General features: G+C 39.9%; 1 protein-coding gene across 1 annotated transcript; it reads left to right on the top strand.

Annotated features, from left to right (window-relative positions):
• Positions 1 to 42,328: 42,328 nt before the first annotated feature.
• LOC132607739 (stemmadenine O-acetyltransferase-like) lies at positions 42,329 to 44,287 on the top strand. The gene is made up of 4 exons (XM_060321821.1): positions 42,329 to 42,778; positions 42,809 to 42,876; positions 43,398 to 43,438; positions 43,712 to 44,287. The coding sequence occupies exons 1-4, from the start codon at positions 42,376 to 42,378 to the stop codon at positions 44,256 to 44,258; spliced, it is 1,059 nt and encodes a 352-aa protein (XP_060177804.1). The 5' UTR covers positions 42,329 to 42,375; the 3' UTR covers positions 44,259 to 44,287.
• Positions 44,288 to 72,089: the final 27,802 nt, after the last annotated feature.

Raw genomic sequence — 72,089 nt, 5'->3', positions numbered from 1 at the left:
TTCCTTATGCAGAAGCAACCATTTTGGAGATAGTCATCTCCCTATTCTGTGAAGTAATATTGGCCCCATCGTACAAGTGGGGATCAAGACCATAAACAAACCTCCTCACTCTTGCCCTCATGTTCGGTATCATAAGTGGAGCATGCTTAGCCATACTAACAAACTACAAATAGTAGTCCTAAACTGGTCTGCCATTCTGCTTAAGTTTCAGGAATTGTTCAGCCTTAGCTTCTCTGACTTCTATTGGCATGAAGTGGCCCAGGAATGCGCTTGCAAATTCATCCCATGTAGCATCAGGTGCATCCTCCCCTTGGGGCAACTCCCAAGATTCATACCAAGTGTTAGCAATGCCCTGCAGCTGATGAGCTCTAAAAGTAACTGCCTCAGTCTCTGTGACAGTCATAACCCTAAAGGTTTTTTGGAGAGCATCAATGTTATCCTGAGGGTCCTCGTCTTTTTTTGTCCCCGTGAAGACTGGGAGTTTCATCCTGAGAAATTCCTTGGTCTTAGAAGACTCTCCATTATTTCCTGAACTTGACCCAGATTCCTGCTGCTGGGCCTGAGCTGCTACTAACTGTGTGAGCATGTTAATAGCGCTTCTAACATCAATATCATTAGTTCTGGTTGGAGGAACTGGAGTCTCTGTTGGATTAGTAGTCGTTGGTGGCGTAGTTTCTGGTAGAGGTGCCTGATCCGATGTGGTTCAGATAGCCTCTGTCCTTGCAACATTTGCAGCTGCACTTTGGCTGTTAGAAGTCTTCCTCTTTGCAGGCATGATTCTGGAAATACATACACACACGAATTAGAAAGGCATCCTGAGAGTACTGCTCTAACTGCATGATCTAGAGTATGAAAGAAGTGAGACAATCCTGAATGTCTTGGTGGTCAACTGTTTATATGTGTGGGGCCCTCACACATATACAAGTGACCCCACTAGACATGGTCTCATATACTCTCAAAGACACTTGAAACTGGGGCTCTGATACCAAGCTTTGTCACGCCCCGAACCATGGCCGGGGCGTAACACGACACTCGGTGCCATACTGCATGTGACTGAGCGAGCCACATGGCTTGCTGAATCGTCATGAGGCATACATGAGCAGAAATATAACATGAATGTGATGAGCTTTTATAAAACATGCGAATCATAACGTTAGTAAAATACTGATTTAACACATAAATACGGAAGTATCATAAATGAGCATAAATGGCTATCCGACTCTGAACATCTGATATGACATGACTGACTAGTATGGTCTATGAAACCTCAAACATAAGTCTGAACATGAAAATATACTCGTTGGGACAAGGCCCCCATCATACCTTTGAATGCATATCTTATCGTGAAAATAAAATAAATAATAAATGTCCAAGCCTCGGAAAAGATGGGGCTCACCAATAAGCTGATAAGTGCGAAGTCCTACTAAGCAGATGCATCGTCTTGTAAATCAGTACCTGCATCGTGAAATGCAAGCCCCCGGCAATAAAAGGGGACATCAGCACATTGAATGTACTGGTATGTAAAGCAACTGAATGAAATAACATGATAAGAAGCAAAACAGAAAACCTGGACATGAGCATGAGCATGAATACATATATACATATATGTTAAGTAGGGAAAGTATTGCATAAACCGACAACATGATATCACCACGTGGGTACGTGGAGTCGGGTACCTCGCGGGGTCAGCAGACCTCCCACACCTTGCCAGGGGTATGAGATGAAAACATGACATAAAAGGATCCAATCAACATAACATGAAGGAATCATCCTCACTGGGCGGAGCGATCCTTATCCTACGGTTGCTAACGTAGTTTCAGGCTATCTGAGTCTTCCCGGTAATTTGTGTGACTCCCAAAACCATAAACATGATATAATTGGCTAAGAAGCCCATGATTTTCATGAAATAACTTGTAAATAACTTGTAATCATGAATTCACAAAATAACTTGTAAACATGGTTTCATGAAGTAACTTGTAGGCATATTTTGAAATGATATAGCACACATACGGTTTCATATCAAATAGCTTGTAAAATATGGGTTTGAACAATATAGTTACATAATATACTTGCATGAAAACGTGTAAAGCATGTGGAGTGCTTTCTTGAAAATAACATAATGATTTATAACTTGCATGTACGAACCCATGAAATGCAAAGTATGGGTTTTCATGGATTACGGACAGATTCTCAATAATCACAATGATGTATCAAGAATAAAATGAAGAATTCGTAACAGTTTAATACATAATATAACATGGGGCATGGACCTAGGGTTATCATGAATATGGTTAAAAACCCTAGTTTTCGTAAAGCTTCATACTTTATGGAAGAAGAAGCGTGGGGAAGAACAATGATGTTCCCACACGTAGATAACAATCCTACATACCTGGTAATGCTCCAAGCTTGAAATAAAAATATGAACTTGGAAGAAAAATTCCAAGGTTTAAGTCTTAAGTCCTTTACATGGGTTTTCTTGAAAACCCTATGTTATGAACAATGAATTTCATGGTTAGATTATGAGAACAAATGTTAGAATTGATTTGGAAGGGCTTGGATTGACTTACCTTGATGTTCTAGGGTTTACGGATTTGTAAAACTAAGATTAGAACTGAAACTAGGTATTTATAGTTTCTGGTAGGACGTGGGAATTACGGACCAAAATACGGTCTGTATTCTGAATTACGATTCGTAAACCTGGACCGTAATTAAGCATGTTCAATAGGACAAAAACACTGTAGCACCTCCTTCCCAAATACGACCATCAAATACGGGCCGTATTTGAAGATACGATCTGTATTTAACTCTAAATATTCCCCAAGACAAATTTCAGAATGCGCAGTGATTTAGATGCCAAATTATGATTTGAAATACCGGCCATATACTGAAATACGTTCCATATTCTGGGGCATAAATCCCCATCTGAAAACTGAAAAGAAATTTCCAATTCCCACATCCTTTATCTGGTTTTCTAAGTCTAAAATCATGAATATAACCTAGTTTAAAGGTACGGGGTGTTACAGAGGTTTTGTTTGGATTATAGGGAATTAAACGAGATGATTGTAAAGGAATAATGGATGATCTATTAGATGAACTAAGTAAGACAACTATATTTTCTAAGATTGATCTAAGGGCAGTGTGTCATCAGATTAGGGTGAATAAAAATGATATCTCAAAAGCTGCTTTTAGGACTCATTTGGTCCACTATGAATTCAAATGTTATGCCATTTGGCTTAACTAATGCCCTAGCCATATTCCCAATTTTAAGAATCATGTTTTTAGGGAACATTTAAGAGATTTTATTCTTGTGTTCTTTGATAATATTTTGGTAAAAAAGATATTGGATATTTTAACAAAAGAGCAATTGTATGAAAAGAGATCCAAATTTTCATTTAGTCGAAGGAAAATGGAATACTGGGGTCATATCCTAACTGGGTAACGAGTAGCTACTAGCCCTACAAAATTTAAGGCTATGGTGTCCAGGCCTACTCCTAAATCTCTTAAAGCACTGAGGGGATTCTTAGGGTTGATATGTCACTATAAGAGATTGGTCAAGAATTACGGGTATATTAGCAAGCCTCTAACCAACCTACTTAAGAAAATTCCTTTCAATGGGGGTCTGAACCAGAGAAGCTCTTGGGGAGTTGAAGAAGGCTATGTCCTCTGCCCCAGTACTAGCCTTAGCATATTTCACCAAACCTTTTATTATATAAACGGATGCCTATTCTAAGGGTATTGATGTATTATTGATTCAAGAAAGAAGACCTATAGCCTACTTTAGTAAAATATTGGCTCCTAGGCATTGGGGTTTGCCTACTTCTGAAAAGGAAAACCTAGCAGTCCTGTCTGTTGTAGAGAGGTGGAGACATTACTTAATGGTGGTCATTTTATTATAAAAATTGATCACCATAGTCTCAAATACCTATTGGAGCAAAGCGTGACTACATCACTCTAAAAAAAATGGGCTTAACTAAATTGTTGGGCTTGGACTATGAAGTGCAATATAAGACATGCCTTGACATCACCAGAAGACAAAAATAAGAGGGTATTAGTTGTGCTATTACTATCACTGAGCCTACTTGGATGAAAGAAGTGATTAAGAGCTATGAACATGATGTTGCAGCTCTACAATTGTTGACTGAGTTAATTATTGGTACTAACAACTAGGGCTAGTATTCACTCCATCAAGGCATTATTAGATGTGAACAAAGGATATATGTGGGAAGAAACACTGATTTGAGGAAAAGGATATTGGAGGCTATGCATCAATCTCCTCTTGTGGGGACATTCAAGGCAACAAGCTTACAAGAGGATTAAGATGATTTTCTATTGGCCTAATATGAGGGCTGATATTTTCAAGGGGGTGGATGAATGTGATGTTTTCCAAAGGTGAAAATATTCATCATCCAGGTTTATTACAACCATTACCAATACCAGACATGACTTGACAAAACGTTGGTATGGACTTCATTGAAGGATTAACTTCATCTAAACATGAAAGTTACATTTTAGTTGTGGTTGATAGGCTGACCAAATATGGTCATTTTCTACCATTTAAATATCCTTATACTACTCAGGCTGTGGTTGAATTGTTTTTAAAGAAAATTTACATGTTGCATGGCTTTCCTAAATCTATAGTGACTGATAGAGATTCTATCTTCACAAGTCAATTTTTGGCAACAGCTATTCAGGTCATTGGAGACTCGATTGAACATGACTACAACCTATCATCCACAGTCGGATGGGTAGACTGAGAGGCTCAATCACTGTTTAGAGACTTATCTAAGTACTATGGTTTTTACTAAACCTAAGGACTTCATTATTAGTATAGGTGGTATAATACTAACCACCACAATGCAATACAAGCTACTCCATTCGAGGCACTTTATGGATTCCCCCCCCCCCCTCCTCTAAATACCACTAGGGTCACTACCTCAACCGAGTAACGCACAAGTTGGTGCATGCATTACTAACAGGGAACAATTAATACAACAATTGATGGACAACTTACAGGTTACTCAGGCACGAATGAAGTTTTACGCTGACATAAATAGGTAAGAAGGCACCTTACAAACAGGTGACTTAGTCTAGCTACAACCATATAGACAGTCATCAGTTCAGGTTCAGAGAAACATCAAGCTTAGTTCCAAGTATTACAGGCCTTACATGGTTTTAGAGAGAGTGAGAATAGTTGCTTGCCGTTTGGAGTTACCATCAGGGTCACAAATCAACCCAGTGTTCCATATGCCTCAATTGAAATGTTGGGTGGGTCCTAGCAACACCCCATAAAAGAAATAACCAGCATGCTATGGTAATGGACATGTTTTGGTGGAAACCTTGGCCATTTTGCGCTTTCTATTCAAGTTTTAATTTAGTGGACGAACATAAGCACAGATAAAGCGACATGGGAGGATTGGACTTACATGCGCAGGAGATTTCCCACCTTTGTGGCTCAGATACATTTTTTTTTAAAGGGGAAGGGATTGTAATGTCGTACTTGAATTGAGAATTTGGGGAAATTAATTTAGGGTTGTTAGCGTAGGAGTTAAAGGGTTCAACTGAGAGTACACATGGAGGCTTAGGATAAAGCCAACAAATTAATGAGTTGTTATATGGACTATAATCTGACGACCTAGAATGAGTAGAGATCAGCGAACAGGATTAGCTTATTCCTAACAACTTCAACAAACTATATACACAACGGCTTAGAGATTGGCGGTTATGCAAATTATGGTAAAATACATATCTTCCTAAAAATCTTCTCTCTACCCAAATTCTCTCCTGATCTCTTCTCATTTATTTCTTCTATCTCTTTCAGGAATCATCACTAAAGCTCAAGCTCATCAATGGAGTTTTAACCTTCTACTGTCTCTTTTCATGTTAATCATCCCATGTAGTTCATGTATTAAGTTCCAATATTAATAAAATCCTCAATTTTCATCCAAATTACTATTTTACAATTCTAATATATTTCACAAATAAGGTTTGTTTTTAGGGTACAATTTATGAAATCAAAACTTTGTTTGATTCAACTATTCAAGACGGCAACTACTTCTATATATAGGCAGCAGGAACATGCTTTGGATCTTAACCCTACAACTACAAATCAAGGCATTCCAACGAGAGGCTTAAGTGAGAGTAGTTGACACTTAGTATTAGAAGAGCCAACTGCATGAAGACGAAGAACCAAGCTTATCAAGATTTATTTTCAAGTTCTTTAGTTTGTCTATGTTAGGTTTTGTTGTGGTTTCATCTATTTAACTTTGCAAGTATTGTGTAATAGGTGTGTTGGTTAAATTGTTTAGATAGTGACTTTAGGCAGACTATTCGGTGACAAGTCCTTAAGTTATTGTAACTGTTATAAGGGCTCCTATTTTAGTGAAAGAAAATTTGGTAAATCCTATTGGAAGATAGGTCGTGAATTTTTTACTCCCTTGAGCGAGGAGTTTTCTGCGTGAAATTCTTGTGCTTATTTACATTCCGTTGCATTACTTTCTTATGCAAATTGTTTTAAGAATCAAATTCTTAGAGCGCATAAGGGTAGCCCGAACCTAACCCATATGTCTCGAGTTTATTACAATACTTGGTTAAATTAAGTTTTTGTTTTAACCAAAAAAAGAAAAAAAAAGGCTCTATACAAGATTCCATAGTAGGAACAACAATAACAACATACTCAGTGAAATCTCACAAAGTGGGGTCCAGAAAGGGTATAGTGCATGCAGCCCTTAACCCTACATTGGGAGTTAGATAGGCTATTTCAACAAGATTTTATTTTGGGAAAAGGACCAAAAGTACATCTAAACTATTTGAAGTAGGTAAATTTCGTCTTTGTTATGTCTTACTTTTAAGGTAAAAAATGGGGAAGGGCCTAAAATGCCCTTGAACTTTTAGATTTTGTACAAAAATGCCCTCCTTCCACCTTTACGCCCCCAAATACCTCCATTGTTTACCTATGGGGTCTAAATGACCTTATTTTTAACGGACTCATTTCATTTATTACGTGGCACCCTGTCATTAATTAGCCATATAATTAACTATAACTAATTAATTTTGAACCCATTTAATAAGATCCACCTACTAAATCCTGACCCGCTCGAACTAAATCCATATTAAGCCAACCCCAATTAAGATCGATGCAATGAAGGGGATGGAGTTGTTCAACGGAACAACGAAGGGGAAGATCTTAATTTGGATTTTTTTTATCAGACTATGACCAACTCCACCACCGGCGAGTTCATTAAATTTCCACGACCAACGTGGTTGAAGTTGTGTGATGGGGCAGTGGCGGTTTTGGAGGTAAATTTTGGTGTTGGAAAGGCTTGGAGTTTCATTGGGGTGGTATTTTGGTTGTCGGGCTAGGTAGAGACGTGTGGTTAATGGTTTTTGCTGGTTTGGTGCATCGGAATTCAGGCTGGTTATTTGGGTTTCGTCGACATTGTGGGGATAACGAGGATGGATAGCTGTGGCTTGTGGTTCGACGGAGCTCTGAACTCCGACGTAGAGGGGATGATAAGAGAAGAAAGAACATGTGACTGTTAGTTCGCTTGTCGTCATGGCAGAGCTCATCGAAAGAAAAGGGATGGGGAAGATGGAGTTCGGTGGTCGTCATAGAGCTAGTCAGAATCAATGAAGCACATTTTGTGTAGTGGGGTTGGTAGTTAGTTGTTGGAGATAGAGTGGTGGGTTTTAGCTGGTGGCATGGAGGAGCTGGTAGTGGGGGAGGTGATGGCGTACTGGGTAGTGGCAGTGTTACGGCAAAAACGAGTTAGTAGCGATGGTGTAGTAGGACATGGGAATTTGGCGGGTCGGGGTTTAGTGGGTGGATCTGGGTAATGGGTTGGGAGTTAATTAATTTAGGTTAATTATAGGGATGACCAATGATAACATTCCACGTAATAAATGAAATCCTTAATTGTGTTTTATAATTGATTCGTTGAAAATAGGGGCATTTTAGACCCCATAGGTAAACGACGGGGGTATTTGGGGGGGGGGGGGGGGGAAGGTGGATGGAGGGCATTTTTGTACCAAATCTAATAGTTGACGGCATTTTAGGCCCTTTTCCGTTACACAAAATGCTCTCACTATTAGTCAATTAACTCAAAAATTCCCTCCAACTAACTAAATATCTCAAAGATACCCTTCGTACTAATGGTTGCTCCAAACCAAGGGAAAATGACCAATCTAGCCCTCGAACTATTCAAAGTGGGGAAATTTCACCCTCCATTTAATGTTTGGGACAAATGTCTTAAATATAAAGAATTGAGCAAAAAGTTATAGTGGAGATTATGACATTTTTTAAAAATAAATTGTCCATCTCTGCTCAATGGACCTGGATATATTTATCAGAAAGCAGCTACACAAGTAGGAGTCTTGGCTTCCCAATTCTCCTAGTGCTACGAAAGGTAGAACATCCTCCATCCTATCCATGTGTGTAGGTATCCAAATAAGGAGATTACGACATTACATTGATTATTATTGTATACGGTAAAAATCGGGGTCTAAGATCCCGACCCAACGACCAACGGTTCAGACATAAAATGAGGCGTAGTAGATCAGTTGAGCTCGTCTAACTGGATAGAAACGTTTCTGACTCTATCGCCCGGACCCAGTAATTTTCGAAGAGTTATGTTTCATAATTGATAAGAGTCCGAGAAATCCAGCCCGTTACAGATTTCACTCCGCATAACGCGTTATCCAGTTGTCAAGCTCGAGATTTAGGGGATCACTATCCATAATTGATTTAGTTACCATGTCAAATACGAATACTTGTACTATAAATAGGGGAGTGAATCCTCATAGGAGGGCATCTCGCTTTTTACTGTCTTCTACACAAATACACTGAACCCAAATTCTCAAAAGTTCTGTAAACATCAAAGTTAATAAAATTCTCAAAAATTGGTTCGAAGTGTTTGAGCCTCAGTCAGTGCACGATCTTCACTGAAGCTATCTCTTACCTTCTTATTCTCAATCTTTATTTTGTTTTTGTTATTCTTTCACTCTATAAACGAATCAAGTCACGTATCCTTTAAACCATATACAAATTTAATTGTTACCTTTTTAAGGGTAAATAGTTGGGCGCCTACTGTGGGGCTAAGGATAATAGCAGTGATTTGTTTACAACGCGACTTTCACTTGCTCTTTTTCCTTTTTTGTGATTTCAGGTTGACTTCGAAATGTTGACCGCGAACAATGCAAAGTACAACAACCACGACGAAAACCCCAACAATGGGGTACCATTGAACATCATGCCACCAGGTGATCCAGTCGACGATCCTCCCGCTAACTCTAGTGTTGCGAACTCTAATGTAGCTGTTAACGACAGCGGAGATACGCCCGCTGATAGTAAAACTGATCGTAGGGCAGCCGGAGAGGCGGAAGAGGAGATTAACTTACGTGTGATTTATGACTTATTGCAGGATCATCTGGTAACCATGTTGCAGCACTAGGCTGCTATATCCCAACTCTAAAAGAGCAACAATGAGGTCAGGATAGTGGAACCGAATAGAATACTCGTACCAGCTCGTAGGGAAATTGAGGTAAGTAGCGATCGAGAACGGTCGGTGCCCAAAGATTCTTCCGAGGTGATAAAGATGTTGGAGGCGCTGTCTAAACGGATCGACTCCAATGAAAAGAAGGTGGAATACTATAATTCCCGAGTGGATCAGATTCCGAGGGCACCACCAATTCTGACCGGACCGGAAACTAAATATATTGTTTGAAGGCCTTTACCACCGAGTACAGCTCCAAAATTGATCTCAAAGAGATTTAAGGTGCCGGATATACTGAAATATGACGGGACAACGGATCCTCAAGAACATATAACCACCTACACATGTGCTATAACGGGCAACGATCTGGAAGATGATGAAATTGAGTCAGTAATGCTGAAAAAGTTCGGTGAAACATTGACCAAGGGAGCCATGCAATGGTATTGTACGCTGCCCCAGCACTCTATTTTATCCTTCAAGCTGCTCGCAGATGCCTTCATGAAGGCTCAGCCGGGGCTCGGAAGGTGGAGGGGAGAAAGGCCGAATTATTCAAGATCTTCCAAAAGGACGACAAATGACTCATAGAGTTCATGAAAATATTCCAGAAGAAAAGGATGTTGTTGCCCCTGGCTCCCGATGAGTGGGCGGCTCAAACTTTCACGAAGGGGCTTAACCCCCGAAGTTCTACTGTTTCCCACAAGCTGAAAGAGAACCTATTGGAGTTCAGAGCTATCACTTGGGCGGATGTCCATAATAGGTATGAGTCCAAGAACGGGAGGAGGTTGATCAACTCGGTCTCCCACCAGGTCCGGTTAATCGGATAAAAAATTCGGATTGACCGAAGAGGATAATAGAAGCCAAATTTCAACCATCAAGGGATATATATCATCCATTCCCTCAACCCGAGAGGTCCTCCTTCAGGTCGGATAAGGAAAGAAGTGGTCCTGGCCCCAATACAGCGAGAAGTGACAAATGAAGCCATCGAGGCTCGGGGAGCAGGGGTTTGCAGTTCAGAAACAGCACCGTTGGGATGTCCGACATCGGCGAAAGCCTGAAGTTGTCCGAATATAACTTTAACATTGACTCGGGAGCCATTGTAGTGGAGATCGGTCATATCAAAGACGTGAGACAGCCAAGGCAGCTGCGAACTGACCTTTCGCAACGGGATCCAAATCTGATATGCGAGTACCATGGTACTCATGGACATCGGACTGACGATTGTAAAAGGGTTAAGGGATGAAGTTGCACGACTACTAAAAATGGTCATCTTCGAGAGATTCTGAGTGAATGAGCAAAGAATCACTTCAAGAACAAGGAAACGAGCAAGAAGACCGAACTAAAGGAATCCTAACATGTGATCAACATGATCATCGGTAGGGTAGAAATACCCCAAGGTCCGACGATGAAGAAGACAAAATTCTCAATCACTCGAGAGAAGAGGACTAGGGACTACGTACCAGTTAGTTTTTTCTTATTTAGTGATGAAGAGCAGAGGGCGTCATTCAATCACATAATGATACTTTGGTAATTTCTGTCCTTATAAATAAAACTCATGTGAAAAGTATTTTGATTGATCCAGGTAGCTCGGCCAACATTATTCGATGGAAGCTAGTGGAGCAGCTGGGATTGTTAGATCAGATGGATTAGATTGTACCAGCAGCCCGGGTCCTAAATGGGTTTAATATGGCATGCGAAACTACAAAAGGAGAGATCACACTGCCACTGAATGCAGCCGGTGTAGTTCAACACACTAAGTTCTATGTCATTGACGGAAAGATGGGGTACAACGCCTTGCTTGGAAGACCGTGGTTGCACATCATGGGGGCGGTACCTTCAACCTTGCACCAAATGCTGCAATTTCCAACCTCAGAGGGAGTAAAAATAATTCATGGAGAGCAATGAACGAGGGTGCAGAGGATGCCAACGAAATAAAAGATGTCAAATAGCAATCACAGGACACGGAGAAAAAATCAATGGTGGAAGAGCTTGAACAAGTCATTTTGTTCATCTATCTACCGAACAGAAAGGTATACTTGGGCACGGGGTTAACCTCCGAGCTCAGGAGTAAATTAATCAAATTTCTTCAAGCTAATACCGATTATTTTGCATGGTCCCACTTACATATGACAGGTATTCTGCCCGAGGTCACCACTCATCGGCTAAGCCTTGATAAAACATTCACCCTGATAAAATAGAAGCGGACACCAATGGCTAAGGTCAAACATAAATTCGCCAAGGAAGAGGTAACAAAGTTATTAAAAATAGGATCCATCCGGGAGGTTAAATGTCACGACCCAACCCTGTGGGCCGCGACCAGTGCCCGAGCTGGGCACCTATACGTACCCGATACCCCAAATTAGCATATTAACAGAATAATAATATAATAATAATATTAGTGGTCGCTACAGAATTTAGCAGAAAAGCAGACTTGGCACACATAGGCCGATAAGGCCATCACAGAACAGAATATCCCAAACATATGTACAGAACCCACACAGATGTATCCACAGACCTCTACAGAACATATCATAATCATAAGACGGGAAAGGGCCCCGTCATACCCTGAACAAAGTACCTATCCAGATAGCAGTGACAGACTGTACCAAAAGATGGGCTCTGTAGAAGAGAGCACCCCAAATAGCAGAAATAGGATCCTAAACGTGTGGATCAGCGAACCAGTCGTCAGTACCTGCGCGGCATGAAAACGCAGCCCCCGAAGAAAGGGGGTCAGTACGAAATATGTACTGAATATGTAAAGCGGAATCACAGAAGTCAAATCATAATGGTTACAGAAAATGAGTACAGAATCCAGAGTGTCAAATGCATATTTCCAAAACAGACAGAATGCGTACAGAAACATATGTCATATCATATCATATCCGGTCCCTGACACGGGACTCGGCAGACAGAATGTGGCCACCCTCCCGACGCTGGTGCCACTATACAGAGGAATCAGAAAAAGGGGCGTGGCCCCGTATCATATAATGTCATATCAAAATGGCCATACAGATCAGATCAGAATAGGCGGACATGGCACATCATACTCCACAGACCCATGTACGCGTATACCTGCCCCCTCACATCGGGACGCGGCGAACAATGCAGAGAATTACGCTTGACAACATATCCTGGCCCGGGCTCAGTGTGGGAAACATTGGGACATCCACGAATGGAGTAGTGAGAGACTAATGCAATTTAAAAATATAATAAATGTTTTCAAAGACTCGATGAAGTGTATCAAAGACAAACAAATCCAATGGGGTCGGACGGAATCATAATAAATGTATTTCGGATATCATAATAAATTACAGAAGTATAACTTTCCCGAAGTCATTCCGAGTGTCAAAATAATTTATAATATTTAACAGAATATTTAAAATAATATTCGTTAAGCGATTAGTAGGGTAATTAAAACGTTTCTTTCAAAAATCGCTTAAAAAGGAAGCTTTAACACATTAGGGGCAAAACCGTAAATAGCGGGCCCGCCTTGGGACAAACAAGGCGGCGGGCTCAAATTGTGCCCTCTAAGCATATAGTATCACCTAAAAAGGTTATACAAACATTCTATGATTTTCTGAATAATTTAGAGCAAAATTGCATAATTTCAGAAAAAGCGTATCAAAATGGTTCAATTCTACTGAAGGAAAAACTGAAATTTTGTCTTGCGGATTCCGAGGGCCAAGAGGTCCTTCGAGGCCCGGATCCGACCCTAACACACTAGGGGCATGCCAAGGGAAGAATTGGGGTTGCTTTACATACCTTTCGCGCTCCTTAAGCCTTTCCAAACTCACTTCCCGTTTCGTCGAAAAACTGCAATTGGTCAAGTTTACCAATTGTGAATTATTAATGCCATTATTTCAACTTTAAGCATATTTGGCTACCGAAATTTCGGCAGCACTTCCCCTATACATATGACACCCCGAGAATTCAACTCGGCTATAAATCATCAACAACAACCCAAACGACAACAACAATATCAACAATGAACATTAAAAACACAAATATCCTTCAACTAGTCATTTTTCTCACAAGTTGACATAATCTTCAATTCAACCCAACTTTCAACTAAGATCAATAATTTCATATTCAACAACCATCATGATCATCACCATATAGTTCTAGAAACATTTCATATCGTTTTCCTTAAGATATACACTCGATATACATGATATACAATCTTCCGCCAAAATCATAACTTATGCAAAACATCAAATTTTTGGCATACAACTTCATAACAAGTTTCCAACTTCCAAATTCATCAACCATAATCATAATTCACATCTTAACAACTTCATTTCCATAATATCACAAAATTATTCTAAAGTGACATAATCATCTACATTCCAACTTCAACCAAAATTCATTCAACTTTCATTCCCAATATAATTTCCATCATAACCACAACTAGAATGCAACATAAAATTCAACTCATATATGTATACAACATATATACACCCATGGCTACATATATATATACATACCCACTTTGCAAACTTCCTTATTTCCATAATTTCTACTCATTTCCACATACCACAACATAAACAAACCTTCATAACATAAGAAAAAGGAATTGATTCTTACCTTTTTCTACAAACTTCTTCACTTGAACAAGTTGTCAACTTGAAGAAGTAAGTGCTCCTTCTTCCAAAACAATTACACCAAGTTGTAGAGGACACTTAATTTAGTAGGAATTCAACAAGAAAATAATTTTAGAGGCAAGATTTTGAGGGGTGATTTTTCTATGGCCAAACCCGAAATGCCCTCTTTTTGTTCTTGTTTTTCTCTTGTTTTTCCTCCTATTCTTTCTCTTGAAAGTTCTATGGAATTTGGATGATTAAGTGGTCTTTTATTCATTGACCACATGACTTAATTCCATGGGCTTGGATCCTTTTTATGGACCATGGCCGAATGGCTCCTCACTTGGGCCTGAATTTTTTTTTCATTTTTTTTGGGCCAACTCGGTTGGTCCCGAGTTGGGCCTAGCCCACTGACCTTTCGACCTTAAAACGTTCATATCTCCTTGTACCGACGTCACCTGGGAACCCACGACCTATGGATGGAAAGCTAATTCAATTATCTACAACTTCTATTTCAAGGTATTTTCGAAATTCCAAACTTACAATACAGTTTTTGCCCCCCAAAGTCAGGTCACCCGAAAACGTTTTCTTAAAAATATTCGTTTGGAGGGTTTCCACTTTGATTTGGTCCAAAGGTACTTCATGAGTTGTGTTTAACTTTACATATGTGATTCATATGACTTTTCAGATTTTCCAAAAAAAAATCTCGGTATGTGGGCCCCACCCCAGCAGATGCTCCGAGGTTCAAAAATACGGGATATAACATCCTCCCCCCCTTTAGAACATTCGTCCTCGAATGTTAAATTAATCTCATAGGGTTTGAAAATACTTTGGGGGAGTTCATGTTTACAGACATCACATATGACACACGATTGATATTGGAATAAATTAAAGCAGGGATTTAAGGTTACCTGTGGGTATAGAGAACAAATGAGGATATTTCTTCTTCATTTCCTCTTCGGCCTCCCATGTCATTTCCTCCCAATTATCGTTCCGCCACAGTACCTTAACAGAGGCTACATCTTTATTCCGAAGCCTCCTTACCTGACGATCCAAAATAGATACGGGCTGCTCCTCGTACGATAGTTGCTCCGTCACCTGAATATCATCAGCAGGAAATATTCTAGAAGGGTCACCGACGCATTTACGAAGCATAGAGACATGAAATACCGGATGTACCGCTTCCAAATCAGATGGCAAATCTAGCTCATAGGCGACATTTCCAGTTTTTCGAACAATCTGATAAGGCCCAATATAACGCGGACTGAACTTACCCTTTCTGCCGAACCGCATCACGCCTTTCATAGGCGATACCTTCAGGAATACCCAATCGCCTACCTGAAACTCCAACGGTCGACGCCGTTTATCCGCGTATGACTTCTGTCGACTCTGGGCTGCCAACAGTCGCTCCCGAATAAGTTTTACCTTGTCCACGGCCTGCTGGACCATATCTGGGCCAATCAACTCTGACTCGCCAATATCAAACCAGCCAATCGGCGATCTGCATTTCCTGCCATATAGAGCCTCGTACGGAGCCATCTGGATGCTGGAATGGTAACTGTTATTATATGCAAACTCAATCAATGGCAAGTGATCATCCCAGCTGCCCCTGAAATCAATAACGCAGGCCCGCAACATATCCCCTAGCGTCTGTATAGTGCGCTCGGCCTGTCCGTCGCTCTGAGGATGAAAGGCCGTGCTCACACTCACCTGAGTCCCTAGACCCTCCTGAAACGACCTCCAGAAACGCGCCGTAAACTGGGCGCCTCTGTCAGAAATAATAGATATAGGAACTCCGTGAAGCTTCACAATCTCTCTAATATAGAGCCTGGCATAATCCTCGGCGGAATAAGTAGTCCTGACGGGAAGAAAATGGGCTGATTTCGTCAGCCTATCAACAACGACCCAGATGGAATCATACTTCCGTGGAGTGCGAGGCAAGCCTGTAATGAAGTCCATATTAATAACCTCCCACTTCCAAGTCGGGATTTCCATCTCCTGCAACAGTCCACCCGGCTTCTGATGCTCAATCTTGACCTGCTGACAATTAGGGCACTGGGCGACGAACTCTGCAATATCCCGCTTCATGCCGTCCCACCAGTATAAGCATCGGAGATCATGGTACATCTTCGTAGACCCAGGATGGACCGAATAGCGAGCATAATGTGCCTCGCTCATAACCTGCTGCCGAAGGCCCGCAATATCAGGTACACACAACCTGCCTCTGTATAACAAAGTACCGTCCGGTGAAAACTCGAACGAAGTCCTCTCCTTATCATAGGCTGTGTCCCTGTACTGAGCTAAGACAGGATCTTCGTATTGACGCCGCTTAATATCGTCCCTGAGGGATGACTCAGAAACCCCTCGAACAGAAATCCGTGTATCTCCAGAATCGGCCAGACGAACCCCGAGACTAGCCAACTGCTGAATATCACGGGCTATCTCTCTCTTGTCTGGCTGTAAATCGGCCAAACTGCCCATAGACTTCCGACTGAGCGCATCGGCAACAACATTAGCCTTACCCGGATGATACAGAATATCCACGTCATAATCTTTCAGAAGCTCCAGCCACCTCCGCTGTCGCAAATTAAGCTCTCTCTGCCTGAAAATATACTGGAGACTCTTATGATCAGTATAGATATCCACATGAACGCCATATAAATAGTGTCTCCATATCTTCAGAGCATGAATTACCGCTGCGAGCTCCAGATCGTGGGTAGGATAATTCTTCTCATGCTGCTTGAGCTGCCGGGAAGCATACGCTATAACTCTGCCATGCTGCATCAATACACAGCCCAACCCCATGCCAGAAGCGTCACAATAAATAACATACCCGTCCGGTCCCTCTGGAAGAGTCAGAACTGGGGTTGTAGTCAGCTTCTCCTTCAGCAACTGGAAGCTCCGTTCACAAGCGTCAGACCACAGGAACTTAGCTCCCTTCTGAGTCAGCCTTGTCAAAGGCGCTGAAATCGAAGCAAACTTCTCCACAAATCTCCTGTAATAGCCTGCTAACCCCAGGAAACTGCGTACCTCTGTGGGCGTCGTAGGTCTGGGCCAATTCTTCACGGCCTCAATCTTCTGTGTGTCCACCCGGACACCATCAGCTGCAATAACATGCCCCAAGAAAGCCACTGAAGACAGCCAGAATTCACACTTAGAAAATTTCGCATATAATTTCTGATGCCGGAGTACCCCTAATACCGATCTCAGATGATCTGCGTGCTCCGCCTCAGACCGGGAATAAACCAGGATATCATCAATGAATACAATTACAAACATATCCAAGAATGGCCTGAATACCCGGTTCATCAAATCCATGAATACTGCGGGGGCATTAGTAAGCCCAAAAGACATAACCCTGAACTCGTAATGCCCATATCGGGTCCGGAAAGCTGTCTTAGGGATATCAGCCTCTCGTACTCGCACCTGGTGGTAACCGGATCGAAGATCTATCTTCGAAAAACACTTAGCGCCCTGCAGCTGATCAAACAATTCATCAATCCTGGGGAGGGGGTATTTATTCTTTATAGTTACCTTATTCAGGTGCCGATAATCAATACACATACGCAGCGACCCGTCCTTCTTACGCACAAATAATACCGGGGCTCCCCAAGGCGAAGTACTGGGTCTGATGAAGCCCTTATCCAACAAATCTTTCAGCTGCTCCTTCAACTCCTTTAATTCAGCAGGCGCCATTCTATACGGAGGAATAGAGATAGGTTGAGTGTCTGGGAGTAAATCAATAGAGAAATCTATCTCCCGCTCTGGAGGAAGACCTGGAAGCTCGTCGGGGAAAACATCTGGAAACTCATTAACCACGGGGACTGACTGAAGTGTCGGCGTCTCTGCGTCCAAGTCTTGCACCCGTACCAGATGATAGATATAACCCTTTCTAATCATTTTCTTTGCCTTAAGGTATGAAATAAACTTACCTTTCAGCGATGCTGTATTTCCAGCCCAATCTAAAACTGGCTCCCCGGGAAACTGGAAGCGAACCACCTTATTCTGGCAGTCAACATTAGCATAACAGGAAGCTAGCCAGTCCATACCCATAATAACATCAAATTCAGTCATATCTAACTCTACCAGATCTGCCTTAGTATCACGGCCACATACAATCACAGAACAGTCTTTATAAACCTGTTTCGCTACAATAAAGTCCCCTATCGGTGTGGCTACCTCAAATGGCTCTATAGGTTCAGACATAATACCAATTTTACCGGCAACAAGAGGTGAAATATATGATAAAGTTGAACCTGGATCAATTAATGCATACACAGACCGAGAGAAGACCAATAAAGTACCTGTAACGACATTAGGAGATGCCTCCTGATCCTGGCGGCTGGCCAAAGCATAAATACGGTTCGAAGGACCGCTAATACCAGAAGCTCCACCACGGCCTCTGCCGCGACCCGCTGGTGCCGAAATACCCTGCCCCGTATGGCGCATAGCCACTGACGAAGATGAAGACCCAGCAGCTGATCTGGTAGGCTGCGCTGCACCACCCGAACTACCCTTATACGGGCAATCTCTCACAGAATGGCCCTGACGGCCACAAGAAAAGCATGCACCGGTGGCTCTGTAGCACTCTCCCGTATGGTATCTGCCGCAAAAAGAACACTGAACCCTGGGTGGCCTCATCTGACCAGAACCCCTATCTGTCCGCGAACCTGAAGCCTTGGAGCTCTGGCCTGCTCCTAAATACCCTGGGCTATCGAATCTGCGACCTGCAGGCTGGGGAGGCGCGCTCTGCGCCGGCTGAGATGAAAATCTGCTAGGCTGCTGCGGCTGTTGGGGCTGTCTGCCCCGAAAGTCTCTAGATGACCTGGCCCTCTTGGGCTGTCTCCGATCCTGGCCCCTGTCAGGCTGGTGTCCTCCTCTGCCCCGATCCTCTATGCCCTGGGCATGGGCCTGGATACGGGCAATGTCCATACCGGGCTGAGCAGCCAATACTAAGCAGCTATCAACAAAATACCGATCCAGCCCCATAATATATCTATGCATCCGGTCCGCCATAGTAGCCACCACAGTAGGTGCATATCGGGCCAAGGAATCAAACTCCAAACTATAGTCCCGAATACTGCGGCCCTTCTGCCTCAATAATAAGAATCTATCAGATCTGGCTCGTCGCAACTCTGGGGGCAGAAAGTGTCCAAGAAATGCCTGAGAAAAATCGCCCCAAACTGCTGGAGGAGCGCCGTCCCCCCTGGATAGCCCCCATGACTCGTACCAGTTTGCCGCCACATCATATAACCGGTACGAAGCTAACGCGACTGACTCTGTCTCGGAAGCATTAATCAAATCTAGAGTGCGTCGCATCTTCCTAATAAACTCCTCAGGATCCTCCTCGGGCTTTGTCCCGAAGAACTCTTGAGGGTTACAAGTCAAAAACTCACGGGCTCTCGAACTATCACGCCTGACTGCCCGGTCACCTCCCAGTCCATGCCCCTGAACCTGCCCTGCCACAAGTCTAGTCAGCAACTGGACTGCCTCCCTCATAGACTGATCCTCAGTGCCTGGCCGTGGAGCTGGAGGCTCAGGTACTGGAACTGCGGGAGCTGGCAGTGGAGCCGTCCCCCGATCTGCAGCTACGGCTGCCCCAATCTCCTCCACGAGTGGCGGTGTAGAAGAACCCTCTGTCTGGGGCAAAGTCTCCGGAGCAATATATACCTGGGCCCTGGTAGTCCTCTGGACCCGGCTAGTCTCTCTTACGGCAACTGACTTAGCCTTTTGGGCCGCTGTCGCCTTTTTTGGAGGCATATCTGCAAATATAGCCACTCGTTAGGAAGGGGTCATCCTGATAACACAGCTCTATCGCACGATCTAAGACAGAAAGAAGGGTAGTATCCTAAATGCCCTGTAGCCTCCTGTTTATAGGTGTGGTGCACAACACACCGATAAACAAGACTCTACTAGACACGGTCTGTGGACATTCCGAGGACGAACCGCTCTGATACCACTTTTGTCACGACCCAACCCCGTGGGCCGCGACCAGTGCCCGAGCTGGGCACCTATACGTACCCGATACCCCAAATTAGCATATTAACAGAATAATAATATAATAATAATATTAGTGGTCGCTACAGAATTTAGCAGAAAAGCAGACTTGGCACACATAGGCCGATAAGGCCATCACAGAACAGAATATCCCAAACATATGTACAGAACCCACACAGATGTATCCACAGACCTCTACAGAACATATCATAATCATAAGACGGGACAGGGCCCCGTCATACCCTGAACAAAGTACCTATCCAGATAGACGTGACAGACTGTACCAAAAGATGGGCTCTGTAGAAGAGAGCGCCCCAAATAGCAGAAATAGGATCCTAAACGTGTGGATCAGCGAACCTGTCGTCAGTACCTGCGCGGCATGAAAACGCAGCCCCCGAAGAAAGGGGGTCAGTACGAAATATGTACTGAATATGTAAAGCGGAATCACAGAAGTCAAATCATAATGGTTACAGAAAATGAGTACAGAATCCAGAGTGTCAAATGCATATTTCCAAAACAGACAGAATGCGTACAGAAACATATGTCATATCATATCATATCCGGTCCCTGACACGGGACTCGGCAGACAGAATGTGGCCACCCTCCCGACGCTGGTGCCACTATACAGAGGAATCAGAAAAAGGGGCGTGGCCCCGTATCATATAATGTCATATCAAAATGGCCATACAGATCAGATCAGAATAGGCGGACATGGCACATCATACTCCACAGACCCATGTACGCGTATACCTGCCCCCTCACATCGGGACGCGGCGAACAATGCAGAGAATTACGCTTGACAACATATCCTGGCCCGGGCTCAGTGTGGGAAACATTGGGACATCCACGAATGGAGTAGTGAGAGACTAATGCAATTTAAAAATATAATAAATGTTTTCAAAGACTCGATGAAGAGTATCAAAGACAAACAAATCCAATGGGGTCGGACGGAATCATAATAAATGTATTTCGGATATCATAATAAATTACAGAAGTATAACTTTCCCGAAGTCATTCCGAGTGTCAAAATAATTTATAATATTTAACAGAATATTTAAAATAATATTCGTTAAGCGATTAGTAGGGTAATTAAAACGTTTCTTTCAAAAATCGCTTAAAAAGGAAGCTTTAACACATTAGGGGCAAAACCGTAAATAGCGGGCCCGCCTTGGGACAAACAAGGCGGCGGGCTCAAATTGTGCCCTCTAAGCATATAGTATCACCTAAAAAGGTTATACAAACATTCTATGATTTTCTGAATAATTTAGAGCAAAATTGCATAATTTCAGAAAAAGCGTATCAAAATGGTTCAATTCTACTGAAGGAAAAACTGAAATTTTGTCTTGCGGATTCCGAGGGCCAAGAGGTCCTTCGAGGCCCGGATCCGACCCTAACACACTAGGGGCATGCCAAGGGAAGAATTGGGGTTGCTTTACATACCTTTCGCGCTCCTTATGTTATGTCCCGTATATTCGTATAACGGGAAATCAAGAAATAAATAAGACTTGTGTGTGTTGAGGAGATATTTTGATTCAAGTTGCTATGCTCATGTTGATTATGAAATCATTGATGTCGAGACCTCGGGGAAGGCCGAGGGTAAATTTGGAATTTTGGAAATTAGTTCGGAAATTACAAAACGGGACTTTTAATGAATCGGGCCAAGAAAACTTAATACAAAAATTGAGGCCCAATTGAGTTAAGTGGCCGGCCAAGGGGGGGGGGGGGGGGCAAGCCCAAGCCCATTTCATTAAGGTCATGTGCATAGCACATGACCTATAATTGGATATATATCACATTGTAATGGGCATTATCTAGAACAAAAGAAAAGAATTTCAAGATCACCCACAAAAAAGGGCATTCGGCCGAAGGGTTTAGAAAAGAAAAAAAAAATTCCTTGGCCTTGCTTCTACTCCAAACACCTAGTTTCTTTTGTAATGATTGATGAGTTCGAGGTGCTCTTCGTTGTGATACAATTAGTTTAACGAAAGGGCGACGTTTGCGGCGAGTCGGAAATTCAAGAAAAAGGTAAGATTTTTATGTTTTAATGTTATGAAATGGATATGTATGTGATAGTGATTGATGTTGCATGAGGATTGTGGGATGGTGTTGTGTTTGTGCATGGTGTGTGTGTGTATAAAGGGTGTGTTTGGCCGTGAGGGGATGAGGTGCAAGGCATAAGAATTTTATCTTGTTTAGTTTGAATAATGTGTTGTTGTGATCTTTATGTTGTAAAGGATTGATTAAAGAATTGAGTTGGTGTTAGAAAATAATTTCGGACGTTATCGGAAAGCGTATACATTTGGTATATTTGTGTATATCATAGTATATTTATGACACTAAAGACCTTAAATAAGATTTATGGTTGATGATAACGAATTTGGAATGAAACGACGCAAGTTAGAACGTTCGTCGTAACTTTGGTGTTTTGAATGAAAATTGGAAAGTAGTGAACTCTGGGGATGTTTGTATGTGATTTGGAACTTGTATGTAGTGTGTTTGAATAATTGGGAATGAGTGAATGAATGGACTAATGTGGAAATAGATTTGGAATTTTGAAGTTGAATCAAGAATTTGCCAACTTATGTATTAAAGTGAAATTTTGAAGTTAATGTAGTATGATTGTGGTTTGTATGGTTTAACGATGTTTGGGCTGTTGTTGTCGTTGTATTTTGAGCCGAGCTAAGTCTCGGGGGTGTTAGATTTATAGGGGAAGTGCTGTCGAAATTTCGGTAGCCAAATATAGCCCAAAGACGAAAATGTTAATTCTCATGAATAGTAACTGGTAAAAGTGACCATTTGCAGTTTCTGGACGAAACGGGAATTGCGATTTGAGGAGCGTAAGGCGCCAACCAGGTATGTAAAGCCTACCTATCATTCTTTTGGCATGTCCTAGACATACTAGGTTAAGATCGGCCCCTCGGGAATAATCCTACTCTTGGAAATCGAAGTTCAAGTTCGAGCACTATTCATTCAGCGCGATTGAACCCTTTTTGTCGCATTTGGTTAAAAGAATGTTCGTACCTCCATAACTTGTGCTGTCGTGTCCGAAACTCTTCGAAACTTTTGTAGATGGCTCTATGGAGCCGAAAGTCTGTGATTTGTGTCCGCCACCTCAATTTGACTCGAGGCGGGGCCCGCGAGCCCCGAGGCTCCCCTTATTCGGTTTGTTTGATTCGTTTGTGTCCGTTATGATCCGCAACCGTCTGTTTAGGACCCAAGGATGTGTTTGAAACTTCCTATGCCATTAATGTACGTTCTGTACTTTGAATGATGTGAGATTTTCGGAAAATGACTTATGAACAGTTTTTCTTGCGAATTTGACAGTTTGGAACTTCGTAACTTTTATACGCATACTTTGATCAGTCTGATTCCTACTCCGATCCTTCGGGCGTCAGTATATACCTCTACGTAAACTATATGTTAAGTCCGACAAATTATTTTTGATATGCATATGATTTCTGCACTACTCTGTTCGTGCTGTCTGCTATGACTTCGTTCGTCGGTACCCGGGCCGACTTTGTGATCGTGCGCACTATAATATATTCGGGAGTTATGATGTGTTACGGTTTCCGAGACCTCGCCATAGGGCTGGTTACCGCTTATGGAGTTATGATGTGATATGGCATTTGATACGTTCTGATGATATGATGTGTGTGTGATATGATGTGTCTGGAGATTGTACGGAGATTTGAAACCTTCTGGAGTTATGATGTGTTGTGGCACCAGCGTCGGGGGGTGACCACGTTCCTAAACCCTATACATGATTTGATTTGCATTTGTACGTTCGCCTCCCGCACAGGTTTGCTTTGTTTGTGATGTTGGTGTGTTTGTTCTTTCTGACTCCAGTTATGTTTGTGATTTCTGTACCTTCTGCTTCACATACTCAGTACTTCTCCCGTACTGACCCCCGTTTCTTCGGGGGCTGTGTTTCATGCCCGCAGGTACAGAAGCTCGTTTGGGTGGTCCTCCAGTTTAGGCTACTCATTCTGCTGTGTTGGAGAGCTCCCCTTTGATCCGGAGCCTACTTTTGGTACATATCTTTTGTTGTGTCTGTATTCTGTATATTTGGATGAGTGGGTACGGCGGGGCCCTGTCCCGTCCTATGTTCTTATGTTCTGTTTTGTCTAGAGGCCTGTAGTCAGATTTGTGGGTCGTGGGTCCGGTGTGTTTGCATGTGAGTCTGTTTTGCGATCTTAAGCGGCCCGTACGCTGCTATGGCCAAGTCGGCCTCTGAATTTGTATGTATGTGTATGTACTTGGGGGCGATGTGCATTCCGCCACCCTTCTGATGTGTGTGTGTGAAATTTGGCGATGTATATTCCGCCTCCTTTCTAATTTGTGATTTGTTTGATCTGTACGGGCGACTGCTCAGGACAAGTGTTCGGTAGTTGTCTGATTACGATGTTGAGTTCGAATAACGTACGTTGAGATTGGACGAGTCTGATTAGGATGATCTGGGTGTTAGTTCGTTTGGGGTGTCCCAGAAGGGCACCAGTCGCGGCCCACGGGGCTGGGTCGTGACACCTTAAGCCTTTCCAAACTCACTTCCCGTTTCGTCGAAAAACTGCAATTGGTCAAGTTTACCAATTGTGAATTATTAATGCCATTATTTCAACTTTAAGCATATTTGGCTACCGAAATTTCGGCAGCACTTCCCCTATACATATGACACCCCGAGAATTCAACTCGGCTATAAATCATCAACAACAACCCAAACGACAACAACAATATCAACAATGAACATTAAAAACACAAATATCCTTCAACTAGTCATTTTTCTCACAAGTTGACATAATCTTCAATTCAACCCAACTTTCAACTAAGATCAATAATTTCATATTCAACAACCATCATGATCATCACCATATAGTTCTAGAAACATTTCATATCGTTTTCCTTAAGATATACACTCGATATACATGATATACAATCTTCCGCCAAAATCATAACTTATGCAAAACATCAAATCTTTGGCATACAACTTCATAACAAGTTTCCAACTTCCAAATTCATCAACCATAATCATAATTCACATCTTAACAACTTCATTTCCATAATATCACAAAATTATTCTAAAGTGACATAATCATCTACATTCCAACTTCAACCAAAATTCATTCAACTTTCATTCCCAATATAATTTCCATCATAACCACAACTAGAATGCAACATAAAATTCAACTCATATATGTATACAACATATATACACCCATGGCTACATATATATATACATACCCACTTTGCAAACTTCCTTATTTCCATAATTTCTACTCATTTCCACATACCACAACATAAACAAACCTTCATAACATAAGAAAAAGGAATTGATTCTTACCTTTTTCTACAAACTTCTTCACTTGAACAAGTTGTCAACTTGAAGAAGTAAGTGCTCCTTCTTCCAAAACAATTACACCAAGTTGTAGAGGACACTTAATTTAGTAGGAATTCAACAAGAAAATAATTTTAGAGGCAAGATTTTGAGGGGTGATTTTTCTATGGCCAAACCCGAAATGCCCTCATTTTGTTCTTGTTTTTCTCTTGTTTTTCCTCCTATTCTTTCTCTTGAAAGTTCTATGGAATTTGGATGATTAAGTGGTCTTTTATTCATTGACCACATGACTTAATTCCATGGGCTTGGATCCTTTTTATGGACCATGGCCGAATGGCTCCTCACTTGGGCCTGAATTTTGTTTTCATTTTTTTTGGGCCAACTCGGTTGGTCCCGAGTTGGGCCTAGCCCACTGACCTTTCGACCTTAAAACGTTCATATCTCCTTGTACCGACGTCACCTGGGAACCCACGACCTATGGATGGAAAGCTAATTCAATTATCTACAACTTCTATTTCAAGGTATTTTCGAAATTCCAAACTTACAATTCGTTTGGAGGGTTTCCACTTTGATTTGGTCCAAAGGTACTTCATGAGTTGTGTTTAACTTTACATATGTGATTCATATGACTTTTCAGATGTTCCAAAAAAAAATCTCGGTATGTGGGCCCCACCCCAGCAGATGCTCCGAGGTTCAAAAATACGGGATATAACATTAAATACCTGGATTGGTTAGCTAACGTAGTAGTTGTGCCCAAAAAGGGTAACAAACTTAGAATGTGTGTGGGCTACAAAGATTTGAACAACGAATTCCCAAAGGATTTCTTTTCTTTGCCTAACATCGATCGCATGATTGATGCGATGGCTAGTCATGCAATATTGAGATTTCTTGACGCTTTCCCCGAGCACAACCAAATCCGAATGAACCCAGAAGATCAGGAAAAGACTTCCTTCATAACTAAGTACGAGACTTACTGTTAGAACATAATGTCGTTCGGATTAAAAAATGTTGGTGCTACCTATCAATGCCTAGTTAATAAGATGTTCGAAAAACAAGTAGGTAAAACAATAGATGTTTATGTTGATGATATTCTAGTTAAGTCCCTGGAAACAGAGGACCATATGAAGCATTTGCAGGAAACCTTCGATATACTGTCCAAGTATAACCTGAAGCTGAACCTGAAAAAGTGCGCCTTCGGAGTAGGTTCGAGAAAACTCCTGGGTTTCATGGTGTGGAATCGAGGAATTGAAATTAACCTGGACAAGATCAAGGCGATTGATGATATCCAGGTAGTTGAGGATGTAAAAGGCGTGCAAAGGTTGACCGGAAGGATTACCACCCTAAGTAGATTCCTCTATCGGTCCTCAGCTAAAAGCTACTGTTTTTCTCGTTGCTCAAAAAGAAAAATGACTTCATATGGACACCGGACTGTCAGCTAGCCCTAGAAGAATTAAAAAGCTATTTATCAAGCCCGCCTCTGTTGCATACCCCGAAGGCAAACGAGCAGTTGTACTGGTACGAGAGGAAGAAGGTACGCAATTTCCAATTTATTATGTTAGTAGGACTTTAGGGGATGTGGAGAAACGTTATCCCCACCTAGAGAAATTGGCCCTAACTTTATTGAGTGTATCTAGAAAGTTAAAGTCTTATTTTCAATGTCACTCTATATGCGTAGTAACGACATATCCATTAAAAAAATGGTATGCACAAACCGGAGTCATCCGGTAGGCTAGCAAAGTGGGCAGTCGAGATCTACGAGTATGATATCAAATACAAACCCCAAATGGCTATAAAGTCTCAGATCTTGGCAGACTTCGTGGTAGATTTCACCCTAACAATGGTGCCCGAGGTAGAGAAAAAACTTCTATTAACCTCGAGTAAAGCCTCGAGGATCTGGACCCTGTACATTGACAGAGCATCCAACATAAAAAGGTTCGGGCTTGGGATTGTACTTAAAGCCCCTGCGGGGATATCATCCGGCAGTCCATAAGAACTTTGAAATTGACTAGCAATGAAGCCGAGTATGAGGCTATGATTGTAGGTTCAGAACTGGCCAGGAGCTTGGGGCCAGAGATCATCGAAGTGAAATGTAACACATTCTTGGTCGTGAATCAAGTAAATGGGGTCTTTTGTTACGCCCCTCGTCTTCGTCATAGTAGAACTAATGATTTCCTAGCCGAGTATGTCTTGAGAATAGGGACCCGTGCCCGAGTTTGAGGATATAAAGTGTTGTACTCCATGTACAAATGTATCAATAGGTATTCTGGGTAAATTATGGAGTTAGAAGCTGAATGGATCGAATCGACGAAATCTGAACTGAATCAGGAAATTTTGTAGACACCAGTCACTGTCGATGGGTCGTCACTGTACACCATCCCTATGTTTCTGCAATCAGAGATTTGCAGGCGTAAGTCGACAGAGCAAGTCGACTAACCGGCGACACGTCGACGGGTCATCGACCCACTCATCAAACTGCTTCACTGGAACTTTCAAGTTCCAGTTATAAATAGGCGAACGATGCTCTTATTTTTCAGATTTCACTCTCCCCACAAGTCTTGAAAGCTCTATAATATTACCTCCATAATATTAACATAAATCCAAGGTAAATCAAAGATCAAACACCAAGAATTAAGTGTAACAAGTGTATGGGCGTTCACTAGGGTGAATGGAAGCTTGTAATTCTCTTTAGAATTGAAGTTGGTGTTGTCCTCAAGTGGAGTATCTTACTCCAAAGATCATTTCTACATCATCAAAGGTGAGTTTCATGTTCATTACACGTTATTAAGAGTATTGAGGGGTTGAATGACTTGGATTAAGAAAGAAAATAGACTATGAAGCATAAATGTATAAATAGTGGTATTCTTGAATAGAACTTGACATGAATCATAGTTTTTGATATGCTAGGAGTATAATCTTGTTATGAATGACATTAAGAATGTTGAAGAAGTATTATATATTAATGAGTATGACGTTGTGTTGTATTTATGGTCGTGGATGACCTTGAAAGTGAATTTTGAGAATTGGATAATGCTTAACATGGTAAGGATTATTGATTTTGATATTATAGGTGTTGCCATTTATGTTTGGGAGTTGTTTATTTTATGGGGAAAGTTTTAGAAACAAAGGAGGTGTTGCCCGATTTTCATTATATCTTAGTCGTTTAATTTAGACCTGATATACCTCTAATAATCTAATGTAGTACAAATTTCCTTGAATGTAGAGTTGTGAGCTTGGAAGGAGAACGCCTAGTTGTTAAGGAGACGTAAAGGTATGTAAGGAAAGTCCCCTTCTTTCAAAGGCATGACTTCTATAGTATGATTTCCTTTAAATATTTCCATGACTTTCTTACACTCCGGAAATTACGAGTCTATGATTGTTAAGAGCTTCTCATGAGACAAAGATAAGAGATGAGCTATGATAATGATGACTTTAGTCATAGAAATTCTAAGCTTATGAAAAGATGCTATTATGAGACTAATGATCTTGATGTATGTTGTCCATGATTGTTATTCATTATTGATAGTCTCACCTTATAATGCTGGTTCCTTCGAGGTGAGACATGATGATTATGATTGTTACATAAGATAATCGGAGGTTACCGACCTTACGTCACTCCGATAGAGTTATAGTTGTTACTTGAGCTCTTATGCATGCTTCATGTTTAGTGTATAATGACGATTACACCGTCCCTAAATGGCCGGGCTGCACCGCTAAGGCTGGTGGCTGGTTACACCGTGTCTATATGGCATAGGCAGATACCACTAGTGGGCGGCATGAGATGATTACCCCAGACGCGGGCTAATGATGCTGTTGATTCAGACAGTTTATGCATATATATGTGATATGTTCTAAAGGTAAATGTAAGCATGCGTGATTCTGCCGCAAGAGGCAAGCAGTTACAGTTATCCTTCCTTCTTATGCTTTCTATATATCCTTATAACTTCATCATATATACCTTACATACTCAGTACATTGTTCGTAATAACGTCCTTTCTTTTATGGATATTGTGTTCATGCCCACAGGTAGACAGGGGACGAGCAGACACTTAGGAGCATAATTAGCAAATTTGTAGGAGCACTTCACTACTCTGGAGCTGCCACTTCTTGGTATATTCTTTGTGTACATATTTGAGGCATGGCGGGGTCCTGTCCTATCCTTATGATTTCAATACTTCAGTTAGAGACTCGTAGGTACTTGTATGTAGGTTGTAGATGTTATGAGACTTCTTCAGTGTATATTTTGTACATCATTTTGTAGCCTCGTGGGCTTATGCATACATACATGTTTTGGGAGACTTGGAAATGGGTTTATAACAAGATCTATGTTGGAAATGATATATGTCCAGGTTGAATATGATAGATAGCATGATGAGTGGAGCCCGATAGTCAGCTCCGGGTACCCATCATGGCCTCCTAGTTGGATCGTGACAAAAGTGGTATCAAAGCAGTTCTGTTCTAGGGTGTGTCTACGAGCCGTGTCTGGTAGAGTCTTGTTTATGGGTGTGAAGCGCACCACACTTATAAACAGGAGGCTGCGGGCCATTTAGGAACAATGATCGTCCTTCTTCTTCATAGATCGTGCGGTAAAGCTGTGTTATAAGATTTTCTTTTCTTTTCCTAATTGTGCGTTATGATTTCAGCGATGCCGGTAAAGAGAAAAGCAACAATCGCCCAGAAGGGCAAGACTGCGGAAGGAAGGCGGGTTGAATAAGATCCACCGGTACATATAGAGGAGGGTGAGTCCCATAATGAGGTTCCATCTCATACCTCTCACACTCCGCCTGTTCTAGAGAAGCATGATGGGGCCTCAATTCTAGCTCCAGTGCCTCCAGTTCCTCCACCAGGTGCTGCGGGTCAACAGATGACCGAGGCCATTCAGTTATTGACTCAGTTGGTTGCCGCTCAGGCTCAACGACAGAGTACATGCCCAAGTCATAGAGCGGTTAGTGCAAGAGCCTGGGACTTTATGAGCTTGAACCCTGCGAAATTTTTCGGGTCAAAGCTGGATGAAGACCCGTAAGGCTTTATAGATGAGATGTTGAGGACGTTGAGGATCATCCATGCTTCTGATACTGAGTCCGTAGAATTAGCATCCTATAGGCTCCGTGATGTGGCGGTTCTTTGGTATAATAATTGGATTTCTTCAAGAGGGGAAAACGCACCACCCTCGGTTTGGCAAGAGTTCGTGAAAGCTTTCATCCGTCATTATTTGCCACTCGAGGTTCGTCGGGCCAGAGCTTATCAATTCTTGAATCTGAAGCAAGGGAATATGAATGCCCGGGAATACAGCGTTCACTTTAATTCATTAGCTAGATATGCTCCGACTATGGTAGCCGATATGGGAGACAGAGTGCATCGATTTGTGAGTGGCTTAGGGCCACATTTGTTCAAAGATTGTTTGATAGCTTCGCCTCATAAAGGGATGGACATTTCCCGCATACAGGCCCATGCCTAAAATTTAGAAGAGCAGCAGCAACCGCACCGAGCTGAGTGTGACGTTGATAGAGGGCCAGATCAGTTGGTGCTAGTAGCGAGTATAGAGGGGGTCAGAGGCAGTCATATTACAAATATTCAGGACAGTCTGCCACTAGTGCAACTCCTCGATTTGCGGGTAGAAAATTTGACCGCCCCATTTGTTCAGGACAAGGTCAGAGCTCGAGAGTTTTGGGTTCCTAGTTTGGAGGGGATCCTAGCCATATGAGACCACCAGTCCCACGATGCAGCCAGTGCAGAAGGTTACATTAGGGTCCGTGTCACCAAGGCTCGGATGCTTGTTATGCTTGCAGACAGATTGGGCATATGATGTGTTATTATCCCTCGATGCGCGATAGAGGTGGAGTTCAGCCCACAGGATCAGTAGCCGGTTCTTTTTCGTCCGTGCGCCCTGTAGGGCAGACTCCCCATACTTTAGCAGGCTGTGGTAGGGGCAGAGGGGTAGTATCCATTTAAAGTGGCTCCCAGCCCCATATTTATGCATTGGCTGGACGACAGGATCTTGAGTCCTTTCCTGACGTTGTTACATGTATACTATCCATATTCTCTCGTGATGTTTATGCATTGATTGATTTGGGTTATACGTTGTCGTACATCACTCCTTATATTGTTGGGCGTATTGGGGTGAAACTCGAACCTATTAAACTTTTTGAAGTGTCTACTACGATTGGTGACCCTGTGATAGCTAGACAAGTGTATAAAAATTATGTGATTGTGGTGTGTGGTTGACACACTGTAGCTGATTTAGTTGAGCTGGAAATGCTATATTTTGATGTTATTATGGGCATAGATTGGCTGGCTTCCTGTTATGCTAATGTAGATTGTAGAACCAAAGTGGTTCGATTCCAATTCCCGGGAGAGCCAATCCTAGAATGGAATGGGTAATACAGCATCTCCAAGAGGCAGATTTATATCCTATCTCACGGCAAGAAAGATGATTGCTAAGGGCTACATTTATCATTTACTCCGAGTTCATGACACCGAAGCAGAGCCGCCAACTCTTCAATTCGTCCCGGTAGTAAATGAGTTTCCGGATGCATTTCCAGATGAACTTCCAGACCTTCCACCAGAATGAGAAATTGACTTTACTATTGATGTGTTTCCGGAAATCGAACCTATATCTGTTCGTCCTTACATAATGGCTCCTGCAGAACTGAAAGAGCTAAAGGAACAACTGAAGAATTTGATCGAGAATGGATTTATTAGACCCAGTTCATCACCGTGGGGAGCACCTGTCTTGTTTGTAAGAAAGAAAGATGGTTCCTTGTGAATGTGCATCGATTATAGGCAGTTGAACAAGGTGACGATAAAGAATAAATATCCTCTTCCGAGAATCGATGATTTTTTTGACCAATTACAGGGTGCCAAGTGGTTTTCTCAAATTGATCTAAGATCGGGGTTTCATCAAGTAAGGGTTAGAGAAAAAGACATTCTGAAGATGGCTTTTAGAACCAGATATGGGCATTATGAATTTCAAGTAATGTCATTCGGGTTGACTAACGCTCCGGCAGTGTTTATGAATTTGATGAATAATGTGTTCAGACCCTTCTTAGATATATTCGTGATCGTGTTCATCTATGACATTTTGGTATACTCCCGGTCAGAAATAGAGCATGTAAACCACTTGTGTATTGTCCTTGGAATTCTTCAGAATCATGAACTGTTTGCCAAATTCTCAAAAAGTGAGTTCTGATTGAATTATGTGACTTTTCTGGGCCATATCATCTCGGCTGACGACATTCGGGTAGATACTCAGAAAATTGAGGTTGTGAAGACTTGGCCAAGGCCTACAACACCCACCGAGGTCCGTAGTTTTTTTGGGATTAGCAGGTTATTACAGAAGGTTTGTGGAAGGATTCTCTTCTATTTCAGCACCATTAACGAAGCTAATTCAGAAATCAGCAAGATTTCAATGGACCGATGCTTGCAAGCGCAGTTTCCAGGAATTTAACGATAGATTGACTTCAGCCCTAGTCCTGACACTTCCAGAATGATCAGAAGGCTATGTTGTTTATTGTGATGCCTCCGGTGTCGGGATAGGTTGTATGTTGATGCAGCATGGAAGGGTTATAGCCTATGCCTCCAGATAGTTAAGGAAACATGAGAAGAATTACCCGACCCATGATCTTGAGTTAGCTGCGGTTATTCATACACTATAGATATGGAGACATTATTTGTATGTCATGTTGATATTTATACAGATCATAAGAGTCTCCAGTATATCTTCAAGCAGAAGGAGTTGAATTTGCAGCAGAGACAATGGCTAGAGCTATTGAAGGACTATGATGTGAGTATCTTATATCATCCGGGAACAGTAAATGTGGTGACTGATGCTCTTAGCCGCAAATCCATGGGCAGTTTATGTGATGTTCAACCGAAAAAGAAAGAATTAGTCCGTGAGCTCCATCAGCTAGCTAGCCTAGGAGTTCATTTAATCGATTCAGGCAGTGTAGGAGTTGATATTCATAATCCATCTGTTTCATTCCTAGACATGGAAGTGAAAAGGCGCCAATATGAAGATCCCTAGTTGAGGCACTATAGAGATACACTTCCCCAGAAAGAGGAGTCACCATTTGAGGGTTCTGCAGACGGGGTTCTCAGGTACCAAGGCAGGAAATGTGTTCCAGATGTTGTGGGATTGCGTCATCAAATTTTGGAAAAATCTCATTATTTTCGTTATTCTATTCATCCAGGAGCGACGTAGATGTACCACGATCTCAAGTTAATGTATTGGTGGGATGGAATGAAGAAGGATATCGCAGAGTTTGTAGCTCAATGCCCAAATTGCCAACAAGTGAAAATTGAGTATCAAAAGCCAGGAGGATTATTGCAAGCCATGGAAATTCCAACCTGGAAATGGGAGGTGATCAACATGGTCTTTATTGTAGGTTTGCCTCATTCTCAGCGTAAGTACGACTCCATATGGGTAATCGTGGACAGACTTACAAAATCAGCTCATTTTCTTCCAGTCAGAACTACATACTCAGCAGAAGATTATGCAAAATTGTACCTTCAAGAGATAGTGCAACTTCATAGTGTACCAATATCTATTATCATAGATAGATGGGCACAACTTCATAGTGTACCAAACCAATGATTGGGTGTTCTTAAAAGTGTCGCCCGATGAAAGGCGTAATGAGATTTGGCAAGAAGGGCAAGCTCAGTCCCTAGTATATTGAGCCTTACAAGATTGTACGTAAGGTGGGTCAAGTGGCTTATGAACTAGATTTACCTCCAGAGCTTGAATCTGTCCTTCTAGTTTTACATGTGTCGATGCTCCGTAAATGTGTTGGAGACCCTTCTAGAATCGTGCCAGTGGATGATGTTGAAGTTACTGAAAAGTTGGCTTATGAAGAGGTACCCATTGCCATACTAGAGAAGCAAGTGCGGAAACTCAGAAACAAAGAGGTAGCTTCAGTGAAGGTCTTGTGGAAAAACAATAATAGAAAAGAGATGACTTGGGAAGCAGAAGAGGATATGAAGATCGGATATCCACATTTATTTCCACCCCCGAAAGAGATTCAAGATGAGACGCCATTATCCCCAGGTATGAAATGCTTCTTTTATTGCTTTTGGGTCGGGTGTGGCAAAGCCTCTTAGTGTTGATGTTTTAGCCCTATGTGGGGATGTTATTTTGGGTTGTGGTGACACGATGATAGTTTCATATTACAGGGGAAACTCTGGCAAAATTTCTGTAGAATCCCAGAGAACATAACATTCGAGGACGAATGTTCTTAAGCGGGGGAGAATGTTACGCCTCTCGTCTTCGTCATAGTAGAACTAATGATTTCCTAGTCGAGTATGTCTTGAGAATGGGGACCCGTGCCCGAGTTTGGGGATATAAATTGTTGCACTCTGTGTACAAATGTATCAGTAGGTATTCTAGGTAAATTATGGAGTTAGAAGCTGAACGGATCGAATCGACGAAATTTGAACTAAATCGGGAAATTCTGGAGTCACCAGTCACTGTCGACGGGTTGTCGACATGTCGACGGGTCGACAACATGTCGACGGACCATTAACATGTCGACGGACCGTTGCTGTGCACCGTCCCTGTGTTTCTGTAATCAGAGATTTGCAGGCGTAAGTCGACGGAGCAAGTCGACGGACCGTCGACACGTCGACGGGTCGTCGACCCGCTCGTCGAACCCTTTACTGGAACTTTCCAGTTCCAGTTATAAATAGACGAACCATGCTCTTATTTTTCAGATTTTACTCTCCCCACAAGTCTTGAAAGCTCTAGAATATTCCCTCCATCATGCTAACATAAATCCAAGGTAAATCAATGATCAAACACTAAGAATCAAGTGTAACAAGCGTATGGGCGTTCACTAGGGTTAATGAAAGCATGGAATTCTCTTTGGAATTAAAGTTGGTGTTCTCCTCAAGTGGAGTATCTTCCTCCAAAGATCATTTCTACATCATCAAAGGTGAGTTTCATGTTCATTACATGTTATTAAGAGTATTGAGGGGTTGAATGACTTAGATTAAGAAAGAAAATAGACTATGAAGCTTAAATGTGGAAATAGTGGTATTCTTGAATAGAACTTGATATGAATCATAGTTCTTGATATGATAGGAGTATAATCTTGCTATGAATGACATGAAGAATGTTGAAGAAGTATTATATATGAATGAGTATGACATTGTGTTGTATTTATGGTGGTAGATGACCTTGAAAGGGAATTTTGAGAATTGGATAATGCTTAACTTGGTGAGGATTATTGATTTTGATATTATGGGTGTTGTTATTTATGTTTGGGAGTTGTTTATTATATGGGGAAAGTTATAGAAACAAAGGAGGTGTTGCCCGATTTTCATTTCTCTTTTTTTAGTTTAGACCTAAGTATGCTTCTAATAATCTAATGTAGTATGAATTTCCTTGAATGTAGAGTTGTGAGCTTGGAAGGAGAATGCTTAGTCGTTAAGGAGACGTAAAGGTATGTAAGGCTAGTCCTCTTCTTTCAAAGGCATGACTTCCATAGTATGATTTCCTTTCTATATTTCCATGACTTTCTTACACTCCGAAAATTACGAGTCTATGAATGTTAAGAGCTTCTCATGAGACAAAGATAAGAGATGAGCTATGATAATGATAACTTTAGTCATAGAAATTCTAAGCTTATGAAAGGATGCTATTATGCGACTAATGATCTTGATGTATGATGTCCATGATTTTTATTCATTATTGATAGTCTCACCTCATAATGCTAGTTCCTTCTAGGTGAGACATGATGATTATGATTGTTCCATAAGATAATCGGAGGTTACCGACCTTACGTCACTCCGATAGAGTTATAGCTGTTACTTGAGCTCTTATGAATGCTTTATGTTGAGTGTACAATGATGATTACACCGTGCCTAAATGGCCGGGCAGCACAGCTAAGGCGGACGGCTTATTACACCGTGTCTATATGGTATGGACAGACACCACTAGTGGGCGGCATGAGATGATTACCCCGGACGCGAGAGGCCCGGATGCGGGATAATGATGTTGTTGATTCATACAATTTATGTATATATATGTGATATGTTCTAAAGGTAAAAGTGAGCATGCATGATTCTGCCACAAGAGGCAAGCAGTTGCAATTATCCTTCCTTCTTATGCTTTCTATATTTCCTTATAACGTCATCATATATGCCTTATATACTCAGTACATTGTTCGTACTGACGTCCTTTCTTTTATGGACGCTGTGTTCATGCCCACAGGTAGACAGGGAGACGGCGTAGACGCTTAGGAGCTTATTCAGTTGATTTACAGGAGCACTCCCCTACTCCGGAGCTGCCACTTCTTGGTATATTCTTTGTGTACATATTTGAGGCATGGCGGGGTACTGTCCCGTCCTTATGACTTCAGTACTTCAGTTAGAGGCTCGTAGATACTTGTATGTGGGTTGTAGATGTTATGAGACTTCTTCAGTGTATATTTTGTACATCATTTTGTAGCCTCGTGGGCTTATGCATACATATATGTTTTGGGAGACTTGGAAATTGGTTTATAACAAGATCTATGTTGGAAATGATATATGTCCAGGTTGAGTATGACAAATAGCATGATGAGTGGTGCTCGGTAGTCAGCTCCAGGTACCCGTCATGGCCCCCTAGTTGGGTCGTGACATCTTTGATATAAAATATGACAGGATGCAAAAATACTTGGAGACGATTCAGGTGGTTCTACATCGATTCAAAGAATGGACTATGTAGCATTAGCCGAGGGAACAAAATACCAAGGAAGATGCATTAGCTAACTTGGGTTCTTTGGTAGGAATAGATGAATTTAACTCGGGTACTGTGGTCCAGTTGATGAACTCCGCCGTTGAGAGAAGCCACGCCAAAGTCAACATGGCAACTTTAACCTGGGACTGGCGAAACAAGTACATAGACTACCTGGCTGAGGGTAAATTACCAGCAGATCCTAAGGAATCACAAACTCTTAGGACCAAGGCAGCAAGATATAGCCTAATCGAAGGAAAATTATACCGACGTTCATTTTACGGTCCTTTAGCCAGGTGCCTGGGGCCCAGAGAGATGGATTATGCAATGTGCGAGGTCCACGAAGGGACCTGTGGTAATCACTCCGGAGCTGAGTTATCGGTTCGGATGCTAATTCGAGCCAGTTACTACTGGGATCATATGGAAAAAGACACAAAGAATTTTGTTCGGAAATGTGATTGATGTCAAAGGCACGCCCCAATGATCCATCAGCCGGGGGGATTGCTTCATCCGGTATTGTTCCCATGACCATTCATGAAATAGGGAATGGACATTGTCGGCCCTTTGCCTTGGGCACCAGGTAAGGCTCGTTTCATTTTGTTTATGACTGACTATTTTTCTAAATGGGTTGAAGCACAGGCTTTTGAAAAGGTGTGGGAAAAGGAGGTTATCAACTTCATATGGGATCACATCATATGCCAGTTCGGCATGCCGACTGAGATCAGATGTGACAATGGCCGATAATTCATAGGCAACAAAGTCAATAATTTCCTTGAAGTCTTGAAGATCAAGAAGATAATGTCCATTCCGTATCATCTGAGTGCAAACGAACAGGCAGAATCAACGAACAAGGCTATTATTCAGAACTTAAGGAAACGGTTGGATGAATCCAAAGGCAAGTGGAAAGAAAGCTATCCAGAAATACTCTGGGCTTATAGGACGACTTCGAAGTTGAGCACTGGTGAGACACTGTTTTCCTTGGTGTATGGAGCAGAGGCGTTGATCCCAATTGAACTCGGATAGCCGAGCCTAAGGTTCCCATAAGCCATGGAGAAGTCAAATGACGAGGATATGGCAGTAAAACTTGACTTCACGAAGGAACTATACGAAACCGCTCTAGTCCATCTAGCAGCACAGAAACAACGAATGGGCAGGTATTACAACCAAAGAATGAACCTTCCGCACTTCCAAATCGGGGACTTGGTCCTTCAAAAAGTCTCATTACACACAAAGAACCCTCACAAAGGGAAGCTTGGTCCGAATTGGGAAGGGTCGTACAAGGTAATCAGAATAACCTACAAAGGCTCGTACCACCTCGAGTCAGAGGATGGCCAACAACTGCCAAGAAATTGGAATATAGCACACTTGAAGAGATATTATTGTTAAGGTATGACTCGTACCCTCTTCATGAATTTTTAAACCTACCTGTTTCAATCCTTGCAGGAAAAAGCCCGAATAAAGTCGAGAAGATTAGATTTAGGCCTGAAAACACGTGTTGCACTCTTTTTTCCTTAGCTCGGTTTTGTCCCGAAGTGGGTTTTCCGGCAAGGTTTATAATGAGACAACAACGTAAAGCATGTTACCTTAATGGAGAAGACTAGCCAAGTGCTGGGATCGGGGACTGTTTTGTATCAACGATAGTGATTTCTGTTCTCATACTTCAAACACAAACACTAGGGGACTATCATATAAGCCCAACGAGGCCAAATCAATTGTTTATTGTTTCTTTGAAAATCCTGCATTAGGATTTGTTATAAGGACCAAACGACCGAGTGAGTCATGCTCAGGTAGTCTATTTTGTTACGGCAAAAACGAATTGGATGACCCCTCAGCAGTTGTACCATACAAGTTTGTATAATGAGAAGAACACTTCGGAATAAGCTCTGCATGTATTGACATAAATTACTATTACGCGAATATCCACTTCACATTTATAAGTCTGTTTTATGTCTAAATTCACGAACAATCATGAACTAGGGACTATTGCCAAACAATCAACGAACGAAATAAGGGTTCGTCTTCAAACAAATTCTAAGCGAACTGTGCCCGACTTGTACACGAAGGCTTTGAAAGTCCCAAGTAGACTTAGCCCAAGGAAAAAGACTAAAAAATGCTTAAGTCTAAAAGGTTGGAAATGTCAACCCAAATGCTCGAAGTGATTTAGAGATGTACGAATTCGCGAGCATAAAATATGCATAGTCCCCAACAGATAAAACCCTCGGTGCAAAACTCGCTTGTTTTCAAAGGTGGCTCACCTTAAACAACGAACTCATGTAAAGATCATCCAAGGTGGAGCCTAACTTATACTTGAATGGGATATCAATATGAATATATTTTGTTCAAGTAGACATTAAGCAAACAATGTTTAAAATGTCAAAAAATGAGAAGATCGTCTTTTAAAGACATCGGTGAAACAAGCACTTCCAAAATATATATACATAAGACCAGATAACGACCTTGACAAAAATTTGCAAACACAAGAAGAAATATACATTTTTCTAGCCTAAGGGCCTATCTACTCCTCCTCGGAGGAATCTAACTCCTCGGAAGCAGCAGGCTCTTCTTCCGAACTGTCGCCCAAGAGTCCATTGCTTCCTCGACCTGGGCAATCTTCGCGCCTATATCCTCAAGGCCGCGCTGGACTTCTTGAAGGGTGAGCACGCGGTTTTTCATTTCATATGCTCAGCTCCCAAAGTAAAATGGTCATTGGAAGCTTTGACGTCGGCATCAGCTTGGGCCTGGATCCAGTCCCGCTCGGACAAGGCTTGCTATATCTGGGTCGTCAGCCCGACATTCTGCTGAGATGGCACGCTCAGATCTCGGTTGGCCGCTTCGGGCTGTTCGTTAAGATCCTTGACAGACTTGGCTCGGCCATCGGCCTTCTCTTGGGCCACCCTCGGCAATAAGGTTGGCGATCTCAACTTTGGCAGTATCAAGCTCTTGTAGTAGATTGGCATTGGCAGCCGCCTCCTTTTCAAGTACTGCCTCAGTTTCCAATTGAAGCCTCCGCTTGTCCACCGAAAGAACGGTATATTTATCAAGTAAGTCTGTCAGGTCGTTCTCAACGTGGAGTTTACCCTCCTTGGCAGCAATAAGCTCGGCCTTAAGTGCCGAAGGGTCATCCACTGCTACCAGCTGGTCTTCTTTTTGCTACAAAAGGATCTTGAATTTTTCGGTCTCTCGACCTTGAGCATCCAACTGGCCCCGAACATCTTTAAACTGGCTACGCAGCTCGGCGTTTTCCTACATACATCGCAAAAATCCCTCGTGCTGCAGAATGACGGACTTAAAAAAAGAGGAAAAACTCAGAATTAGGCATAAGCACAAGTTATGAGTTATAACTTAAATAGAGGGTGTTGAACATGCCCGATTGGCAGAGTGCATGCTCTCGTTGAAGAGACATTACCACAAGACTCGATTCATTTTTTCTCATTCCTCATCAGCCAAGACATGAAATGTGTGTCTATAGAGACAATGACAACGTGGACCTGGTCTCATTCGATTTAGCGCTCGGAGCCAGAAAAGTATCCACATGGTTAGGTCGAGAACCCGATTTTGCCTTTTAAAAAAAAATAAAAAAATTATTTGGTTGGACATTGAAGTCAATTTTTCATTTCAGCTTGAAGTTGAATTTCTCAATTTGAATAACTAGCTCTAAACTTTTTCAAGTAATTTTTTTTTTCATTCGCAATAACTTTAATGTTTTTCCAAGTGAAATGCATTTCCAAACTTAACTTTAATTTTCAAATACACTTCTTAAACTTAACTTTAATTGCTATTTCATTTTCAAATTTCACTAAATTTATGTCCAGACGCTTGCTTAGTTTTATCTGACGTTAATGTTATATTAAAGTTGGATATTAAAAAAAAAAAAAAGACCAGTGCTTTATTTCCTTAGTTAATGCTCAGAAAAGTCAAATATGTTTAGTAAATTTGAATATGCTCAAATCAACCGTACATATTCTATTTGTTTTAATTTATGTGATATATTTAAATTGATGCAACATTAAAAGAATTGATTCAAAATATTTCATATTATTTGTTTGACTATAGTTTTTGAAAATTATGGTCTTAATCATATCATAATATTTGTATTGTTATAAAATTTCTCATTAAAGATAAAATGATATTATGTCAATCTAACAAAAACAAAAAATGTGCCACATAAATTGAAACTCACCTAGCGAGCGTAGCAATGTGGCTGTCATCCTTTTGTCATGACACGTCTTCAGATAAACCCTTTATTCCTTTAATGCGGCTGCCTGGTTGGGTTATTAAATATTTGACATTTCAACTGTTATAATAACATATTATTTATTAAGGATAGAAAAGAAGTTTAAAGGTCAGGAGTTTCTAAATACATTTGTATTGGGGATGAAATCGACCACCGTGGCTCTATTTTTTTTTTCTTTAATTATCAAATTCTTTTGGGAGCAAGACAATGGAGCTTATATCATGTCATTATCAAATCAACACTGTTGTAAATGCGGCGAGTCATGTTTCCACGTGTCCATTAAAAATTAATTTAATAATTGCGTCTCCAGCAATGGCAATATTCTTTCTGTTTGCCCTTATCAGTAAAGCTAGAAATTCAAAGAAAAGCTGATATGCCCTTTTTTTCCTTTGGGGATGAGGCATCAAGACATGAGAGGTAAAATTACCGACTCCACACTTAAATTATGTTGGGGTTCTATCAACCTTCAACTTATTGTTTTCATATTATTTACTTCATTCACTAATTACCTAATTACCTGATAAAAAATATAAGTTAAGATATATCATGTGCATACACACACTTATACTAACCAAAAAAAAGAGATTTTAATACTCCCTCCATTCCAAAAAGATTGTCCTCTTTTGATTTGGCACAAAATTTAAGAAATAAAGAAAGATTTTGAAATGTGTGATCCAAAACAAGTCTTAGATATTTGTGTAACTGTAAATCATCTTATAAAGTTAAATTGTTTCTAAATATATAAAAAAAAAGGACAATCTTTTTGGGACAAACTAAAAAGGAATGAGGACAATTTTTTTGGAACAGATGGAGTATCTTATTTAATTTGACTTTTTCGGACCTAAACCAACAGGACCTCATCGTCTCTATTCTTCCACATTCTAGTACTCAAAAGTCAAATATGTTTGGGATCCGTTGATGTCAACCTACCATGCACCCATATAGAGCATTGTGAAAACACTCTTAATTTTTTGGTACAAGCCATTTAAAAGTACAACTAGTTAAAATAACAAGTAGTTTAATTTTGAGAGGATCATAAAGGCATGGAAGCCAATAAGGTGGAGATCATATTGAAAGAAATGATCAAACCATCATCCCCAACTCCTTCACCTCTTAGAATCCACAAACTATCACTTCTTGATCAAATCTCACCTCCAGTTTTCATCCCTCTAATTTTCTTATACCAACATCACAACAATATCAATCGTGCCACAAAGTTATTAAAGCAATCTCTATCCGATGCTTTAACGCGATTCTACCCATTGGCTGGAAGGCTCAATAATGATAACAAATATTCCATTGATTGTAACGATGCTGGAGCCGAGTTTATTGAAGCTGAAGTTCATGGTTATAACCTCTCACATGTTATACAAACTCCAAAGATGGAGGACTTAAGAGAATTCCTCCCGCGTGTACTAGGAAATGACGATGATGTCCTTCTAGCAGTCTAAGTTAATTTATTTGATTATGATCAAGGGATTGCAATAGGTGTGTGCATGTCACACAAAGTTGGTGATGGCTCGTCCATAGTGACATTCATCAATGCATGGGAAGCCATTACCTGAGGGGACGTCGAAATTGTGAAACCTAATTTTAACCTAGCAAGTACTCTTTTCCCGCCGATAGACTTGTCTAATTCGAATTTCAAACCATCCATAGGGATGAAGAAGGAAAAGCTGATGATGACGAGGAGATTCGTTTTCGACAAGGAAAAGCTTGATGCCCTCAGGTAGGGGCGTCAAATTGGCGAGCTGAGCTAAAAAGCGGGTCATAACCCAACTCGTTCAATTCTTCTATGTTTTAATTTCCTTGCTTGTTCTTTTAAAGTAATTTCTTAATACCTACTAAAACTATTTTTTCTTTCTTTATTATGGTTATATATAAGATATCAAATGATAAAAAATGTCTTTTCTAAAATATATTGATAAGATCTCTCATGGGTCCAAATCACAGTAGCCCAAGATTTTAAGAGAAAAATTGATAAATAGCTACAGCTTAGAGTGTAATAACAAAATGTAGCTACGGTTTGCGTATTTATGAAACGTAGCTACAGTTGTTGTATCAGGTAGATATCAGCTGTATCAGCGAAAGAGCAGTATCAGGCGGGTATTAGGTGGGTATAATTGTATCAGCGTATACTCTATCAGTTGATATCGCATGAAAGAATTGTATCAGCACATACTGTATAAGCGCTAATAGCTACATCTTGTAGTTTTTTGAAACTATAGCTACGCTCATAAATACAAACGTGATTTTTCCATTTTGTAATGGGGTAAAATGGACTAAGCTAATAAATTGATGGGTCAATGACCAACTCACACTTAGACAAATTAGGCGGATCATGTTTTCATGAGCTAATTTTACTAACCGTGCCCTTAGGAAATCGGCTTCTTCAAGATCACAAGTGAAGGATCCCACTCGTATGGAAGCTCTCTCAGCCTTTGTATGGAAGCACTTCATGAAAAAAGATTCTAAAAAGATGTTTGTTGCAGTTCATGCGATGAATATAAGGTCAAGAATGAATCCAACCATACCGGACAACTCTTTTGGGAACTTATGGACAGCTGCGCTAGCATTTCCAGAAATGATGGCCAGTACTAATGATGATGATTTGGTGTACCAGTTGAGAAATGCAATAAGGAATATTAATAGTGATTATATTAAGATATTACAAAATGGACAAGATTTTCTGAAACATATGGGGAGATTAGTGGAAATGTTTTCAAAGGGGGAAGTTGAGTTTTGTAATTTTACAAGTTGGTGTAGGTTTCCTGTGTATGAAGTGGATTTTGGATGGGGAAAGCCAATATGGGTATGCACTACCACTTTTCCATATGAGAATATGTTCATATTTGTGAATACAAAATGTGGAGAAGGAATAGAAGCATGGGTTAATATGCTCGAGGATGATGATGACCTTATTTAATTTGAAGTTTCGATATGATTTAGCCACAACATTTTTTCTATTAATTAATGTTTTAGATATAAACTGCGTGTTGAAGTACTTAGGGAAAATAGTGATTTTTTTTAAAATTGTTTTTATTACATAGGGGGTAGGGGAAGGGGAAATGCGGAAGGTGATTACAATGTGGGGATTCGAACCCTCACCAACAAGGTGAGAGTTCAAGTAGCCAACCAACTGAGCTACTAGATCCCTACCGAATTTTGGTCCTTGTGTTATTGCTTAATTCTATTTTGAGCCTTGTATTATTCAACTTATCTCATAAATCTTCAATTATACTATGTATTCATGTTTGGTCCCTAAGCTAATCAAATTAACAGACAAAATAAAACAGAAAACTTAAATGGATACAGATTTAAAACCCAGAAATAATAACAGAGAGAGAGAGAGAGAGAGAGAGAGAGAGAGAGAGAAAGAGAGAGAGAGAGAGAGAAGCAGAACTCCAATATAGTTTACAAAGTATAATCCATAAGATCCTCCTCTTCGTCATCCTATAAGTACTGTAACGCCCACTGTCTCCGTTAGCTACGAGGTCAGTTGGAAGAAGCTAAGTTTGTCTTTAAAGTTGTTGTTAGGCTAACTCGCGCAAATATATCAAGAATCCTTTTTAGTGTACATAGCAATGTTGAAGATAGTGATCAAGACAACTTGCAGAATCCATCTCTGGATAAGGGACTTAGCCTAGAGTCGGTTACTTGAGTATAGTTATAGTAGGGATCAAACTCTTGTAATGTATAGCTAAAGGATAAGTCTAACTCTAGTAGTGTTTAACTCGAATAAGAACTTGTGTATTACACTTGTAGTAGGCTAAGTATTCTTCTGTATTGCTCCTTTAAATGGAGCCTTCTGTACTCGCTTAATGTATCATAAATACACTTTAGTTTTCTCCTAAATAGCTTGAGAATTCTACATGGTATCAGAGCATTAGAACTCTTCTTGTTGCTTAAGTTTTGAAACCTCAAAAACTGTTTTTCTGTTCATCCAAAAGTGGCCCCTACAACATCTGCTACCAATACTCTCTCAACCTCATCGCTACATCATCCCATTGCCTCATGTTCTATCAAACTTAAGCCAACAAACTACCTTATTTGGAGGACACAGATGCTGCAATTGATTCAGGTGGTCGGATTAACTTATCCTATCAAAGAAGCTACACCTGAATAATCATATGTGAAATCATTTGAGGAAGCTGCTGAAACTAGTTCTGAAAAGGCTAGTGAAACAAATTATGGGGAGGCTGTTGGAGATAGTAGTAGTGAAGATGATTGGGAAGACAAGGTTGTTTTGCTTAGGAGTTGGATTTCATGCACTTTGATAGAAGAAAGTATGTATCTCATAGTAGGTTGTTCTACTGCAAAAGAGATGTGGGAGTGTTTGGAGGAAGTTTACCTTCAGTCAACAAAGGACAGAGAATTCCAACTAAAGCAGTAACTGCAGAATGTTAAGTTGGGAAGCAAGAAGATTGATGAATACATCAAGGAATTCAAATGCATCTGTGATGGACTTGCAACCATACACAAACTTGTTGATGAAGACAGCAAAGTGATCAACTTTGCAAGGGGCTTAGATCTCAAATAATAAACATTCAAAATTGTCATGTTAGGTAAGGCACCTTATCCTACTCTAAACCAATTTGACAATGCATTCACGGGTTTCGATATGAGAGAGGATGAAGAAGAAGCTCCTCAATAGAACTTCAATATGGCTTTCTCTGCTCAAAGAAAAAGAGGAAGAGGAAACTATTCCCAAACAGCCAGAGGTAACAACAATTTTAACTCAAGGGGAAGAGGTTCCAGGCCTGCTGGCCAAGGAAACAATAATAAGAATAATCAAAGTTCTCAAGGTGGAAGTCAAAATAAGGGAAAAGATGTATTAAGGCATGTCAGATTTGTGGTAGGCATAATCACAATGCTCTAAAGTGTTTTTAAAGGTGGGATTATTCATACCAAGATACAGATGAACTACCACAAGCACTAGCTGCTGTAAATATGTAGAACACATCAGATGCAGATGATGCTATATATGTGGACTCGGGAGCAACCAGTCATATGACAAATAACTCAGGTAATCTATCTGAACTTAAAGATTACAATGGAACTGATAAGAGTGTCATTGGAAATGATTCTTAGTTAGACATTACTCATGTTTGCAACACAACTAAATCAGGATTGAAGTTAAAGGAAGTTCTTGTGGTACCTAAGATCATTAAGAACCTGCTTTCAGTTAGTAAGATTGCAAAAGATAACTCGTGCACTCTTGAATTTGACGAATCTCATTTTGTTGTTAAGGACAAGAAGACAAGGACACTACTGGCAAAGGGATCTACAAAAGAAGGACTTTATGCTTTGGAGGATAACAACCTTTATGCTTTAACTGCTACGCAAGACTGAAAGAATTTAGATAGTATTTGGCATGTTAGATTTGGACATCCTAGTTTGAAGTCTTTACAAATTTTGAGTAGAGATAGTTGCATTAATGTTAGTAGTGGATTAAAGTGCCTATTGTTTGTTCTAGTTGTCAGCTGGAAAGGTTGTAAACTACCATTTGGCTTGAGAAAGAACCTTTGTTAAAAATCCATTATGATCTCTGGGGTCCTGCTTCTGTTGAATCCTCTCAGCATATGAGGTATTATGTAGTGTTTGTAGATTACACAAAATATACATGGATTTATCCACTGAAAAAGAAATCCAAATTTTTTGAAATATTTCTCAAATGTCAGAAAATGGTAGAGAAACAGTTTTCAAAAGCTATAAAGATATTTCAGTGTGATGGAGGTGGTCAGTTCATGAATACAGAATTTATTAAGCATTTAGGGAGTTTTGGAATCATGAGAAACATTTCTTGTCCTAACTCACCAGAATAAAATGGAATTGCTGAAAGATAACACATGCACATTGTTTAGGCTGGTTTAATTTTACTGTTGCATGACAAGCTGCCTTTATTCCTATGGGTAGAAGCATTCTCGACTGCTCTGTTTCTTATCAATAGAGTGCCTTCTTTAGTACTAAAGATGGAAACTTCTTTGTTAAGTTGTATGGTGCACAACCTGATAATAATAGTTTAAAGGTGTTTGGATGTAGGTGTTTCCCTATCTAAAAGGTAGCACAAAGTTTAGTCCTAAAACCTATCTATGCGTGTCCATAAGGTATAACAGTCTACACAAAGGATATAGATGCTATCATCCTCCAACGAGAAGAGTGTATGTGTCCACACATGTGATCTTTGATTAATCCATCCTGCCTTATGTGCACTAGAACTGTTACATGCAAAAACTGATGTTTCAACTCACTTAGCTACTTTGGCTGAATTCTTCTCTAAGTTGCAGGAACAAAATCCTGATACTATCACTTCAGGGGAAGCGTTTCCAAGTAATGCAGATGCAGGAAGTGAAACTACAGCTAGAAATGTGTTGCCTTCACTTGATGATGGAATTGCTAATGGTGAAACTCGGCATGGCTCTACTAATCTAGATGGTGTGATGCCAAATAATGAAATTGTACCTGACTCTACAACAATAACAGATGACACGTACTAAATAGTGATCCTTAAAAGATCAGTTAAATGATGAACTAACTGATTAGACAGCAGAGATGATTCAGATGTTGCACAACATAATATTGTTTATGTTTATGACCCTCATGGCATACATTTTAAATTGATCTTTCAAATTGGTTTAACACAGCTTAGTCAAAATGTTGCAGATCAACAAGCAGAAAATGTTGTAGATCAAGAAGTTCCACTTCCTAATCACATAGCTCCTGAAGAACAAGGGCATCACATGTTGACAAGATACAAGACAAATACAATTCCCATAACACATATGTCACTTGCTGCAAGTAGAGAAGAGACATATAGGGAACCAAAACCTGCAAAAGAAGCACTAAAATCTCCACACTGGCTTGCAACAATGCATGAGGAGATTAAAGCCTTGAACATCAACAAAACTTGAATATTAGTACCCAAGACTATAGGAATGAACACAGCTGGGTCAAAATAGGTGTTCAAAACCAAGTTAAAAGAAAATGGAATCATAGACAGATATAAAACAAGACTAGTTGCTAGAGGATTTTCTCATCTTGAAGGGATTGATTTTAAAGAAACTTTCAGTGTTGTGGCTAAGGATACAACCATAAGGAAGGTTCTATCAGTTGCTATCAGTTTAAAATGGAAAATTAGCAACTAGATGTCAAAAATACTTTTTCACATGGGCATCTGCAGGAAGAAGTACACATGAGCCAACCTCCAGGATTCATTGATCCCAGGTATCCTGATCATGTTTTCTTATTAAAGAAAGCATTGTATGGAATTAAACAGGCACCTAGAGCCTGGTTTGATAAGTTCAGTTTGCATTTACTTCATCTTGGATTCATATGTAGTAAAGCAGATCCCTCTTTTCTTACACTTCATTGTAAGAGAGGCACAATTTTACTCCTGTTGTATGTAGATGATTTAATAATAACAGGAAGTTATCAAGAGTATGTCTCAGAGGTGATTACAATAGTTGGAAAGGAATTTGCAATGAAGAATCCTGGACCTCTTCACTTCTTCTTAGAAATTGAGGTCAAGTACTTCCCGGGTGGAATCCATTTAAGTCAGGGTAAGTATGCTACTAAACTTCTTCATAAGACTGACATAGCTATGGAAAAGGCAATGAACACACCTCTAGCATAGAAACATGGTTTACAAGAGGCAACAAGAAGTCCTGTTGATGCTTAATTATACAAAAGCATTATGGGAAGTCTTCATACTTAACACTGACCGGGCTTGATATAACTCATCGAGTAAATCTAGCTAGTCAGTTAATGCAGAGTCGAAACATTGAGCATCTTCAAGGTATCAAGAGAATAGCCATATACATCAAGGGAACTCTACAACAGGGGCTCAGAATCATTTCACAATCATTTTGTAGGTTATATGGCTATTCAGATGCAGACTGGGGAGGCTGTGTTGACACCGAATTTTGGCTCACTATATTTAAAAATAACGTCTCAGGAAACCCTGATTGTTAAAAAAACACAAAATAGCACTTTTTACACATTTATTGCATTTTTCAGCAAGTTAATGACAATTATCCTTATTTCTGCAAATATTAGGATTTTTATCAATTTATTGTCACTTAAATTAATTTCAGTAATCATTTTTTTTGACACCAAGCACATACACAACACTGAAATTTTATTTCAGTAAGTAATCTTTTTTTTTCAAACACAGTATATTTTTCAAGTATCAATCACATTTTAATTTACATTTTTTAATTGCATAATAATACTTATATCTTTTTTTTATGCATAGTTATATTTAATACAGTCCGTCAGTACAAGAAACCCATAAGAGTTTATCACAAACACAGTTAATTCAGAGATATCTCAAAATTCTCTTAGTGTACAATTAAATTCTCACGTACCCCTATTTCCCAAATCTGATTTTTTTCTCCACTCATTTTCTCCGCGAGCCCCACACGTTTTCTACTTTTGACCTTTTTTATTTTCCCTCAATTCAGGGGATTTTATCTTTGGCATTGGGGAAGATTTGGGAAGAAAAAACTCTCCCAGATCTTTTTATACATCACACACAGAGACACCTCTCCTCCTTAAAAAATTATATATAAAAAAAAAAAAAAATCTCCATCTCACAATCTTTTCTTAATTTTTTCTAACTTTCATCTTTCTCTACACTCACACACACTACGAACATATTTTTTTTCTTTATGAATTGGGTTTTCTACTGTTTTGCTATGGACTTTTGGATCTCTACTTGACATATTTTATTCACTTTATTGTTCTTACTCTTAGACATTTTTTAATTGTTAAACACTTTGCATGTATGCATATGTTTGGACAAAGTAGTCTAGGTAATCAATTGATTTTCACACCTTTCCTCTTCTTCTGCCCACACCATAGCTTCACCATTTTCCTTCTTCATCCAAAGCAGCGAACACACCAGACCACCCTCGTCCCGCACTACGCGTCACCATCATCCCATCAATGTGAACCTCTAATCTTCTTGTCACGGCCCAATTTCACTAAGTCGTGCGGGCACCTACCTTTCCCACATCGGTAGGTAACTCAACATTCACAAATATTAAAAAAATAGCAGAAGAAGTAAAATAGCGTAAGTCTCAAAAATATAATATAAATAAGAAAATGTAGAAGTAAATGAAATCTGCTCCAGTATCTGGTCTGGTCATACAAGAGCATCTAACTAAATACTACAAGTCTGAATCATAATAATACATAAGTAGTCTTAAAGATCATGTCTCAGAATGAAAATAAAGACACAATAATAGAAAAAGTCTTCGAGCAGTGAACGTCCTCATGCTCATCCTGAAGGACTCGAATCAGCCATCCTCGAATATCAGTCACGAGGAGTAGAAGTCGATCTCACTTGGTACTCTGTATTCATAAAAGAATGCAGCAAGTGCAGGTCAGTACAAACAACAAGTACTGGTAGGTATCATAGGCCGACTAAGACCAGCTAACGTATATAAAGACAACAAAGCAAGATAAACACATAAACCAACAAGTACAAGTCAACACGAATTTATATCCACGGAACAAGTCATCTCCTATGTTATAGCATCTAAACCCAACTGTGCCGAGTATCAGTAGAATCCATCGGAACCAGTACATCACAATAGTATCACAACAAGTCATCACCTATGTTATAGCATCTAAGCCCAATTGTGCCATGTCTCAGTATAATCAATCTGAACCAGTACATCACAATAGTATCACAACAGGTCATCACCTATGTTATAGCATCTAAGCCTAACTATGCCTGTCACGACCCTAATTACTGATCGTGCGGGCACCTACCTTATTATCCCAAGTAGGCGAACCCTTACCCATTAACCTATTAATAATTAGCCAATTTCAACTTCTTTAATCATTTATTAAAAGTCAATGAGCATGCGAATGAAGAAATAGTCTATCAAGTCATAAATAATAATTAATATAAGTGCAGAAGTCTTAACTATTACACCCAAAAATCGGAAAGTCATCGTACAAGGACTCTAGCCAACAATGTCTAAAGAATGAAGTATGTCTCAAATATAACAAATAATATCTGGAATGAAAGTAGACATCTGAAAAGAGAGTTCTTCAGGTGGCATGGCATGGATAAAAGCTCACCCTCGGATTTGATCGAGCAAACTAGCTTCAAGCTAGAGATGTAATCTGGATGAAATCCCTGGAACACAATTTACACTAAAAAAGGGTGCAACTAGGTAGTATCAGTACAAATACTATGTATCGGTAAGCATCATAGGCCGACTAAGATTAGTTCATGCATGTAAGTATAAAATCAACAAGATAAACAGATAGGCACTTAACACTCAAATCCAAGTCACAGAATATCCCATAACGGAGTCACAGCCTAAGATGAAGATTCTAAACCACAAGTTTGTCAAGTTTCAATAATCTCACCTGATGATCACAACTCCAAGTTCCTTCCTTAGGTACAGTAACTAATCCACAATTTTAACTCAGTCAATGGTCATCATTATATCACAATAGGCATTCAACATCCATACCAAAATCAGAAACAAATGAGCATATAATAATGCAGAATAAAATGTAATGATGTGCAATGCAATGCAATGCAATGCCATGCACTGGCCAATCACTCGAACTATACACACATGCTAACTGATGTCATTGCTCCGTAGTCATGACCTGCAGGGAACCCATGGTGTCCATGTACCACTCGTTCTGGATTCACTCCTCGGACCCAAGCATAAACCTCCGCTCCAGAACAAACTTCGGACGCGGGCCACATCAATGTACTCTCATTTTCGGAACGAACCTCGAACCACGAGCCCATAATCTAGGTCACATTTGTGCCTTTCCATATGTATAGTAACACTGTCACATCACTCTCAATGATCAATTCATCAAGTACCATGTATCAAATAGTATCACAAGTTCAACAAGAAGATTATATTAACTTCTTCACTAATTTCACATCACAATGTATGTCTCAACGTATTCCAGTTCACTAGTATGTATGGACTATGAACAATTAGCAATATCAATGTCAAACACAAGGCATCGTGCCACAAGTCTCCCAAACCATTTCCATCATGTATGAGTGTATGAATGCATAAATGAGTGTAAGCATGGTAAATCAATGCAAACCAATAAAGCAACTGTGAAGGTACAAGTCATAAAGCCACAAGTCATATCAAGACTTAGATCAACTCAGCCATGAAATGAATCATACAAACCGTCTCAACTAACATAATAGTCTATGTCCCTCTTTACTTCCACATGTAGCAAGTACGCCTCACAACTAATTCTTGTATGACCAAGAAGGTCCACTTTTCTATGTATTATCATCAACAATAAATCATACATCAAGTTTTCATCTATGTACTGGCATAAGTTTATATCACAATTCAAGCCTAAAATCATTATCCTTCCTTTCTCCGATAATATATGCCATAATAAGAGAGAACTGAGTACATCATGATAATTTAGGTAATAAGTCAAATCACAATAACAGGAAAACAAGCCACCATCCACAACAATCAACCTACTAGAAATCCATCCTGAATCGCCACAGTATGAATACAACTACACCTCATATTTCAGTACATAAAGTAATGGCTACGAGCCCACAAAATCAGAAGTCATACCAACCTAGCTAATATCCAACCAAAACACCATGTTCAAAGACCTAATCATTCTTTCTCCCATCAATTCTACACAATACATATGTTTCGCTAATCAAAGTCTAACTAAAGCAAGCCATAACCTACCTCGAATGCAGAATAGGAGCCACAAACTACTCCACACGAGTCTTCTATTTTGAAGCACCTCATAGCGGTCAAAGTCTAACTATATGATGCTAATTAAGAAACAAACCATGTATTTAAACAAGAACAACAATTTGGGGAAGAATACCCAGTTATTTCTACCCTTTTCAATGGATGAAACCATCATTTAATGGTGAACTTGTCATAACTTTTATCTCTACAATCATTAACCTTCAATTCATGGGGTTCCAATCAATTTACCCTTTCAAACATATTTTAGGACAAAATTTCCATTTTTATTAGAACCCTAAGTCTCAACATGCAATTTCAACCATAAGAAATCAAATTCCCTTTCTAGGAAGTGATAATCTATACTCCTAGATGATTAATCAATAACAAGATCAACAACCCACCAATTATTTAAGGGTTAAACTAATTCTAGGGTTCTAGGATTTTCACCCACCATTGATGGACCTTAAACTAATCATGGAACTTGAAGAAGAAAGGAAAAGGAACAAATAAAGGTGGAGACTTACCCTCCAAGGTGCTTTCACCAATGAATGGAATGAATTTTGCCTCTATCTCTCTTGAAAATTGACTTTGGGGTCTTGGGGATAATGCTTAGGAGTTGGAGTATAAAAAGAGGACATTCTACCCCCGTCGGTCACTGGCAGCGGTCAGTTGGTCGCTGCGACGGTCCCCCTATGGCGGCCCTTTGGTCGCTGCCAGCGGAACTACTGGAGCAGTCCGCACTAAAATGGTCATAACTCCCTCATCCGGAGGAGAAACGCCACGATTCTTTTTTCTATAGCTTCGTAATTTTGATACGGATCTAATGGTTCAAACATAACTCAAAACAAAGGTTGTTTGATCAATCTGGAGTCGTTTCTATCGACAGACCTACGGCGAAAGCATCGAATATGAGTGCGACAAAAAGCCAAACCCATCTGAAACTCTTCGGAACCTCACCAAAACTTGTGGACAAGCTCAAATCATCATATTAACATGTTGGAACTTCCAAAACAGTGACACGGGGTCATCCTAACCCGACATTGACCATGGTCAACTCTAACTTGCTAACTTAACTAGCTTCTCCATCAATGACTCAATTTACACTCGAACCTTGCCCAAACCAACCCAATGAATTCATTAAGTTATAGATCATACTAACGGGACTTGGGGAAAGGGTCAACAAGGTTAAATGGATCAAAACACTATAATAACTAAACGGGTCGTTACAATGCCAAGTCTCAGTATAATCAATCCGAATCAGTACATCACAATAGTATCACAACAAGTCACCAGAATCAATGGAACAGTGCAATGCAATAATGTATGTGCAGCGATTCTATTTTTTTCGATTCGTATTTGCACTTGCCTCATTTAAAAAAGGAAAGTGTCTCGGGGAAGTACGGTTATCAATCATACCGAAAAAAGGAAAAAATATACTTCTATGTGAATGGTGATCTAAATGGACTTTATTTTAGAGTCGCCGCCTAATTTTTAGGAAATTAGGAAAACCAGTTCGAAAAGGGTTCATTCAAAACGGTTAAATTTTAAAAGAATCCTAATCTAACCAAAGTTCGGGTAAGGGTTCTGGTGATCCCCTGAGGAAGGTGTTAGGCACCTCGGTATTAAGGATCCGTAAAATACGGTTGACCTACGGGTTCTAATAGTATGCCTTAGTAGATATAAATTGTTTATAGTGAAAAAAAACTGTTTCGGTTTATATTTTCGCAACAAAAGGTTAGTCATTCATGCAAAATATATCACATTTCCAGAAACGAAAGTGGTAAAGTTTTGCCCAAAATTGGGCGTTGGGTTTCGGACTAGAACACCTAGGTTAACTCTCGAAGGCCTTTAACCTAGGTAGAACACCACGTAAGCCCACCCTTTTAAGTTTTAAGTTTTTTTAAGAGTTTTTATTTAAGTGTAGAAAATAGTTTAAGGCATACTATTAGTGTCCATTTGTCCACTATATTTATTTTTTTATCAATTTTAATCCAATTTTGGTCCAAGTTTTGGAAGTCAAAATCGGTCCAATAAGTCTAAATTAGTCCATATGCACGGTCCACAATTATTTTTTATCTTGTAAGTCCATAAAATTTATCAAGTCATTTTTGTTCAAAAATCATGATTTGAATTCAAAGAATGTTCATTTTTTTTATCCGTAAGGCAGTCTTAGTCTCAAAAATCATTTGGATGTTAACACTTTTTATAAGTTAAAAACGGTTTTGGCAACTCTAGATTTCTGTCACGACCCAACCCGCCATCACTGGCACCCACACTAACTCCTAGTGGGCGAACCAACACACAAGTCATCTATTCATTCAAGTCCAATTTTATGTTAACTAAGTTAGTCAGTTATTACTCATTCAAGCATAAAATAAATAAAAAATAAGTCATGCCACAAAATACTGAAATAAGTGCGGAAGTTCTAACTATTACAAAATCCCTCAAATCCGAAAGTCATCGTACCAGGACTCTAATCTAAAACATGTCTAAGGAATGAAATTTCTCTAATAAATATCCATAATGTCCAGAATAGGAAAAGATATCATAAGAGGAAGATCTTCGGGCAGCCAGGCATGGATAAAAGCTCACCCTAAATCTGTCAGCAACATCCTCAACACTAGATGTGAGGCAGGTAGCAGTCTCTATATCACAATCTACACTCAAAAGAATGTTGCAAGGTAGTATCAATACAAACACTATGTATATGTAGATATCATAGGCCGACTAAGATTAGTATCATGCATATCTCATAAAATCAATAGAATAAACAAGCCAGCCAACAGACACGAATATCAATAAACTACAACAAGTCAACCCAGGGATAATCACAATCAAGTCACCAAGATATCAAGAATCACAATCAACGGAAGCCACAACGGAAAGAAGTTTACCACAATAACCATACTCACTGTACACACATGCTAACTGATGTCATTGCTCAGTAGTCATGACCTGTGGGGGACCCATGGTGTCCATGTACCACTCGTTCCGGATACTCATCGGACCTGAGCAAAAGCCTTGGCTCCGGAACGAACCTCGGACACGGGCCATATCAATATATCTCTTGTTTCTAGAATGAACCTAAAACCATGAGCCCATAATCTAGGTCACATTTGTGCCTTTCCATATCCCTTTCCATGACAGTATTTATTACCTTCTCATTTGTCACGACCCAACTAGGGGCCATGACGGGTACCCGTGGCTAACCACCGAGCACCGCTCGTTCTGCTACTCATTATACTCCATAGGCCTTCTTTTATCAAATTCATTCTCAAATTATAAGAAAATCATTTTTCATTTAAGAACATAAATACCTTTTTATATACATAAGCCTTTCGACTATCAAAATGATAATACATATACATATATATATTGTAGTAACCTTGTGAGACCATATAACCCACACTGCGCATCTACGAGCCTCTACTGGAGTGCTAGATATAAGGACGAGAAAGGACCCCGTCGTGCCCATAATATACATATGTACACAAAAGAATAATCAAAGGCACCTCCGGAACAATGTAGTGCTCTCAAATCAGCTACTAGCTCCTACGAGTCTGGATTAAGATCACCTCCCTGTCTGCCTGTGGGCATGAACACAGCGTCCAAAGAAAACGGACGTCAGTACGAATATTATACTGAGTATGAGAGGCATAAGTAATGAAAATACGTCAATGAGATAAAGAGGTATCAATAAGGAGCATCTGTATCTGACTGTCAATCATAAGAGAAACAATGCATGCCGGCTCACCCATAATCATCATGTCATATATGCATATGTATATAAGTATAAGTATAGGCTGCCCGTCCATATAGGTACGGTGTGATAATGTATAACCTGCGTCCAGGCCTCCCGCGTCCGGGGTATAAGCTGCCCACTATAATGGTGTGTATGTCTGCCCGTCCATATAGGTACGGTGTAATATCATCAACATATTCTCATCATAATGCATGTATAATAACTCCAAGATAGCTATACTTTATCGAGGTGACATAAGGTCGTGAAACCCCGATTCCATTATGGACATCTATAAGTATCCTGCCTCACCTTGATGGAAATAGTATATAAGGTGAGTGTATACAATAACTGACATCATTAACTTAATAGTATTCTGCCTCACCTTGAAGAAAATAGTATATAAGGTGAGTGTATACAATAACTGACATCATTAACTTAATAGTATTCTGCCTCACCTTGAAGGAAATAGTATATAAGGTGAGTGTATACAATAATGATATTTTTAGCTCAATGGTATTCTGCCTAACCTTGAAGGAAATGGTATGTAAGGTGAGTGTGTACAACAAACAACATCATTAACTTTTAGAGGGACATCATATCATGGACTCTAGAATCTTTAGACTCAAGCTTGTCATTATCATTATCGAACTCATAACATATCTCTTATCTCATATAGCTATTCATGATCATGGACTTTCGACTTTCCGTGATATAGAGAATTCATGGAGAGGAAGGAGAATCATATCATCGGATTCATGCCATAGAAAGAAAGGAATAGCCTCACATACCTTTTACGTTTAAATATTCTATCGCTTGCTTATTCTCCTTCAATGCCCACATTTCTACCTTCAAGAGAATTCGCATTAACGTTAGTTAATCGACTATAAGAATGTATTACTATTTCTAGGGAAAATTGGACAGCACTTCCTTTGTTTATACAACTTTTTCCATATTCTATATCAAATCCCAAACATTCATAACAACCTTCACAATACAATAGACAACAATCATCATTAATTTACATTATCCGCAATTCACCATTTCCCTTCAATTTCTCCATAATTGTGGTTATAATTCACTATCGCATTTTCTCACGTATAATACTTATTCCATGTTCTAAATGTCATTCATAACATATTTACAATCACAATATATCACTGATCATGACTCAATCCCAACCTTTACTCAACAATGTCACTATTCACACTTTCATGACCCATTTTCTATATTTTTCTACAATCCAAGTGTTTCTAACTTTCAATACCTTAAACAACATGGAATGACCATAAAACTTACCTTGGATGATGGATAAACAACCCTTGAGTGTGACTTCTCTTCTTGCACCAAAACCCTAACTCACTTCCCTTGAGTTTTCTTGGTGTAGATGAACTTTTGCTAGGTTTCATACACTTGTTCTCATGGATTTGGTGTAGTTGATCATGGTTTTCCCTTGAATTATTGTAGATGAAGTTTGTGGAACCTTCTAGAGGTCTTGAGAGATGAAGAAGTGTGTGGGAAATGAAATTAATGAAATGGGAACACATTTATATAATCAGAACTTATTCAGCTCGTCGGGACTTCCACGGACACTTTCACGGTCCGTGGAATATTGTACGGCTCGTGGAACCGGTTGTGGATCACCACCAGGAGACCATCATCTCTGCTGGGTGTTGTACGAACCAGTACACGGTCCGTGAAAGGTTTCACGGTTCGTGGACCAGGTCATGGAACTTTTAGCTTTTTCCGAAGTTGTCTGCGTCGTTTCGTTTGATCCCCAATCCTTATACAACCTTCTTAACACTTGTTTAATACTTCATTAATGATCTAAACATCCCTATAACTCGCCCTCAAGGCCTTGCCAAATAATTCTTAATGCAATAATTTTATGAAACCTTTCCTAAACCTCATTTATACTTCACTTATTCTTATCAATCCTTATTCCATCAATTCATGTAACTTCAATATCTTAACGTACGCATTCTAAAACTACCCAATATTCGTCTTATAGTCTTAAGAACTTCCTGTTACCCTCAAGCTCACATTGGTTCATTCACTATGCGACGTCATGAAATTTCCAAGGTGTAACATTCTTCCCCCCTTTTGGAACATTCGTCCTCGAATGTTAAACACTCGGGAATCTACGAAAATTTCGCCAGAGTTTCCCCTGTAATATGGCACTACTATCCTGTCACTACAACCCATAATAACATTGCCTCACAGGGCTACAATACAATATCAATATATTTATGGCCACACACGACCAAAAGCATGAAAAGTAAGCATACATACCTCATGATGTTGGGGTTTCATCATGAATCCCTTCTGGGGGTTGGAATAAGTGCGGGTACTTGGATTTCATACTCTCCTCTGCTTCCCACGTCATTTCTTCTCGGTTGTTGTTTCGCCACAACACTTTGACTGGACCTACTTCCTTATTTCGAAGTCTCCGTACTTGCCTGTCTAATATGGGAATGGGCTCTTCTTCATATGCTAGCTTTTCTGTCACCCGAACGTCATCTATTGGGAAAATCCTTGCAGGATCTCCAATACACTTGTGGAGCATCGAGACATGAAAGACTGGATGGACTGATTCAAGATCTGAAGGCAAGTCCAATTCATAGGCTACATGACCCACCTTGCGGATAATTCTATAGGGTCCAATGTATCGAGGACTTAACTTCCCTTTTTTGCCGAATCTCATCACCCCTTTCATTGGCGATACCTTCAAAAATACCCAATCGTCAATTTGACATTCCAAGTCTCGCCGGCGGTTGTCCGCATAAGATTTTAGGCGACTTTGAGCTGTAAACAATCGACCTCGGATCACTTTGACTTTTTCTACCGCTTGCTGAATCAATTCAGGGCCTATCAGCTGCACTTCTCCTATTTCAAACCATCTAATTGGGGACCTGCACTTTCTTCCATATAGAGCTTTATACGGAGCCATTTGGATACTTCAATGATAACTATTGTTGTATGCGAACTCAATCAGGGGTAAGTGATCATCCCAGCTACCACCAAAATCTAATACACATGCCCGTAGCATATCTTCCAAAGTCTGAATAGTACATTCGGCTTGTCCATCAGATGGAATGCCGTGCTAAGCTTCACTTGAGTACCTAGACCCTCTTGAAAAGATTTCCAGAACTTAGCCGTAAACTACGCTCCTCTATCTGTGATAATGGATACTGGTATACCATGGAGTCGCACAATTTCTTTGAGATACAACCTTGCGTAGTCTTCTGCTGAGTATGTGGTTTTGACTGGAAGAAAATGAGCTGATTTTGTGAGTCTGTCCACGATCACCCATATGGAATAATATTTGCCTCTATAATGAGGTAATCCCACAATAAAATCCATGTTGATCACTTCCCATTTCCAAGTAGGGATTTCCATGGCTTGCAATAATCCTCCTTGCTTTTGATGTTCAATCTTTACTTGTTGGAAATTTGGATATTGGGCTACAAATTCTGCTATGCCTCTCTTCATGCCATCCCACCAATATATCAATTTAAGATCTTGATACATCATATTTGCACCTGGGTGAATAGAATACCGAAAGTAATGGGCTTCTTCTAGAATTCGACGGCGCAATTCCGCGACATTCGGCACACATAGCCTGCCTCAGTATCTAAGAATTCCATCCATGGAAACATCAAATGGGGACTTGGCTTTTTCATGAGATATGTCTCTGTAATGACACAATTGAGGATCTTCATACTGACACTCTTTCACTTCCATATTCAGAGAAGAAACTGTGGGATCATTAATACCAATCCCTGCACTACCCGAATCAATTACACGTACTCCAAGATTAGATAGCTGGCGAAGCTCATGAGTCACTTTTCTTTTCGGAGGAATTTCGCATAGACTGCCAATGATCGGCGGCTAAGCGCATCAGCTACTACATTTGCTTTTCCGGGGTGGTACAAAATATTCACATCGTAATCTTTTAATAATTCTAACCACCGCCTCTGTCGCAGATTTAACTCCTTCTGTTTGAAAACGTATTGAAGGCTCTTGTGATTTGTATAAATATCGACATGCACACCGTACAAGTAATGTCTCCACATTTTTAATGTATGGATAACCGCAGCCAATTCGAGATCATGAGTTGGGTAGTTCTTTTCATGTTTCCGCAGCTGTCTCGAAGCATATGCAATAACTCTACCGTGCTGCATTAACACGCATCCTAACCCAACGCCGGAAGCATCACAGTACACAACATAGCCATCTGGCCCTTCTAGAAGTGTTAAGACTGGAGCTGAGGTTAATCTGCCCTTCAACTCTTGGAAGCTGCGTTCACAAGCATCATTCCACTGAAACTTAACTTGCTTCTGAGTTAGCTTTGTCAATGGGGCTCAAATAGACGAAAATCCCTCTACGAATCTTCTATAGTAACCTGCCAATCCCAGAAAACTGTGAACTTCTGTAGGCGTCGTAGGCCTTGGCCAAGTCTTCACAGCTTCAATTTTCTGAGTGTCGACTCGAATACCATCATCTGAAATAACATGGCCAAAAAATGTTACAGAATTCAGCCAAAACTCGCACTTTGAAAATTTTGCATATAATTCTCGGGCTCGAAGAATTCCAAGAACAATACGTAAGTGACCTGCATGTTTTGACTCTGTACGAGAGTACACTAGAATATCATCAATGAATACTATCACGAATAAATCCAAGAGCGGCATGAATACATTATTCATCAGATTCATGAACACCACCGGAGCATTAGTCAATCCAAACGACATCACCCGAAATTCATAATGGCCATATCTCGTTCTGAAAGCTGTTTTAGGAATATCTTCTTCTCTAACTCTCACTTGATGATAACCTGACCTCAAGTCTATTTTAGAAAATCATTTGGCACCCTGTAGCTGATCAAATAAGTCATCAATCCTTGGGAGAGGATATTTGTTCTTTATTGTGACCTTGTTCAATTGCCTATAATCGATGCACATTCGGAGGGAACTATCTTTCTTTCTTACGAACAAGACGGGTGCTCCCCACGGCGAGGAACTGGGTCTAATAAACCCTTTCTGAAGCAAATTTTTCAACTGTGCTTTTAACTCTTTCAATTCTGCCGGAGCCATTCGATAAGGAGGAATAGAAATAGGCTTGGTGTCCGACAACACATCGATAGCGAAGTCAATTTCTCTTTCTGGAGGAAGGCCTAGAAGTTCATCTGGAAATACATCCGAAAATTCATTTACTACCGGAACGGATTGGAACGTTGGCGATTTTGCTTCGATATCATGAACTCCGAGTAGATGATAAATGTAGCCTTTGGCTATCGTCTTTCTTGACTTAAGGTAGGAAATAAACCTACCTTTTGGGAGGCTGTATTACCCTTCCATTCAAGCACGGGTCTCCCGAAAATTGAAATCGAACCACATTCATTCGGCAATCCACATTAGCATAACATGAAGCCAACCAATCCATACCCATAATCACATCGAAATCTAACATTTCCAGCTCAATTAAATAAACTTTGGTCTGGCGATCGCATATCACAAGTACACAATTTTTATACACTTGTCTAGCTATCACGGGATCACCAACCGGGGTAGATACCTCAAACGGTTTAATTGGCTCAGGTTTCACCCCAATACAACCAGCAACATATGGAGTAATATAAGAGAGAGTAGAACCCGGATCTATCAATGCATACTCATCATGAGAAAGCACGAAAAATGTACCTATAACCACGTCTGGGGAGGACTCAAGATCCTGTCGTCCGGCTAAAGCATATATGTGGGGCTGAGTGGCACCTGAAGTAGATGCTACCCCTCTGCCTCTACCTCGACCTGCTGAAATCTGGGAAGTCTGCCCTACTGGGCGTACTGAGGATGAACCAGCCACTGATCATGTGGGCTGAACCCCAACGCTACCACTCATCGACGGGCAATCTCACATCATGTGCCCAATCCAGCTGCAGGCATAGCAAGCATCCGATCCTTGGCGACACCATCCGGAATGTAACGTACCGCACTGGCTGCACTGCGGTACTGGGGGTCTCCTCTAGCTATAATCTCCCCCAAACTGAGAATCTGGGGCCCTCGAACTCTAACCCTGTCCTGGACGAAAGGAGCGATCAACTCTCCTACCTGTAAATCGCGGAGGTGCACTAGTCACCGACTAGCCTGAGTATCTAGAATGTGTCTGCCTTAATCCCCCTCTATAATCACTGCCTGATCCCATAGATCTGGCCCTCTTGCTTTGCCTTCTGTTAATGTCACGATCATCCCTTTGCGGATGTCGTTGTTCTTCTAAATTCTGGGCATGGGCTTGTATTCGGGAAATATCCATCCCATCTTGCAATGAAGCCGTTAAGAAATCTTTAAATAAATGTGGCCCTAAGCCGCTCACAAACCGGTGTACCCTATCTCCCATCTCGGCCACCATAGTTGGAGCATACCTAGCCAATGAATTAAATTGAAGACTATACTCTCGGGTACTCATGTTTCCTTGCCTTAGATTTAAGAACCTATCCGCTCTAGTTCGACGGACCTCGGGTGGCAAATAGTGACGGATGAAAGCATCCACAAATTCTTGCCACACGGGAAGGGGCGCATTTTCTTGACTTGATGCTAGCCAATTATTGTACCACAATACCGCCAAATCCCGGAGTCTATAAGATGCCAACTCCACAGATTCAGTCTCGGAGGCATGAATAATCCTCAATGTTCTCAGCATCTCATCAATAAAGCCTTGCGGGTCTTCATTCGGCTTTGACCCAAAAAACTCCGGAGGATTCAAACTCATAAAGTCAAGGGCTCTAGTACTAGTTGCCCGATCACTTGAACTCACATTCTGCCGCTGTGCCTGGGCGGAAACCAACTGCGTCAATAGATGAATTGCCTCGGTCACTTATTGACCCGAAGCAGCCGGTGGAGGAACTGGAGATGAAGCTCCTCCTTGTTCTTCTACATTGGGCGGGGTGGAGGAAGTATCGGATAACGCTTCATTATGTGATTCACCTTCTTCTACATTCATTGGCCGACTCTCTTTCTACCCGCCTTTTTGTCGTAGTCCTGCCCTACTGGGCAGCTGTAGCTTTTCCTTTTTGCGGCATTTCTCAAATCATAACACACTATTAAGAGGGGAGAATCTTATAACACAGCTCCATCACACGATCTCTTGAGATGAAAGATGGTCATTTCTCCTAGATGCCCTGTAGCCTCTTGTTTATTAGTGTGGCACGCAACACACCATAAACAAGGCTCTACTAGACACGGCTCGTAGACACTTCCTAGGACTGAACTGCTCTGATACCACTTTTGTCCCGACCCAACTAGGGGCCATAACGGGTACCCGTGGCTAACCACCGAGCACCGCTCGTTCTGCTACTCATTATACTCCATAGGCCTTCTTTTATCAAATTCGTTCTCAAATTATAAGAAAATCATTTTTCATTTAATAACATAAATACTTTTTTATATACATAAGTCTTTCGGCTATCAAAATGATAATACATATACACATATATACAGTAGTAACCTTGTGAGACCATATAACCCACACTGCGCATCTACGAGCCTCTACAGGAGTGCTAGATATAAGGATGGGACAGGACCCCGTCGTGCCCATAATATACGTATGTACACAAAAGAATAATCAAAGGCACCTCCGGAATAATTGAGTGCTCTCAAATCAGCTACTAGCTCCTACGAGTCTGGATCAAGATCACCTCCCTGTCTACCTGTGGGCATGAACATAGCGTCCAAAGAAAACGAACGTCAGTACGAACATTGTACTGAGTATGAGAGGCATAAGTAATGAAAATACGTCAATGAGATAAAGAGGTATCAATAAGGAGCATCAGTATCTGACTGTCAATCATAATAGAAACAATGCATGATGGCTCACCCATAATCATCATGTCATATATGCATATGTATATAAGTATAAGTATAGGTTGCCCGTCTATATAGGTACGGTGTGATAATGTATAACCTGCGTCCAGGCCTCCCGCGTCCGGGGTATAAGCTGCCCACTATAGTGGTGTGTATGTCTGCCCGTCCATATAGGTACGGTGTAATATCATCAACATATACTCATCATAATACATGTATAATAACTCCAAGATAGCTATACTTTATCGAGGTGACATAAGGTCGTGAACCCCCGATTCCATTATGGACATCTATAAGTATCCTGCCTCACCTTGATGGAAATAGTATATAAGGTGAGTGTATACAATAACTGACATTATTAACTTAATAGTATTCTGCCTCACCTTGAACAAAATAGTATATAAGGTGAGTGTATACAATAATGATATTTTTAGCTCAATGGTATTCTGCCTCACCTTGAAGGAAATAGTATGTAAGGTGAGTGTGTACAACAAACAACATCATTAACTTTTAGAGGGACATCATATCATGGACTCTAGAATCTTTAGACTCAAGCTTATCATTATCATTATCGAACTCATAACATATCTCTTATCTCATATAGCTATTCATGATCATGGACTTTCGACTTTTCGGGATATAGAGAATTCATGGAGAGGAAGGAGAATCATACCATCGGATTCATGCCATAGAAAGAAAGGACTAGCCTCACATACCTTTTACGTTTAAATATTCTATCGCTTTCTTGTTCTCCTTCAATGCCCACGTTTCTACCTTCAAGAGAATTCGCATTAACATTAGTTAATCGACTATAAGAACGTGTTACTATTTCTAGGGAAAATTGGGCAGCACTTCCTTTGTTTATACAACTTTTCCCATATTATATATCAACTCCCAAGCATTCATAACACCTTCACAATACAATAGACAACAATCATCATTCATTTACATTATCCGCAATTCACCATTTCCCTTCAATTTCTCCATAATTGTGGTTATAATTCACTATCGCGTTTTCTCACGTATAATACTTATTCCATGTTCTAAATGTCATTCATAACATATTTACAATCACAATACATCACTAATCAAGACTCAATCCCAACCTTTACTCAACAATGTCACTATTCACACTTTCATGACCCATTTCCTATATTTTTCTACAATCCAAGTGTTTCTAACTTTCAATACCTTAAACAACATGGATTGACCATAAAACGTACCTTGGATGATGGATAAACAACCCTTGAGTGTAACTTCTCTTCTTGCACCAAAACCCTAACTCACTTCCCTTGAGTTTTCTTGGTGTAGATGAACTTTTACTAGGTTTCATACACTTGTTCTCATGGATTTGGTGTAGTTGATCATGGTTTTCCCTTGAATTATTGTAGATGAATTTTGTGGAACCTTCTAGAGATCTTGAGAGATGAAGAAGTGTGTGGGAAATGAAATTAATGAAGTGGGAACACATTTATATAATCAAAACTTATTCAGCTCGTCGGGACTTCCACGGACCGTGAAACGGTCCGTGGAATATTGTACGGCTCGTGGAACTGGTAGTGGATCACCACCAGGAGACCATCATCTCTGCTGGGTATTCCACGGACCAGTACACGGTCCGTGGAAGGTTTCACGGTTTGTGGACCAGGTCGTTAAACTCACAGCTTTTTCCGAAGTTGTCCGCGTCGTTTCGTTTGATCTCCAATTCTTATACAACCTTCTTAACACTTGTTTAATACTTCATTAATGATCTAAACATCCCTATAACTCACCCTCAAGGCCTTGCCAAATAATTCTTAACGCAATAATTTTATGAAACCTTTCCTAAACCTCACTTATACTCCATTTATTCTTATCAATCCTTATTCCATCAATTCATGTAACTTCAATATCTTAACGTACGCATTCTAAAACTACCCAATATTCGTCTTATAGTTTTGAGAACTTCCTGTTACCCTCAAGCTCGCATTGGTTCATTCACTATGTGACGTCATGAAATTTCCAAGGTGTAACATCATTATCAATGCTCAAATCATTATTTCATATCACAATTCCACCGAGAAGGTCATATTAACTTCTCATCACAACAATATCAACTGAAGATTCGACACACATGAACAGGGAATGAAGCCTACACAGTCACTCAATCAATCACATATAGGAGTTCTAACACACAATATCATGCATGAAGACTAAACATGCTTTCTCCTATAGAATTCACAACACATACAATCAACTAATCAAAGTTTAACTCAAGTAGACCGTAACCTACCTCAAACGTAGAGCTGGAACAATGCAAGTCACTCTGCTATATCTTTGCCCTTCCTCAAAGCCTTGGAACGCTCAAAGTCTAGAAATAGAAGGCTCAATGAGTCACAAATACTCTAGTCACAATTACCAATTCAAGAATACCCTTCCCTTTACCCCCATTCCAATGGGTGGATGTTTTTCCTAGGTATAAAGCAACCTAACAAGGGCCTTAGTAATCATTAATCATCAATTTATAACAAATATTATATCAACATTCCAACTACAAGCAGTTTTCATGGTTAAGATACCATTTTTATAGACTCCTAGGTCTCAATTCACTTAGTTTATGGCTCTAAGGACTCAATTCATGACTAAGAGCAATTAACCCAAGCCATAAGATGATAAATGAGTGATAACCATCAAAACCCAACAAGTTTAGAAGGTTTATTAATTCCAGGGTTTGTTGACACCCAATGTTCACTGCGTAAGACGTATAGTTTAAATTTTCATATTTCCTGAGTCCAAGACGGAGTAAGGATGCCTTTTACAAAAAAATATAAAAATAATAATAATAAAATAAAAATCCCCAAAATTGTAAAAATTGACGTTTTATTATTATTTGCGTAAAATTAACAATTACAAGAAATTATGAGTTATCTGCTTTTATGAATTTGATTTTAAAATATACATTTCGTTCCGTCCAGATCGAGAAATTGATAATTTAAAACAACGTATGAACTACGACACTTTTGACCGCATTTTTTTGCATTTTTTAATATTGATCGGAATCATGTCAATATTGGGCTCATTTTGAAGCTCGTATTTTAAAATGACGCGTTATGAACTTTATTTTTATTTTTACGAACTTACGTGTTAAGTTTTATACAAATACATCGTTTTATAAAATTGTACATGTTTATTTAAGTTATGTGCAAGGGACCTTCAAATATTGTTTTAAAACTCAAGGATTTTTTTTTTAAACTTGCAAAATATTTTTTTTTGGGGGGGGGGGGGGGGTGTTATATTACGTAGAGAACCAAAGTTGCAATTGAGAAAATTTGATCCCCTTCTATTCCCGTCTGTGTATCTCTCTTTCTCTAAGCTCTAATGGCGATTTCTAGGGTTCTGGTTTCGCGATCTTTGCCATGGCCATTTCATGGCTGCTTTCGGGTAAATTCTTGAGGGTTTTTGCTCCCCTTATCTTCCTAGCCCTAATGGCAGGCTTATTTTTAAGTTTTAATTACGTTTTCATATTCGATTCAAAATCTTAATTTGGAGTTTACACTTGTTTTCTCTGTGCCATAGGAGCCATGGACAGGGGCCTTTGAGCCTGCTGTTAACTTGGCACTATGACACACAATGGAGGGAATTAAAGAGGGAAAGCCCAAGGGATCCGAATCGATTAGGGATTTTGGGAATTCTATCCTTTAAATGTACTATGTGAATATTGTGTTGTACTGATTTTGACTGCTTGTGTGACTCACAGTACTATCTTAGTATTTCCTATTTTTTGCTGAATTTTTATTCGGATTTTTAGGATACAACCTATCAGATTTTTGTCTTGTTGTGTGATTTGTACAAAATCTGATAAGGTTATAGTACTGTTGGTACGAATTTGTGGAGAAATGGTTTTGTCTTTTATTAAATTTGAATTTGTTCGATTTAGGGTTTGAGAATGAGGGGGAAAATTTGTTGAAATTCAGGTTTTACCTCTTTTGTCCCTAAGTCTTACTCCTATTATTATATATAGAGGGTCTTATGACCATGGAAGGAGGCTGAAATTTTTCTTTCAAAAAAAAAAAACCCCTTTGAGTATCAAGAGTTCTAAGAAGTCTTAAATATTCCTCTCCATATACTACACAAATATCTGAAAATATTACTACTATACTATATATAAGAATGCTATAAAAGGTTACACTACTTTTGGAATAGAGATTTACTACACAAAAAAAAAAAAAAAAAAAAACAAGGATGTTTTAAATTTTCTTTGGGTGTGGATAATTGAAGTGTTGATTCAACCCCTCTCCTTTGATCTTTTGGTTGCCCTACAAAAAGGTAATACCCTATACTAGTTCATGTTTTTCCTGTTTTCAATCTATTTGATGCACTACCTTGTTCATATTTGATTTAGAAGTTGTTTCAAGTTGCTGTTTTTTTTTATGTAGCTTGTGTATATGAAATAGTGTTGTTTATGTTAATATAAGAGCAAATTGGCTACTGTTTTATTGAAACATTAAGGCTACTATGTTATAATGCTAGTATAATGAGGCTTAAAAGGATTTTTAAGAGTCAATTAATAACTGATAAGGTTAAAAAAAGTTAAGAAGAAGCAGATGTTGGTCCTAGTTGCTGTTTACTGCTTTCATTGAAATTTTTCTGATCTGCTATATTGTAATGATAGTTGTAATGGAGTTTAGGAGTTGTTAAATGATACTTGCTAAGGTATCAAGGCTAAAACAGGTAAAAATGAGTTAGGTGTTGGCTTAGGTTCTTGTTTACTGCTTCATTGGTTGATCTTAAGGGATTGGGGAGCTATCCTTCCATCTTAGTGACTGCCTGATTATTGTTCTGTGATTTCTGAGTATCCCCAGTTTTGTTGTAACTACTATAGTGCATTTTATGCATTAACTTGACTAGACTTGTTTAAAGATGATTTTAAGTCACTATTCTTATAGAATATAGTTTGTACACATGTATTAATGCCACTTATGCTAGTATAGAAGTTGTTTAGTTGCTGTTTATAGAGTTGACTTATTTTATATAGCTAATGTGGTTAACATTTACTTAAAGGTTGCTTAGTAGTTTGTCTGTTGGCCTGGTAAGGATGTTGTGTTATAATGTTACTATGATGGGGTTAAAAGGGATTTTAAGTATTAACTGGTAGATTTAAGGTTAAAATGAAGTGGTTGATAGTTTTGTTTCTTGCTTATTGTTTCATGTTTTAGTTTTTAGGGGCTGGGGTGATATCTTTACAGACTGTTTGGTTACTGTTCTGTAGTTTCTGAGCATTCTCAGTCCTATTATGGTTATTTAGTTCATTTTTCTAAGTTGTTGGATGACCCTCAATGAAGCATGTATCATTTGGTTTGTTTTATAGATGTTTGTCATGTGTCTGTCATCTAAAACTGCCTAGGGTTTTTTAAAATAAGTTCATGTTTTTATATTTATTGATTAGTAATTTAGGTTTAGTCTAAATGATGTTTTAAAGTAACTCTGAAGTGGTCAAGTGATCTTTAAACAAGAAATACCCCTTGAAAAAGGAGTTTAAGCCTTTTACCTTCCCTTGAAGTGGTCTGTTTGAGCGTATTTTTGAAGATTGTGAGGTCTGACACTTGTTTATACTTATATGACCCTCTATGATCAATTCAGATTTAAAAGACCTTAAAAATCTGAAATACGATGCTTGCCCCTGTATTGTTTACATGTATTGAACTAAAAGTTATTTAGGCCTCTGGTTTGTTTGTCTTCTCCATGTCCATGATTGAACCTGTTCCCACACTTTTAAGACAAAGAGGATTTGAGACCAAAAAAAATATAGTTTTCAAATCCCTAAACCAACAGATCTGTCTGTAAAAGCTTATGAACCTTTAAAAAATTTCAAACCTCATATTCCTCTATTCTTCACTAAATGGATGTCAAGATAATAAGAAGAGGATTTGTATGTTTTGTGACTGCTTGGCTTCACTTTTATGCACTCTGTCATTTTTAGATCTTGCTAGGCTTCTAAAAAGTAAAGTTATTTACTTGTTTGCTGTGTGAATCCTGGAACTGCTGGGCATGGTTTGAAGTTTTCTAAAACTGTAAGTTTTTGTTGCAAAGAAATCAAGACTTGAAAAGCTTATGCTGATTCTAGGAAAGTCTAAGTCCAGTTTGGTCCTTTGTGTGTGCTGATCATCTGTTTTGAGAAGTATAATAAGTAAATAAATCATGGAAGGTAGAAGAATTGATAGATAAAGGGCCAGGCTAGTTGTTTTGAGTTTTGTAGTATGTTGTTCATGCTTCTTCTGTAACTTGTCCTTTCATCCAAACTTGTTTTCCATGTGGTTTATCCTAAAGCTTACATATTCCATTCCCTGCTTATCTTTTGTACTTCATGTGTTTTGAATGGTCTAAAACTGAATCTAAACTTGCCCTGCTCCCCTTCAGTGTACTATTGTTGTTTTGAGCATTAACATTTGATATGCCTTGTACCACCACTCTTATAATTTCTAAAACTATTTGATTCATTTGTTTTTGTGACTACTTGAGCTGTTCTGTAACCTTCCTGAGTTATATGCATTGAAAATTGACATTAAGTTGCATTATTATAGACCTCTTTGCTTGCTTAATTTGCTTTGGTTTGTAACTGGAACTTGACCTTGAAATTGGGTGAATTTCTGGGGGAAGGGGGGGGGGGGGGGGGTTATGACTCGCATATAACCTGAATATGGTGTTTAGAGTTGAGGTTAATCGAATATTACAATTTATATCAAGTGCATATGGACGGTATGCCCTTCAAAGGGTTTTGCTCCTCATATTTTAGTAGTATACTAGTGGTATATCATGTATACACAGCTTTGACACTTATGAAAATTTTAAGAGGGAAAAATGGTTTGGGCTTCGGGTTAGCCATTAGCGTCTCTATGCTTGACTTAATGTTACTACTATTTTTGGGTCTATTTTTTTTTCTTGGGCTACTGAATTACCCACTGTTATCAGTCATAATAAATGGGCTTGGCGCAATAATGTTGTGATTCATTTTTGGCTATGTAATAATTATTCTACATTTTAATTCTTAGTTAGTTCAATTTATGAATGTATACTAATATTTTGTATACTCGTTTGCATCCTTGTCCATCCCAAACCCGTTGGTGGGCCCCACGGGGCGCACTAACGCATCTAGATCGAGTCGAACAAATTCGGAGCAAAATGGAGCATACGTATGGACTTAGGGACCAACTTGCATAAATCTTTCGTTTGGGCTTGGTCTGCTCAAAATCCTTACTCTCTACTTTTATGCGATTTCCGTATTTGTGCCTTTAAATTCAATATGTTGGAACCCTTATATGATTATCATACAATTTAAAGTCGCTAAAATTAATTTTTAAAATCCAACTCGTGTGAAAAAATAATAATAAAACGGACCAAGAAACTATTTTGGACTCGGAACGCTGGACTTAGGAAAATTATTGGACCAAATT

This window comes from Lycium barbarum, chromosome 8 (genome assembly GCF_019175385.1).
Source record: "Lycium barbarum isolate Lr01 chromosome 8, ASM1917538v2, whole genome shotgun sequence".
Classification (NCBI taxonomy): Eukaryota; Viridiplantae; Streptophyta; class Magnoliopsida; order Solanales; family Solanaceae; genus Lycium; species Lycium barbarum.
This window is presented reverse-complemented; position numbering and strand designations above follow the sequence as displayed.

Excerpts from the sequence above, each read along its gene's own strand:
- LOC132607739 (XM_060321821.1), top strand. The coding sequence starts at position 42,376 with ATGGAAGCCAATAAGGTGGAGATCATATTGAAAGAAATGATCAAACCA. Across the intron at positions 42,779-42,808 it reads CGATGATGTCCTTCTAGCAG|GGATTGCAATAGGTGTGTGC; the intron begins TCTAAGTTAATT and ends ATTATGATCAAG. Across the intron at positions 43,439-43,711 it reads GAAAGAGCAGTATCAGGCGG|GAAATCGGCTTCTTCAAGAT; the intron begins GTATTAGGTGGG and ends CCGTGCCCTTAG.